This window comes from Phoenix dactylifera, chromosome 4 (assembly GCF_009389715.1).
Source record: "Phoenix dactylifera cultivar Barhee BC4 chromosome 4, palm_55x_up_171113_PBpolish2nd_filt_p, whole genome shotgun sequence".
Taxonomy (NCBI): domain Eukaryota; kingdom Viridiplantae; phylum Streptophyta; class Magnoliopsida; order Arecales; family Arecaceae; genus Phoenix; species Phoenix dactylifera.
In genome coordinates, this window is record NC_052395.1 from 26308987 (window position 1) to 26381075 (window position 72089).

General features: G+C 38.0%; 1 protein-coding gene and 1 pseudogene across 2 annotated transcripts; one reads left to right on the top strand and one right to left on the bottom strand.

Annotated features, from left to right (window-relative positions):
- Positions 1 to 13042: 13042 nt before the first annotated feature.
- LOC103697938 (probable GTP-binding protein OBGC2) lies at positions 13043 to 40585 on the bottom strand. 2 transcript variants are annotated; one of them, XM_039126017.1, is made up of 4 exons: positions 37003 to 40585; positions 36614 to 36816; positions 20906 to 21061; positions 13043 to 14261 (listed from the first exon to the last, which is right to left on the bottom strand). In XM_039126017.1, the coding sequence occupies exons 1-4, from the start codon at positions 37066 to 37068 to the stop codon at positions 14225 to 14227; spliced, it is 462 nt and encodes a 153-aa protein (XP_038981945.1). In that variant the 5' UTR covers positions 37069 to 40585; the 3' UTR covers positions 13043 to 14224. The 2 variants fall into 2 exon arrangements, 1 of the variants encoding a protein (XP_038981945.1); XR_005511746.1 differs by lacking the exon at positions 20906 to 21061.
- Positions 40586 to 56235: 15650 nt separating this feature from the next.
- Positions 56236 to 72089, top strand: part of LOC103696997 — a 33616-nt pseudogene continuing 17762 nt past the window's right edge.

Below are 72089 nucleotides of genomic sequence, written 5' to 3' on the forward strand. Positions count from 1 at the left end.
AATAGGGAGAAGGGGATGGATCGAAACATGCCGACGATTGCAGCAAGAGTCCGAATGTGGATGGCCTCGGCCTCCTCCTCCGGTACCTCGCCGGCGGCCTAGTTGGGGATCTTCGTGGGCTCCTCTGCCATTAAAACTGAGACCAAAAGAAAGAAGATGAAGTCCGGAACCAAGAAGACGACACGAATCAACGGAGTGCCCTTCTCGACGGCACGGGGTCGTCCCCATCGAGGGAGGGAGGGCATGAAGGGGGAGAGGGTGCTGGGATGATAGCGGCTGGGTGAAGGGGTTAGGGTTTGTTCTCCATGTGCGCACTAGAAAGAGAGAGAAGGGGTTGGGTTCAGGAAGGAAAAAAGCCAGGGGGTTGGCTTTATTGTTGTTTTGGTCTATTAGGCCTCTAACGACGCTTTAAAGCATCGTCTTTGGGGGAGATTAGCAGGTGATTAGGCCTCTAACGATGCTTTATAAAGCATCGTTTTGGGAAAAAGATTACGCCGAAGATAATTAGGTCTCCGATGGTGCTTTTAAAAGCGTCGCGTTAGCTACTATGGCTTCCGATGATGCTTTCTAAAGCGTCGTCTTGGGCTAAAAATGCTGGAAGAGCTTTTGATGATGCTTTTAAGCATCGTAGGATTGTGATGGCGCTTATAAATATCGTCTAATCTAAATTTTTTTCGATGCTATCAAAAAATGTCGGTAAATTTTGGTGCGGTGCCCAAATTACTGACGCTTCTTTCAAGCATCGGCGGATAAGCGTCGGAAAAAACTTACTTTTGTTGTAGTGAGGCACGCTAGTAAACAGATTTTTTTTCCCTTTCAGAAAAGAGGCAATGTACATAGAGGGCACAAAGGCCGTGCAAAGCTAAAAATGCCACAACGTAGAGATACCTCAAACACAAAAGAGATACATCATACACCAGGCTGCTGTGGCACGGTGTTCACCACCCCAGTTACTGTTGACCGGAGCCAAGCAGCTTGGATCTGATCGAAGATGGCCCAATCAGCTGCTCGAGCATCCGTCACCAGGCACTCGCCATAGCAGTTTACATCCAAAAATTAATTAGCTATCGACCAATTATAATAAATGGTCAAAATATAAAGCGAATCAAAATTTAGTTAGTCAAATGTGCATGATACTTGAAAATATGTTGAGCCACTTGTTTTTCACATAAGAGTTATATTTGGATGGTTTGCCATTGAAATCAATTTTCTAGAGAAAGTTATCAAGATATAGGATAGTTATTTGTAAAAATAATCATCAAAAAATAAATTATTGATAACCACCAAAAGAAAAGGTTATTAGTATACGAAATTACCTCCTGAAAGAAATTATTGCTGGAAATAATTTTCAATCTGCATGATAAAAAGAGATAAAAAATTAATTAACGCTTCTCCCAATACATTATTTCTCACAAAAATAATATTAGGCACTAGCTAGTTATCTACTATCTTATAATACTAATGTATGGGGGATAACCCCCTCCTTGAATCATAAAGTCCAAAATATTTCTTGGTCTTTCAACCATCAACAAATGGCGATTCCAATTCTATCTGAGGAACAAAGGTTCAATCTGCTCTCATGTGAATATATAGTGCTCCGGAGTGAAGGTTCAATCTCATTCTACCTAGATGCCGAGGAATCCATGAGGATGATAATGTTATTTTGATGATTAACACAACTATTGAGGCTATATCAAATTAGAAATGCAAATTAACTTGATACATCATTGATAAATGGCACACCCTCGATACACTTATGATACATTAGGATTATATGGTCAAAACCACTCTCAAGATTGATAAACGACATAAAATTTGTAATAGAGAATGGTAGAAAGCTCAAGAATTCATTTTGACAAAGTTTCACGTTAAAAATACCTAAAAGGGCAATTCGGTAATTTCTACTGTTAAGGGTATGAAACTTTATTGTGCCATGCATCATAATTTGCTTGGAATATCATATTGTTGTTTCAATATGCATAACTAACCTTCAAAGTACAGAAAAACATGGTTAGAGTCGACCCCAATTAGTTTGGAGTCGACCCCGATACGTTTGGCATGCCTTTGGAACACTTGGCACAAAGTAGGAGTTGACCCTAGAAGAGGTGGAGTCGATCCCGGCACATCAAGAAACATTCTGGCACATTCTAGCACTTATAGCACGGATGAACAGTACTTGGGTCGACCCAAGTGAAAGTTGAGTCGACCCCATCCTCAAGCCTCAAGAAAACAAGTCTCTGGAATCCCTGAGAGGGTCGACCCTAACTGAACTTGAGTAGACCCCACCTTGAGTCGACCCAACCTTGAGTCGACCCAAAAAGAGTTGAGTCGACCCAAGTAAAGGAAGGCTGAAATACAAGGTTCTGTATTTTCTGAGAGGGCCGACCCAAGAAAAGCTTGAGCTGACCCAAGTCTGATGAACAGTGGTTTGGGTCGACCCAAGAAAAGTTTGGGTCGACCCAAGCACGGGCAGAAGCATAACGGCTAGTTGTGCAGAAGTGCTTTTTGGACTCCCAACGGCTATAAACGGCTAGTTTCTTCAATCCAACGGTCAGGAAGGACTATTTGGAGGTTGGAGAAGTATTTAAGAGGGAGTATTCATCAGAGGAAGCAAGCTTTGGAAAAGACATCAAGTGCATTCAAGAGAAAACCCTAGCAAGGCAAGCTTCATTCAATTGCTTCATTCAAAGAGCCAAAAGAAAGTGGTTGAGCAGATTCCAAGAGACATTAAGAGCTCCACCAACCCTTGAAGAGTGAAGCAATCTTGACAAAGAAGAGAAGAGCCTTATTAAAGGGATAACTATATTCTAAACTCTTCTTTGTAGCTCATAATTATTTTATTTGCTCATTTAGGAGCTTTAGTTCCTTGTTATTTATTCTTGTTGTAAGGTTTGTTGGTAAGCCCGTAAAACCAACATTGTAGGTTGTTGGTAAGCCCGTAAAACCAACGTAGGTTGTTGGTAAGCCCGTAAAACCAACGTAGATTGTTGGTAAGCCCGTAAAACCAATTGTAAAGGTTTTGGATTGTAAGCCCGGAAAACAATCCTACTGTAATCCGAGGGGTTATAGTAAAATTCCCAAGGGAACGCTTGGAGAGTGGACGTAGGTGCCTTGGGGTGCACCGAACCACTATATATCGTTGTGTTTGTGTTGTGCTCGTTCTTATGCTTATTCTTGCATTATCTTTCATCTTTGCTCTAGTTTAATTCATTCAAATAATTTAAGAAAGCATCCACCGCACTTAACTAAGAAAACTTTTAAAACACCAAAAATTTAGAATAACCCAATTCACCCCCCCCCCCCCCCTCTTGGGTTGTCACCTTGGGCAACAAGTGGTATCAGAGCAGGTGCTCTATAATTTCTTGCCTTTTTGATTTTGACCTAACCGTCAAAGAGCTAAAGATCATGATAATTCAAATAGACAGTTTCCTAGGAGAGGGACAGTTAATTGATCGACCTCCACTATTTAATGGCATAAACTACACACATTGGAAAGCACGCATGCGCATTTTCATTCAAGCACATGACTATGATTTATGGAGTATCATAGTCAACGGGCTACACACAAACACTAATCATGATAAGAAAATGGCTCAGCAAAATGCAAAAGCCATGAATATTCTATATTGTGCATTAGATGATAGTGAACTTAATAGCATATCTTTTTGCATAACTGCTAAGGAAATCTGGAATATGCTTGAAGGTAAATATGAATGCACTAACATTTTTAGTGAATCTGAAACTAGCTCTGAAGAAGAAGAGCAGCAAACTGAAATTAAAAATCCTTGCTTTATTGCACATGAAGATAAGGTATGTATTGGAACACAAAGTGATTTCTCATTCCAAGATAAAGTACATGCTGAAACTCAATCTGATTTTACATTTGATGAACTTCATGATGCTTTTTCTGATCTATACTTAGAATATAAGAAGCTTAGTTTAAAGAATAAAAAGCTAAATCAGAAAAATCTATCTCTTGCTGAAAGCTATGATATAACTCAGAAAAATAATAAATTACTTTCAGAAGACAATGAAAGGCTAACTAAAGAAGTTAACAAATTTAAGCCTATAGTTGAAAAATTTACTATCAGCTCTGAAAAACTGAACTTAATGATAAATAATCAAAGAGCTGAATTTGAAAAGGCTGGATTAGGATATCAATCTTGGTACACACAAAAATCCCTTAATGACATATGTATTAAATCCTCCACTATCTATCATAAAACGAATTCTAATTTATCTGATGAACCTAATGAACAAAAATAGAAAATTAAAAATCCATCATCTACTTATATTAAATCAATGTTTGTTAAATTTAATAAGAGTATGCAAAAATACATTCCTTATAATCCTAAAATCTGCAAGCCTATGGACAAAATAACTATTAAGAAAATATGAGTTCCAAAAGGAACAATAATATTTAACCTACAAGGACCCAAAAGAGCTTGGGTTCCTAAGTTGAAAATCTGAATATTTTCTGTAGGTGTGTCTAGCACTCAAGGCTCCAACAAAAGATGTTAATTTAGACATTGGGTGCTCTAGACATATATTAAAGAATGAAACTTAAAATATACTTAAGAAAAGTAATTGAAATGAAAAGAATAATGAAATTAGTAATCCTTGCATCTCATCATTCTCTTTGCCTTAGTATCTAATTAAAACATAAATTGCAGGTATTAATCAATTTTGTGATATAGGTAATATTTTTAAAAATATAATCAAATCACTTCATTTTATAGTATGCTTTACTTGCTGCTGGATAAGTTGCTAAATGATTAATCAATTTATTAAGAATAACTCTATGAATTCTCTATATGCTTGATTAAGAGTTTTTATCAATGGTATTATCTTTTATTGATCATAGACATGAGAATGTATACTTGGTATGCCTTTAAATATATGCACTATGAATACCAAAATTAAAGAAACCACTTTTGGCATATAAAATCAACTCATACTAGTATGTACTTAATCTCAAAAGACCTTGTCATTGGCTTACTTAAATTAATTTCTACAAGGTCAAAGTTTGCTATGCATGTCATCTAGAAAAACAAACTAGAATCATTTCGAAATCTGAAAACATTGTTTCCACCTCTTAGTCTTTGAAAATTCTCCATAAGAACTTATTTGGATCTCTAGGATAGTGAGCCTAGGAGATAAGCTTCTTGACTTTGTAATTATGGATGATTTTTCAAAGCTAACGTTGGTTTTATTCTTGGCACTTAAATTAAAATATTTTCTGCTTTGGCACAAACTTACAAAAGGTTTCAATTGAAAAAGGTTTGCAAACTGTGAAAGTATCATGGCACAGTTTTGAAAACCAATTTGTTAATAAGGTTTGCACAGAAAACGGTATTGAATACAATTGTTTTTGCACCAAGAATACTATTACATATAGGGGTTATAAAAATATAAAAATAGAACCTTTGTTGTATAAGGATAATGCTTTGTGATAGTAGTTGATTAATGTTATCATCACAGCTTGTCATATTATAAGGTTTCTATTAAATCTATTTTTGAAGAAAACCCCATGTGAACTCATGAAAAACAGAAAATCAAATGGTGCATACCTTCATGTTTTTTCAATTATACATGTTATGTTCTCAAGAATAAAATATATGCCAAATCTGATAAAACAAGTGTTTCTTTGGATATTACTCTCTAAGCAATGCATATAGAATATTCAATGAAAAAATACCAGTTGTAGAAATGTCAATTCATATTATTCTTATTAAAACTAGATCTTTTATTGAGAATATAGTTTGTCATTTTTGCTTCTATTTAAAAGATATTAAGAAGAATGAACAAGATGATAATTGGTTAAGTTAAACTAAATCATTTTGAAAGGGATAAAATTTGAAATCTTATTGAAGAATCTGAAAACTTTTTATATTTGGAACAAAACTGAGTTTTTCACAAACACACTTAATCAAGAAGAATTTGTGATTACTAAAAGAATTAATCAGAAAAGATGAAATAGATCTTGATGAAATCTTTGCATGATTAGAAGCCAAAGATAACCACTTTCATTTGATTGTTTTATGAGACTTGTATTTTGTCAAATGAATGTGTAGAATGAACTTCTGTGTGGTTATATTATTAAAATTTTTATGTAAAAATAACCATCTATATTTGAAAAATATTCATTACAAACATAATAAAATACTATTTGATTTAGAACAAGCACCAAGAGCATGATATGAATGATTAAGTAACTTTTTGATAGAAAGTAATAGTGATAAAACTATGTATCAAAAAGAAAAATTCTGATATCATAATTGCTCAAATATATATTGATGACATTATTTGTGGTGCTACTAATGAATCTTTATGTAAAGTTTTTTTTTTCTAAGCTCATGCAGGGTGAGTTCGAAATGAGTAAAATGGATGAACTAATCTTTCCTCTCGAACTCCAAACTAAGACAAATAAGAAAGGGGATCTTCATTGGCCAAAGTAAGTTCACAAGAATATTCTTACAGAAGTTTGGCATGAAGAAAGGTATATCTATGACCCCATATTGTAGAGTTTAAAAATAATGAGCAAGGTAATTTTACTGTTTGAAGCTGTATTACTATATCATGCAGCTTGTAGGCCAAATTGTATGCTCATTTTGTGCTTATATGCAAAGATATCAAACTAATTCTAATGAATCACATCTAATTGATATCAAAAGATTCATAAAAATCTGTTAAGATAATAAAACTAAGTAAGTACTCCAATCTTAGGTAAAAGCAAAACAAGCATAATATATTCAGCACATTTGTAAGAATTATATGAGCATTCCTTTGGATGGGATAAAATCCATAATCAACTATAATAGGAAGAGTTTGGAGTGAACATTTTTAAAGAGAAAAGTTTAATCTTTCTACATTGCTCATCATAGGGATGGTGCCAATGGAGAGGCTAGTGGTAGTACCCGGCACGATTTGACCCAACTATTCGGTGTAGGGTATATTAGGGACGGCACAAGAGGGAGGCTAGTGGTAGTACCTCGTGCCCCTTCCAACTCCACCGGATAGGAAGCAAATAGAATATAGAGCATAGAAAAGTAAAACCGAAAAACAAATGAAGATAATCAAAATGTTCATTGAGTGGTTAAAGAAAGAAATTAAAAAAAAAAGATTTTGGAGAATAACTCAATATGATTCCTAGATGAAAACTACGGTTTAAGAAAAATAGAATTAATTTTGATGTCTTGGCTGTTTGCTCCGATACGCATATGAAACATATCTTTTTCTATTTTATAAGTATACTAAAATTGGTCTAAATGATGTGTTTTTCAATAATCTTGATTGCGAACAAATAGTTCTAAGCATATGATTTTGTTTGGATATTAAAAAGATTTATTGTGCTACATGTATACATTGCTAAAAAAACATGACTAAGAAATTGAATTTTATAAATATACACTTGAATGATTTTCTATATGCTTTTCTCCTACATAATTAAGTGCTTCTATCATTAAGAGAAAAAGCTATTTTTAGAGGAGAGTGAATGATCTTAAGGCTAGTAATATTTTAGCTCACTCAAATGATTCATAAAGAAAAGAAAATGTAATTACTTTTGAAAGAAATTTGAGCTTCAAAAGAATTATTTTCAGATCAATATTTTAGTGCATATTCTCAAAAGTTAAGAGGAAGCATAACTTGTTCTTGAAAGACTTAAAAGAGTGATTGCTATAAATTTTGAAAAACTCTAGATCATTCTATATCACAAAATTTCAGTTCATTCATGCTTATCATTAAAATCTGAAATTCAATAAAAAAAAAGAATATTTAAAGAAGAATGTATCTTTTGAGGGAAAGCCTTAAATATTCAATCTTCTTGCATTCTGCATCTTTTTCAAAAGTCACTTACATTTGATGCATACTTTGAATGTTTTATGTTTGATTCATAATCATTCTTGTCAATTTCTAAATTTAACCGCTTTACTTACAAAGCATGAATTAATATCAAGAGCCTTACATAAATGAAAGAGAAATGAATTTTCTTAAAGCTAAATCATTAAAGGTTACTCTATGAAAATTTGGCAAAGAACTTTTAGTATGTTTTTAATGTCTAACTGATCTAAAACTGATATCAAATTTAAGCATATTTTGGTATTAGACTTTGTGATTTATTGAATATCTTTTGAAAGTTGGATTTTCATCTGTACTTAATTGGTAAATCACTTGAAAAGAATTCCATTTGTCTTAGTATTGGAAATTTACTTTGGAATCTACGAATAAGCTCTTATTGGCTTGCACTTTAGTGTTTCAATCCTGAGCCAATCCATTTTAATTGATTTTGATGCTGTGATCTTTAAAGGAGTAAAAGAAAGTCTTTAAGAAAGCTTTAAAAGAACTTTCAAAGCCCTGAATTTTATGTATCCTACATTGCATAAATTCATATTTTAGTATCTATGCCCCAATACTTTTATATCATGAAAGAACTTTGAAGTCATTAAGAATTAAGGATTCAACATAATCTTATGTTTTTCGAGTATATAAGTTTTGATCTTTATCTGCTCTTATACTATACTCTGAAAATTAATTAGATTGCTCTCATGTTGCTATATACTTAATATATTAAAAAAAAAAGAGGATGTTGGATTTTCATTCGTGCTTTCTTTGAATATTATTCTTGATACTCCTTGAAATAACTTGAAAAATATTCCATCTACACTTGATTTGAAAACTATTTTTGGAATCTACATTTAGAGATCACGTCTGGCTCACATCCTAAATGTCTCATTCTTAAAGCCAAACTTTTCATTCTTGATTTTGATGATATCTGTTACCCCTGAAATTGTTTCAGGTTTAATGTTTTTTTTTTTTTTGAAAGAAAGGTAAAAGAACTTTAAAAGAATGTTAAAATCATCAAATTTGATATGATCTCATCATAATTTTGAAACTACCTTAATTGGCTTTGATCTATACTCATTATCTTGCCCTGACATTATTGCCTTGAGTTACGTGATTCATATGCTTGCAATAATTTGACATCCATTGAATGAAATATTGCCTTGTGCTTAATGATTCATTATTTTGCAATCTTTTTGATATTGTCAAAAAGAAAAAGAAATATCTGAGTATATGCTCATAATGCTTTATGTTTTGAATTGAATATAAATCAGCTTAGATTGAAATATGTTGAATATGTTAAAGCTGATTAACTCTAAAGCATTATCATGAAGTATGTTCTTAAAGTATCTCCCAAACTTTGTATTTGTTTTGACTTATATTTGCTCTTTGTGGTAGTTTGTATTTCTTCTCTAAAACATAGTGCTTTTGGCATAGACAATGTTTCTCTTGAGTCATGATCTTTGTGATTGTCATAACAATACTATCCATTGCTATTCATTCTTTTTGATGATGACAAAAAGGGGAAGAAAGTATAAGAGAGAAACTAGAAGCAAATTCTATAGGAAAGATAATTCTATAAACAAAGACCGTATAAGGAAGAAAATATAAAAGGTATATGTTGTATACTTACGGGGGAGACATGTATTATACACTAAAGGGGGAGACATTTAACAAAGAGAAAATCTGAATCTGGCACATAATCATAGAGATTTTTCTTGCCTCGATACATGACTTGAAACTCTTGCTTTGACACAAACTTTTAAAAATTTTGTCTTAATGAAATACAAGAGTAAGGGGGAGCAAAGCTAAAACTCATTTGGCATCCATTTGGATAGGATAGGGGGAGCTCTTGGTTCATTTATACAAACTCTAAATAAGACTATTTTGAAACTCTTGAACCAAAAGTACTTTATGAATATTAAATCTAACTTTTCATATGAATACCAATTTGCTTACACTCAATGTTTTGTAATCATCAAAAAGGGGGAGATTGAGGATGATAATGTTATTTTGATGATTAACACAACTATTGAGGCTATATCAAATTAGAAATGCAAATTAACTTGATACATCATTGAAAAATGGCACACCCTCGATACACTCATGATACATTAGGATTATATGGTCAAAACCACTCTCAAGATTGATAAACGACATAAAATTTGTAATAGAGAATGGTAGAAAGCTCAAGAATTCATTTTGACAAAGTTTCACGTTAAAAATACCTAAAAGGGCAATTCGGTAATTTTCACTGTTAAGGGTATGAAACTTTATTGTGCCATGCATCATAATTTGCTTGGAATATCATATTGTTGTTTCAATGTGCATAACTAACCTTCAAAGTGCAGAAAAACATGGTTAGAGTCGACCCCAATTAGTTTGGAGTCGACCCCGATACGTTTGGCATGCCTTTGGAATACTTGGCACAAAGTAGGAGTCGACCCTAGAAGAGGTGGAGTCGATCCCGGCACATCAAGAAACATTCTGGCACATTCTAGCACTTATGGCATGGATGAACAGTACTTGGGTCGACCCAAGTGAAAGTTGAGTCGACCCCATCCTCAAGCCTCAAGAAAACAAGTCTCTGGAATCCCTGAGAGGGTCGACCCTAACTGAACTTGAGTAGACCCCACCTTGAGTCGACCCAACCTTGAGTCGACCCAACCTTGAGTCGACCCAAAAAGAGTTGAGTCGACCCAAGTGAAGGAAGGCTGAAATACAAGGTTCTGTATTTTCTGAGAGGGCCGACCCAAGAAAAGCTTGAGCTGACCCAAGTCTGATGAACAGTGGTTTGGGTCGACCCAAAGGCACGGGCAGAAGCATAACGGCTAGTTGTGCAGAAGTACTTTTTGGACTCCCAACGGCTATAAACGGCTAGTTTCTTCAATCCAACAGTCAAGAAGGACTATTTGGAGGTTGGAGAAGTATTTAAGAGGGAGTATTCATCAGAGGAAGCAAGCTTTGGAAAAGACATCAAGTGCATTCAAGAGAAAACCCTAGCAAGGCAAGCTTCATTCAAAGAGCCAAAAGAAAGTGGTTGAGCAGATTCCAAGAGACATTAAGAGCTCCACCAACCCTTGAAGAGTGAAGCAATCTTGACAAAGAAGAGAAGAGCCTTATTAAAGGGATAACTATATTCTAAACTCTTCTTTGTAGCTCATAATTGTTTTATTTGCTCATTTAGGAGCTTTAGTTCCTTGTTATTTATTCTTGTTGTAAGGTTTGTTGGTAAGCCCGTAAAACCAACGTAGGTTGTTGGTAAGCCCGTAAAACCAACGTAGGTTGTTGGTAAGCCCGTAAAACCAACGTAGGTTGTTGGTGAGCCCGTAAAACCAATAGTTAGGTTTGTTGGTGATCCCGGAAAACCAATTGTAAAGGTTTTGGATTGTAAGCCCGGAAAACAATCCTACTGTAATCCGAGGGGTTATAGTAAAATTTCCAAGGAAACGCTTGGGGAGTGGACGTAGGTGCCTTGGGGTGCACCGAACCACTATATATCGTTGTGTTTGTGTTGTGCTCGTTCTTATGCTTATTCTTGCATTATCTTTCATCTTTGCTCTAGTTTAATTCATTCAAATAATTTAAGAAAGCATCCACCGCACTTAACTAAGAAAACTTTTAAAACACCAAAAATTTAGAATAACCCAATTCACCCCCCCCCCCCCCCCGGGTTGTCACCTTGGGCAACAATCCATAAATTAAAAGTTCAACTTATCTTATTTGCACACAGAGGTTGAGAGATTTGTATAGTGGAGGGTCAAACTTTTTATGTATAGAGCTCGAGTGACCTGTGAAATTGGCGGCGGACATCTTGCTATCATCAAAAAAATGATTTGGTTCTAGCCTATAAGCAAAAGAGTTGACTTACTTCTTCTACACTGAGTTCAAGGAATAGAGTTGAACATGATTGGAGCAGCAAAAATGACTTATTCCCCCTCCTTAATTATCATGACTAATTCTTTCATTGCGTCGTATCACAACCATTCTTAATTAAATCTATTTGTTATTTCTCCCATCTCTCTCTGTGTTTTTTTTTGTATTTCCTTCATATCAATCAATTGGCAAATTTTAAATCCTCTTACTTGGAGGTACGAAAAAAAACCTAGCTAGGTACCTCGATCTAGGACCGAAAGTGAAAGCCATGAAATTGCCATGAATTTAATGCTCATTGTGATGAAGGGTCTAAGACTGCACTCAAGTGAGCTTCAAATGGCCCTAGTTTATCCAGACAATCGGATTCAGACTCGAAATCAGTTGATAAGAACCTTCAAGTGGAGGCTTCGGAGTGGGCTATGGTCCAAATTTTAGATACGAACTGCCTTATAACTTGGCCTGACCTAATCGACGAGCACATTTGCTCCATAGTCGCTAGCAAAAAAATGTCTGAGAAATATTAATTTGTAAGCGACATTTTCAGTAAATTTTTTTTTTTTTGTTAGCAGGCTTGATGCATGAATCAAGTCTGTAGGCTCGGTTTGGTTGTAGGAGTCTTGTATCGGCGATGGAATTACCATCATGACCGAAACCTCTAATTCGCGGGACACCACTTTGCTAGTTTGGTTGACCTCAAGACGAGCGCGAAAGTCAGAAAAACACAGCAACACAGTTTGACCTCCCCCATGGAATTTCTCTTATCAGGGATAAGAGGCGTTGACAGAGAGAGCGATGGATTTGAGCGCTTGTTAATAATAGTAAGGGTAATTCCTGGATTGCTGACAACTTCAGAAGGCAAGAGGTCAAAATAAACGGAATATATTGCATTTCCTACTGGAATTAAGATCATGTTGGGTTGGTGGCTGAGGGCTGTGCTCCGGGGAAGTCCAAGCTGCAGTGACAGGTGATAACACAATGCATCAGCATACAATTGAAGGAAGTTAATTCGGAGGCATAGAATTAACAGCTAAAACACTTGTAGAAAACCTGTGGTGGCCCTTTTTAGAAGAACATAAAAGTTCATGGTATACCATATCGGTCCGAATCAGACGGTACAGAACATATTTAAGAGAAAATTAATACTCATTTTGGCGTAAATCCATTGATATTTTCAGCAATGGACTGAACCATAATTCAGTTAACAAGCATTTCCTACGGTAAGTCCTGGGATCAAAGGCAGTTTACCCATGTCACTGAAAAGCAAACCATCAGCCAGGTCAATCAGATGGAAGAAGCAATATATCGCATTAGAAACCATATGACATGACAAATGATCAAATTTCCTTCATAAACCTGAAGAAGATAAAATTATTTATGCCATTGCAGCCTCCTATATGTACATTTACATCTTGCACTTAGAAAACAAACCAAAATACAGAGAAAAAATCATCATGGTTTTGTAAATTCAGCAAAGAAATAGTAAAAGAATACCTATACGAAATGCAAGTTTAAAGGGGGCCGTTGTTGATAAATACTGCAACTTAATGTTTCACATTCTCTGCTGTGGTTCTCCCAATTCCCTGATCACCAATCCTCACTAGGCTGCTGCTGCTGCTGCGTTTTCTGCTGCTACTCCCAGAATTGCCGAGGCATGTAAGATTGAGGCTGTTGGGCATAGAGCAAGCCCTGATCCACCTCAGGCTTACACATGATGATTCCCAGCATAATAATATGAAATAGAGTCATTAGCATTCACTTCTTCCTTGAGATCGTCTCCTGGCACAATGTCCACCAAAAAATCAAAGACATATGATCTTGTGATTGCCCCAGCAATGTCATTCTTCTGCAGTGCTCTTCGCTTGTTTGCCTCAGTATGAACCCACGAGCATTACGTCAGCTCCAGGATGAATATCTCACACGCCCGTGCAAACAGTACAGAGGCCTCTGCTGCTATCATCCTTACATCTATTAAAATCACCATTTGTCCCAAAAGCTTAAGTAAGACGATGCAGATTTATTTATATATTTTATATTTTCTTACACTCCCCCCCTCACATGTGGGCCGAACTTTTCTTTAATGGGTGAGCCCAATATATGAATTTTTTTATAATTGGGTTAAAGAGTGCAGAAACAGGGTTCGAACTTAGAACCTCTGCTCTGATACCATGTTAAAATAGGATGAGGTAGATTTATTTATCTATTTTATATTTTCTTACGACATCCTTATCTGCTTTCATGATCTTAATCCTGGCCAATGGAAGGCTATGGTTCTTGAAATCTGTGGTTGCCCTGATCTCCTGATACTGATTCGCCCAGAACATTTGAAGTGTCTGGTCCAGCTGCTGCAGCTGTTGCTTGTGGATGTGCTGATAAGAGAGTTGGTGCTGGTTAAGCTGCGCCCGAGAAGCAGTTGTTAGCTGCCCAGATGAGACTGGTGCAGTACTGTCCATCATTTGGTTGGCTTGGTATGGCATGGCAAGATAGGGTACTTGGACTGCACTCATGACTAGTGATTGCCCCTGCCCAGGATCATCCATCTTAACCTACATAGTTGCAAGCAACACATCCATAAAAAAAGAGTCCACGCTTCCTTTCCAATACAGAATTTTCAGAGATGGGATTTTGGTTGGGGGGGGGGGGGGGCTTGACATCTATGTTTCATTTTTAGGAGTTGCATTACAGAAAGAAGATTTATTGTATTTCTATTCTTTAACCCATATTTAAATTAAAAGATTTGTTGAAAAATATGTTTCAAGGCCAATAAAAAATGAAGTGTTTCCTGAAAGAGGTGTGCGAAGATAGATGTTAGTGTTAAGCAAACTAAAAGCAATGGTTTCCTCTTTTCTCATCAAAATGATGCTTCTGGCTTCAGGGGACAAAGAACTAATCTTGTCAGGTAATGGATATATCCACCAGATTGCTGTGGTTGCAGCGTACAAACAATCAGAAGCAAACACAAGCAACTAAAGAGTTGGGAATCTCAAATGCAGAAAATAAGAAACAACAACAGAACACATCCAAATTGACTAACAATTAGTTACAGAGTCGACATGTTCTATAGACTAAGTCATCAGATTCATTGAATGAGCATATGAAGAAAGATAACTGTCACGCCCCCGCCTCCGCGGGGCACGTGAGGCATTCAGTGCCCACGTGGGGGTCACATGAGGGGGGAACACGGGGCTTCTCTGCCAGATATTATCCGGTTCCGGGGTTTCACGCAAGCGTCCTTCACCCCTCGGTTTTGTTTTCCTCCCAAAACGCGTCTGCAGGATTTGGAAACACCCGCCTCATATGCCCAGGCTCCGGAATGACTCTTTCCGATGTGGGACTATTGGGCCTCACACCGGAGGAGTCCCGCGGTCCCCCCTCATGTGGCCCCCACGTGGGCACTGGGTGCCTCACGTGCCCCGCGCAGGCGGAGACGTGACATTTGGTATCAGAGCCGAGGACAGCTTTTGTCCGATGGTGGGAAAGGTGTGAGGCCCAATAGTCCCATATCGGAAAGACTCGTTCCAGAGCCTGGACATATAAGGCGGGTGTCTCCAAATTCTGCAAACGCATTTTGAGAGGAAAACAAAACCGGAGAGGGGTGAAGGACACTTGTGTGAAGCCCCAGAACCGGACAATATCTGGCAGAGGAGCCCCGTGTTCCCCCCCTTATGTGGCCCCCACGTGGGCACTAGGTGCCTCACGTGCCCCGCGCAGGCGGGGGCGTGACAATAACTGACCTAGAAATAATGTTTGATTATAGATAAGTGAGTAGGAAAACCCATACTCCAAGTCATGTCAGATATGTAGGAGCATGGACTTACATAGTTGATCGACTTGAATTAACCTATTAGTGTGCTGTCTGGCATGTCTAACATAAAAGATGCTCTTTTACATTTCTGGAGGGACAGAACTCTGGAGATCAACTACTAGTTTATTTTGGTCACTGTGGCAGCAAATGATATATCACAAACATACACTATTGCCGAAGCAAAAATAGATAGTATTTCTCCTGATCGTTATTGGATGATGATTCAGGAGGATCTCCAAATTAATGCGAATTACTTTGGCCACTACGAGCAAGACTTGACAAGGTCCAGGAGCAAGATCCACCACATTGGAAAACCAAGTGGAAGACCAAAATTTTCGGAGACCATAACTTGGTCATACGACGTCTGATTGGGATGTTCTTTTTTTTTTTTTTTTAATTGGGCAGTTTTTCGAGATCTACAACGTGACGCCACGCCGGCGCCCATAGCGATCAAGCCCAAAGTTCATTATTTGGGGCTTGAAATGGGCCGGTCAAATCGAAATTTTCTTTTTCGGATAAGATTTTGACCGGGCGTAGCTCTCTATAATATAAAAATCAGGCAGAGCGATAGAAGGCAAAATTGATGTAAAAGTCGGCATCTACCACTTCAAGAATTTTAGCTCTTTCTAGAAGATTTCTACTAATGATGTCTATTTGAGGAAAGAGAGTTTTACTAGGATTAGGCAGAGGAATCCAACCCAAATTGTGTAAGGGCGGACCTCACCATTATAAATAGAGGCTATATACGTCAATTTTTTTATCATCAATGAGAGAAAAAAGGACTTAAGCCCTACTTTCGCAATTCTTCCTTCTTCTTCTAATTTTCTTTTAAGAGATTTAAGTTGAGCAGGTTGAAAAAAATCTTCCTTCTCCCCGATTGGATCAGATGATATCATATATAATAAGTAAAATGACCTTTAATATAGCCTAAAATCTCTATTGGAAAAGCAAAAATCTTTAATCTAGAAACCATCTTTGCCATTATAAAACCCTGCAAGTATCCAACCTTTCAAACTATTCATAAGAGCAACAATAAATTGTATCTTCTCCTCATCCTATACTGGGAATACCACATCAATTCCCAAGACAACCTAAAAAAATCCATAGGAAGATCTATCGAATGCCAAAAACCTTCAATTAATAAACACCCTTTGTAAAACTACCCTATTGTTATCTGACTTTATAAATTTTCTCAACATCACATTGGTTCTCTTAATGATTAACCCTTGGGTATGTCATTGATCGTTTTCTATTAGCTTAAGCTTGTAGGGTTGGTAAGCATACTTAGATAAGAGGGAAAAAGATCATTCCTTTGAAATATTCAAAGTGGGAGAGTAAATTGGTTTCGAGAATAAATTTCAGAAAGACTTGAAAGAGCGATGGGAAATATTATTATAACCTATTTATCCTTATTTTCTGAATGCTCTTATTTCTTATGTGAAATGCGGCTTTGGTCTGTTGCAAAGTAGAAGCTAAGTTTCTAGCAAGCAAAACACCTCTGACTCTGGGATTTAGTTATTATCTGCACACCACCTCCTAATCAGCCATGTTCTTTTCCTTCAACTTTTCCTCCTATTTTTCTACAGTTTGCTGTGCCTTTTCTTTTTATTGGACCTAGTTCAATATCGGCATGCAATCTTCTGGACAAGCAGAAGTCTAACAAGGGGTATGATGCTCTAGTCTATATATCGAGATTTTTGAGATAAAATTTTTAGAAATTATCTGAATTTGTCTATATATTCACAAAGTAAGTAATAATATTTCTTGGATTCTTTATTTAAATAATATTATTTTTAACATCAAAAAAATTGTAAATCACTTTATATGTGATTTATAAATTTTTTTAACTATATTTTGAATGAAAATAAATGTGTAACTCGGCAGTAATATTTTATAGAATACTTTTATGTTTATTGATCTTATGTGGAATATCATATTTTGAATTGTAATATAATATAATGGTTAAATATGTTCTGCTTAGTCTTTTTTACCTCTTCATTTATTCATTATTATTTATTTATATGTATTTATATTTTATTTATATATATATTTTTATTGTTGGTGGGGGGAGGGGGGATCTATGGCCAAGCCATTTCTTCTGTATTTACATTTTATGTTATTAGGGGGAAGGGGGATCCCTGTTAGTGCTCTGCATTTCATCTGAACAATGGTATTAAGTCATAACTGATCAATAAACTAAAGAGTGCAGGTCTATGACCTAGCCATTTCTTCTACTATAGTTATTTAATGCTTTTTTTTTGTATCATTCAGGTAAATACACTCCTCAATACAAATGGCTTGAAGCAGAGCTACCTAAAGTTAACAGAAGTGTGACACAATGTGTGAGACCCTGGAACTGAGCCCGATCCACTTGACCAGCTTAGCCCCAAACTTTCGGCCTCACATGCATCGCACGTGAGGGGGCGTAATGAAGGGGAGAAATTCATCCCGAAGAAGCCGGGAACGTCTGGTTATTTTTAAGGCTTCTTCCTCCTCCTTTGAAGCCATCCCAAGCAGAGCCGCCACACCCAACTGGTTGGGGGTTCTTCGTTGGGCTGTCGGCCGAGAGAGAGGGAGAGAGCCATTAAAAATCTGTTTTTTCTTTGGCACGAGTGGTCTTCCTCTACCTCCATTGCCGCCGGAGAGAGAGCCATCGGATCTTCGTCGGGGCTGAGGTAAGGGCTCCTAACTTTCCTCTCTTCCTTCCGTAATGTTTAGCCATGATTTATTGTGGTTTTTGAGCCGGCCAATCATCGAAAATTTGGTCCAAAAAATAGGAGCTCTGTTCGGCCCGAGAATACTTGCCGTCGGCCATGTTCGTCACCGCCAGCCGCCTGGGGTGGTCGGGTTTACCCCGCCTCCTGCCGTCGTCAAGGCCGGCCACCGCGGCCGCCCTTGGGCTCGACCGAGGAGGGAAGAAGAAGAAGGGGGGGTCACGGGCCCCCTATTTCGACAAAGGAGAAGAGAGGAGTCGGGAGAGGAAGGAAAAAGAAAAAGAAAAGAAGGAAAAAAAAAGAAAAAGAAAAAGAAAATAAAAGGAGGGGGTGGTTTACGAGTATGAACCTGAACTCGGGATGCTAGGCACTTCTGCAGGATCGGCCATGGGGGAACATTAAAATTTAAGTTTTATACATATTGTGATGAATTTTAAAAGAAGAATATGATTTTTGGATATTAGGTTTTGCAAGGGATTTGTGAGATTAATTGGATTTGTTGTGGATCGTGTTCAAGATAAGTAATGAACTACCTTTTCTAGACTCTTCATTTATATAATATTATTTTTGCATCGAATAAATTATTAATAAATTTATATGTGATTTATGAATTTTACGAGATGATGATTTGAATGGAAAATAGATATGTGAATTGGAATAATATTTTTCGGACTATTGCTATATTTACTGTCCTTACATCGTATATGCATATTTAGATCAGATTATGATATATCTATTATGCTATAAAAAGAATTTTGATGTGCATAAGATTTGAAACTCTCAGCCTGACTATGTTCTGGACTCTGTTAATTGGGGGTTATGCATTGGCAATTCTGGCCCTACCACAGGGTATAAGTGTGGTATTCTGGCCCACTCCGCAGGATGTAAGTGCGGTATTCTGGCCCACTCCGCAGGATATAAGTTCGGTATTCTGGCCCACTCCGCAGGGTATAAGTGGTTCTGTTTCTAGCCCCTTCACAGGGTATAAGTGTGGTCGTAGTTAAAGGCTATTGAGTTGAATGTGATTTGTTTCGAATCAGATTTATGATTATGTATATGGATATTTAAAAGATAAGAATTTCAATGGATTTGTGTTTGAAAAGAAATTGATTGTCATTATGCTGATCGGCCATAATTTATATTTATATTTTATGTTATTATATGAATTGTCTAGTTAAGGTATTTATTACTTACTGGGCTGTCTAGCTCATTATACGATTTTCTACTGTTTTTACAAATTCGAAGAATTAGCTCGATCCAGGGTTTTACAAAATGGGAGAGAGACTAGAATGATTGTGGCGCAAGCTATCTTAGATTAGGGTTATTGAAGTTGAACTGTTATCTTGGACATTTATTATCATTGTTAGACATTATAAGATTTTGTTATTTTAAGAACTAAGTTTTGCATGTTGGTAAATTATTGTTCCGCTGCGTATTTAGAACTGTGAGACTTTATGACTTGAATTAGTCCATGGAATAAGATTGCATTTATTTAGTTGAATTATTTTAGATTTATATAATTGAGATATTTGGTTAAGATGCCTTGCATGCTCGTAGGGAGAGTTTCCTACGGGTGTGCGGCGGTTGGCGCGACCTCCGGCTCGCGATCTCGGGCCGGGGGCGTGACAACTTAAGTGGTATCAGAGCATAAGTGGATAAATTCAAAGACAAGAAAATCTGACATGACATGAGTGTAGGTGTGTAGACACTAGGAACATGGGGACGTTAGTTTATGATGATTATGACAAGCCATTCTATAGACTTATAATTAACTAGTAAGCTTATTATTGGCATGCTGCTATCTGATAGATTGCATTTATTTAGTTGAATTATTTTAGATTTATATAATTGAGATATTTGGTTAAGATGCCTTGCATGCTCGTAGGGAGAGTTTCCTACGGGTGTGCGGCGGTTGGCGCGACCTCCGGCTCGCGATCTCGGGCCGGGGGCGTGACAACTTAAGTGGTATCAGAGCATAAGTGGATAAATTCAAAGACAAGAAAATCTGACATGACATGAGTGTAGGTGTGTAGACACTAGGAACATGGGGACGTTAGTTTATGATGATTATGACAAGCCATTCTATAGACTTATAATTAACTAGCAAGCTTATTATTGGTATGCTGCTATCTGATAGATATAGGTCAGGATGCCTCCACATCGGATGAGAAAGACTACTCTTAGAGCTACTGCTAAGGCACCAAACCCGCAAAATGGCAGCACACTCCAACAAGTTGGTAACACCTCTCGGCAGGAGAGTCGTCAATCCTGCTAGTGATACTCAGACAGGACAACAAGAACCGAGCTTAGGCCAGGTTATGCAGACTTTAGTTGGTATGATCCAGATGCAACAATAGGTGCAACAGCAACAGGTTTAACAACAACAAATGTCAATTAACATAAATACCATATAATACAACAGAGTACATGACAACCAACAGAAAACAAGTATAAAATCCAAAAACGCCACCCTTTTTGGAAGCATTAAATCTTATTAATACTCCTCTTAGAGTATTCCAAGACTTTGTACAAAGTCCTGACCCTCTATGGTAAAATGCAGCCATCAGTCAACAAGTTGCTTAATATATACTCCCTTTCTTTAATAAAATGTACACAGGACTTTGCTCAAAGAAATATGTACACACGACAGCATGAGCTGATGGCTACTTACAATGTAGGCAATTTGGGTTTCTTTTGCTCATAGGTATCGGCAATTAAGCGATGATTTTCTTGCGCTTTTTTTGTTTGTAGTGCCTTTTCTAAATATTGGCATTTCCTTAGGGCTGCCCTTAACTCCCTCAGCATTTCATCAATGCCAATGAGTTTTCTGCAACAAGCAACAAAATTACAACATTATGACATAATAGCCACAATGGGTAGAACCAGCCAGAAAAGAAGAATTATGACATTACAACAGAGAAGCTTTAAACCAAGATTTGCCGTACCATACTAAACCGGATGGTACGGGGCGTACTGTACCGTACCAGTTCGATATTGGTACATGGTACAGGAGAGATACTGACATTTGATATTGTCGAACTGTCCCTGTACCGTACCAACACAGTAATAGAGTGGCACCAATATGGGGATACTGACTTGAAATTAGTAAGATACACTGGTTCCAGTTTTCAGTCAGATCAAGATGACAACAAAAGTGTGTCGGGTTACATCTTTACCCTGAAAGGTGGTGCTGTCTGTTGGAAAAGTTCCAAGCAACATACTGTGGCTGTTCAGTGTGCGAGACAGAGTATATTGCTGCATCCGATGCCGCCAAGAAAGCTGTATGGATGCGAAAGTTCATCACCGAGCTTGGAGTGACACCCTTCATTGATGGTCCAGTTCCACTATTCTGTGATAGCACTGGAGCCATTGCTCAAGCGAAGGAACCAAAATCACATCAACAAACCAAGCACATTCTGTAACGATATCATCTTCTTCGAGAGATAGTAGAACGAGGTGATATGGATCTTCAGAAGATCGATGGAAAGAAAAATCTAGCCGACCTATTTACTAAAGACCTCGGCACCAAAGAGTTCACGATTACATGTCAAAGATGGGTATACGATACTGTACTGATTGGCTTTAGTCCAAGTGGGAGTTGTTGGGAATTGTGTCCTGAAAGACAATCGTCAGCCTGTTGATGATTGAATTGTATATGAATTAATAAAATTAATAAAAGTTATTTGGCAATGTTTCATTACATATTTTGCATCTTCGTGAACTCAAGTAATGTAATGAAGTCCTTAGAACTCTATTAAACGATAAAGGAGGATTTATCTACGAGTCCTTAAACTAATTCGCGACCAAACGATATGTTATCACTAGGACAATAGCATTATCAAGAATAGATCGTTGTGTGCCATATACGTTGGTTGTCCTCTTAACCAAGGAGTGTAGAGACACTGATATGTCACACAGGGGAAGTATAGAAGTACACTTCACTGAACGTGACCAGTTCTGGAATGCTCTGCTGTCAAGAGATGTTCTGAGTGGATATGGATATAAGTATCCCTCAAACCTGAGATCACCACGGTGATTTGCAAGCAACTCACTGTACTTTGGTATCGTACTATCTAAATTTCTAATTCAGTGATGGAAGGCTACTGGGTGCAGTCAAGTACTTGCGAAGTCGGTGCATGAGTCAAGATGAAATTGACCCCTCCTGGTGACAGAAGATAATGCCCTTGTGTTCAATTTAGCAAAATCTTGGCTAGGATAATCCTTGTAAGGAGTCACAGGATTTGTAAAGTTGAAACACATTTTAGATGCACTGATTAAAGAGTTGATAGAACTCTTAAGTCATCCTAGGCATTTAGAGTCATAGGGATTAATTATACAGTAACCATAGTCCAAGAATTCCAAAATATTGCTTTGCAATTATTCGGCCTATCCGGACGTCGAGTACCATTGCTAAATGGTCACTTCGATTAGTACAGAAAGTCGTTCTTGTGCTACCGGTTTAGATTCAAACCTATGGGGTCACACACATAGAAGTTTCTAGGTTAATCAAATGGCTGGTCGACGATTAAGAATCATCCAGGGGTACATCGATCAATTCGATTGACAAATTACCTTAATCAAAAGTTGCAGTAAAATAATTATTGAATTATTGAAGGATTAATTAGCAATTAGATTGCTAATGAACTCAATTGATTGAATGATTGAGCTTAGGTTAAGACAAATTGAATAAAATTCAATTTGGGCTACATCAGGGTTTGACCTAATTGGATTGGGTTCGATCCGAGTTGACTAGGGTCAACCCAATTAATCGGACTTGACCAAATTGGATTGGGCTTGACCCGAGCCTATTAAAAGTCCTTATTTGACAAGGATTCTAAGTTTAAAAATTCAGAAATTGATAAGAAGAAGAATTCCTAAATTTTAGGACCCTAGCTTTCTTTCTTGGAGAAAAAAGATACCTCATTCTTATTCCTAAAATTAGTGGCGCCTATCCTCTTTATTTTTGGCCAATTTTTGGCGCGAGGAAAGAGGAGGCGTGGGGTTATTTTTTAGAAAAATATGGCGTCTCAAATCTTCCTAAAGAGAATGGAATAAAATCCCTAATTTGTAGGGACTGCATGGCGCATCAAGTAGGGTGGCGTGCGGCTGAACTTTGGGGCGCATGAACCCCCTGACTTTTAGGGATTCATGGTGCAAAATTAAAAAAGGATTTGTTCACCTCTTAGTTGCTGGTTCACCAGAATTTTTTGAAAATTTTATCAGCCAAATTTGTTGGCTAAAATAGGTGTGAGGCGTGGGGGGAATTTTGATTATAAAAAGACCCCCACACCTAGGTTTTAAAAAAAATGGTCTTTAGAAAGGGTTCTAAATTCTGGAAAAATTTTGAGAGCCAGCCGCCCTCTCTCCTCCTTCATCTCCATCCTTCATCCTCTCGAAGAAGAATCAAAAGTTGAGTGCTCAGAGGGAGAAAAGTTCAGCCACTGCAGTACCTCTGCGCAAGCTAGCACTCTCGCGGAGGAAGATCTTCCTAGTAGACTTGGGCATCGGGCCGTGCCGGGCCGGCCCGGCCCAGGCCCACCGGGCCACGGGTCTAAACGGGCCGTGCCTGGCCCGGCCCGCTTCGTTAGCGGGCCGTGCCGGGCACGGCCCGCTCAGCAGAAAACCGAAGCCCGGCCCGGCCCCAGGCCCGTCGATTGGCGGGCCGGGCCCGGCACGGCACGAGACGGGCCGTGCCAGGCACGGCACGAGGCACGGCCCGTCTGGAGAGGGAGGGAGAAAATAGCCGTTTCCAACGGCTATTTTGGGAATTTTCCAAAAATGCCCCTCCCAACAGTCCAAAAACGGCTAAATTGAGGGGTATTTTGGGAAAAAAAATTTGGACTCCTATAAATACCCCTTTTCTCCCTCATTCTCACCACACCAAACCAACTATTCTCTCCTTCTCTACTACTATTATTTCTCTTTTCTAAAGTGCTCTTCTAGCAATTTAATTTTTAGTTTGCATTTAGCAAGTGTTCAAGTGCTACACAAGAGGAGGTTTCTGTTGAGAAGAGAAGGTCACTCCTGTTGAGAGCACAAGAGGAAGCTCAGAATCTCGGCTTTGCCTCTGCCCTCCGACCCTCTACTCAATTCCTCCTTGTGGTTAGTTTTTATTTTTTGAATTCATCAATTTAGATATGTCATCTTTTGAGGAAAGTCATTTTGGCATTCCTCCTGTTTCTGAAGGAGAAGAAACTAATCCCCAACCCCATGTTCCTAGTTCCTCTAGAACTAGTGAACCGAGTGAAGATCAAACCTCTTCTCGTAAGAGGACTAGTGCTGTATGGAATGAATTTGATAGAGTTATGGTTGATGGAGTCTGAAAAGCAAAATGTAAAAAATGTGCCAAACTTTATAGTTGTAGTAGTGGGGGAACAGGCCATTTAAAAAGACATCAAGAGAGTCATAGGATGCATGATTCTCATGCTCAAACTCAAAGTACCCTTAATATACAAGGGGGATTACTTGTAGGTAATTTTGCATATAATCAAGAAAATCAAAGAAAAGCACTTGTAAAATGGATAGTTAAGGATGAATTACCTTTTAGTTTATGTGAATCTTTTAATTTTGAAGAATATGTTCAATTAAACCTACAACCTGCTTACAAAAGAACTAGTAGGCGTACATTTAGAAGAGTAGCTATGACTAACTTTTTAGCAATGAGACAAAGTTTAATTGAAACACTCTCTACTTTAAATGTAAAAATTTCATTAACTTCTGATATTTGGTCAGCATCTGTAGGTAGTAATTGTTTTATTGCCATTACTGCTCATTATATTGATAATGATTGGCAATTAAATAAACGTATTCTTGCTTTTCGTGCTTTTGATTTTCCACATTCTGGGCAACAAATTTCAAATGTCATTTATCAAACTGCATGTTCATATAATATTAATGATAAAATTATGTCTATTACTTTTGATAATGCATCTAATAATAATTCTGCTGTTACATTATTAAAGGACTCATTGCATCCCATGTTAAATAAAAATTTATTGCATATTAGATGTGCATGTCATATCTTAAATCTTTCTGTTCAAGCTGGCATGGGCATGATTCAAGATGTGATTTCAAAAATTAGATATGCAGTTTCTTTTATTCATGCTTCAAGATCAAGACTTCAAGAATTTAAGGAACTATGTATAAATCATGGTAAACGTTTTAAAAAATTTAAACTTGATGTAATTACTCGTTGGAACTCAACATATAGCATGATACATGATGCATACCCATATAAAAACTTATTAAGTGCATATATTAATGATCGTGGATTAGGCTTTACATTGACTGAAACTGATTGGAATAAAGAAAAAATTTTGGAAGATTTTTTGCTTAGTTTTTATAATGCTACCAATGTTCTTTCTGGTATTTATTATCCAACTTCATGTTCATTTTTACAACAAGCATATATAATTAGTCAAAAATTTGCAGAACATAGATATGATGATGTTTTAATGCCTATTATTGAACAAATGGAATCTAAATGGAATAAGTATTGGGACAAGATATGTCCTATGCATAACTTAGCTGCTGTATTTGATCCAAGAGTTAAATTGAATGGCGTGCTAATTTTACTTGATGCATACTGTGAAAATATGATTCAAGATCCTGAACCTGCTAAAATTGAGGTAAAACAACTTCTTTATGATATTTATGCTATATATGATGAAAAAATTCGTGGATCTAGATTCTCCGTACAAAGCTCTATTTCTTCTTCTAGTAGTTCTCGTTCGTCATCTATTTTTTCATTCATTGCACAGAGAAAACACACACATGCTTCAAGTTTATCTTCATCTTCTTCATCTTTAAGTAGTGAACTAGAATTTTATTTACGAAATGATCTTCAGTCTGCATATGATGAAAATCAAATAGAGAGTCTAGATGTATTATCTTGGTGGAAGAGTGTTAAAAATCAATATCCTGTTATGTCTGCAATTGCACGCGATATTTTAGCTGTGCCGATGTCCACGGTAGCATCGGAATCCGCTTTTAGTGCAGGTCGGCGTGTTCTTGACGAAAAGTGAAGTAGGATGACAGGCGAAACGGTTGAGATGCTTCTCTGCTTCAAAGATTGGTTGGATGCTGAGGCAAGACTTCAAGATAAAGGTGGACATAATACAACATCCTCTGATGGTGATGATACAAACACTACTGAAGAGTGAATACTGATTCACTGAATCACTGATGATTAGTAAGATTTCTTAATTTTTTATAATTGTACATTTTTATTTTTTTAATTGTTAAAGTGAGTCATCTCTATTTTTTCTCCTTTCTTATTGTATTCTGGAGGTCAGACCAAGGTCCAAACCTCCCTTCATGTATCATTTTGATTTAAATTAATAAACTGGTAGGGGTCTATGCCAAACCCCCCACCATTAAGGTGGCTTTATATTAATAAATCCTTAGTTTTCAATATTTATTAATTTATTAAAAAAAATTTATGAAGCATTTATTTTAATGGAGACGGGCCGTGCCTGGCTCGCGGGCCGTGCCCGGCCCAGGCCCTTATGGGCCGTGCCGGGCTGGCCCGCGAGCCAAGAAGCGGGCCGTGCCAGCCCAGGCCCTAATGGGCCGTGCCGGGCTCGGCCCGCGGGCCAGAAAACCGTGACCCAGCACGGCCCCCTTGAATGGGCCGTGCCAGGCACGGCCCGGTACTGTAGCAAGCGGGCCGTGCCAGGCACGGCCCGCTTCGTGCCGGGCCGTGCCGGGCCATGGGCGGCCCGGCCCAGTGCCCAAGTCTACTTCCTAGAGCTTCGCGTGGACTATTCGTAGAGGCCGGACGCGTGTGCGGCTACATAAGGTGATCAAGCATGATCAAAGTCCTCAAAGCAAAAAGGTATTAGATCTGATCTCATTAGAAATTAGGATTAGAAATCAACTAGGTTGCTGAAATTCTGCATGACTATATGTTAGACATAGAATCATGCATACTTGTTTAAGATAAATGTTTAAAGTCCTGGATCTATTTTTGTTGTAAAGATATAATCTCTAGCATGTAAAGATAAATAGTTTAATTCATGCTTCCGCTGTAAAATTTTTAAAAAATATATGCATGCGACCACTAGGGCTTCCAACAGTGGTATCAGAGCTATAGGTTCAAAGTAGTTTAAACATTTATGCCTAAAACAAGTTTTCTAATCCTAGTAGTCAAGTAATCCGATTGGAATGATTACCTGACCGCCCGGTCATAGGAGAAAGAAGGGTTCATAACCCTCTTTTCCCATTCAATGAGATCTCTTATGGCATGTAGGGGTGCCACTGTGATCCAATCCTTGAAGATGAACCACGAAAAGAAGATTAAAAGTGGTTTTAATCTTTGTAATTAAATCTGAAATCATAGATATGTTTAGATTAGATCTAAAAGAGATTTATGATTGATTTAATTACTGTTTTTACATAATAAATCAAATCTGAAAATCAGATACATATGATGCATGTTGTTTAGATTAAATTCATGTTAGTTTGTATATATGATGTATGAACATAAATCAAATAAGATTTAAACATGAATTAAATCTGAAATAAGCATGTTTAATTGACAAACTCAGATATGAAAAAAAGTTTTAAGAACTAAAAGTTTGTAATTAACATGTGATTCAAGACCTATGCAATGATCTGAAATTTTTCATAAACCTACACTTAATTGAGAATTAAGTGATTTAGAATTGTGAATTGAAATCTAATTGACATTGCATAAATCTTGGGGGTATTTGGGTTAGCTCAAATCAAGTTTTAGTGAATTGGGTTAGACCTAGGGTTAAAATCAAAGATGGACTAATTGAAGTAATTGATCAAATCTAACTAAGTAGTAATTAGATTAGGTCAAGGATACTCAATCAAATACAATAGTTGTACTTGATCAAGTCCAAGTCTTTGATTAGACCAAATGGAACTTGAATGAGGCTCAATGGTTGAGCCCGAATTATTAGGATGGTCAAAATCAAAATTGATTAAACAGTCGATGTTTAAGGTAAGTTTGGCAGTTTTGATCGGTGGTTTTTAATTGGAAGCTACTCGCACTGATTCGTCTTTGTCGAGTTAATAGCATATCCCTCCCACCGATCTCACTTACTTGGCCGACTTGGTCAATCATTTTTAATTAGATCACTTAATGATTTGAGTTGACCCATGCCTGTAAGAAAAATCAGTGTGACTGATTTAGGTGCCTAAGAACTGGATTGAATCTAGTTTCTTTTTAATCTGACTTGGTGAAGTCAGTGGGAGGATCAAGATTAACCGGTTCTTCTCTTCTCTTCTCTCTATTAAATCAAATCCTCTAAAATTATTAGGTCCTTAAAATGAAATAGTTATAGAGATAACTAGTTCAAAGCCTCCCATTAAGTTGAATGATAATGGATCCAAACGTTCGATAATCATTGGAGGCGCCACACGCCTGGTGCTTATCAGCCATTGGAATTATCATCCATAATATGATGATTCAATTGTGCTCTCTTATAGGTAATCAGGTTAGCCGAGCCACACTCGGACCTGGCTATTTGTTAGTGAGTTACATTGAATTCTGTCATGTTAATGGTTGGACCTAACCAGGACTTTCAGTGGAGGCGCCACACGCCTGCTGAAGAGGTGCCTGGGGCAAAATTAACACTATAAATTGTTTAGATGAAACAATTGGTTAAGAACCTACCCATTGATGCACATGGGTTAGCCGAGCCACACTCAGACCCATATACGATCATGTGGATTCTAGTGCCCACTAAAGGATTAGGGTAATTCTTCAAATTGAATGTAGAGGTTAACAATTTGTATAAAATAGTGGAGGAACCTCTAGACTAAAGTCCAAGTCTTTAGGCTTAATTCATTCATATACTAATAAGGCTCATGATTTTTCTTTATGCAGAAATGGCCACAAATTTATCGCTCCGATCCCTATTAGATAGCGACAAGCTGACAGGACCCAACTTTAATAACTGGCATAGAAAGCTAAAAATTGTTTTAGAGCACGAACGGATTCTGTACATTCTGACAGATCCGGCACCAGAGCAGCCTGCTCCGAATGCACGCGGAGCGGTCCGAGACACTTACTTGAAGTGGCTCAATGACCAAACCACGGTTCGTTGCATTATGCTGGCTGCTATGAACGACGAGTTCAGTCACAGGTTCGAGAACGCTCAGCCAGAAAACATGCTTCAAATGTTGAACGAGTCTTTTGGCGTTCCCGATGATGTTGAAAGGCACAAGACTAGTTGTGCCATTTTCAGCGCCCGAATGAAGGATAGGGCCTCAGTTACTAATCATATACTATATATGATCGAGTTGATTGAGCGCTTGAACATGCTCGGGTTTTCCCTGCACGATCAGTTGGGAAAGGATGCGATTTTGAATTCCCTACCTACATCTTATCGCCCTTTTAATTACCACGGATTGCTGGGCTTACTGCAGACCTTTGAGAGGGACCATCAGCTCCAAAAGGAGTCGATGCATGTGGTGGGAGGATCATCGGGAGGGCGTCGTCCCTTTAAGAATGGGAGGAAGAAAAATAAAAACAAAAATAAGGTGCAGCGTGCTAAGCAATCTCAGCAGAGTCAGCCCAAGAAGAAAACTGACCAAAGTCAGGCAGAATGCTTCTACTGCAAAAAGCAGGGGCACTGGAAGAGGAACTGTCCTCAGTACATTGCCTCTCTTGATCCGAACAGACCGAGCAAGAGAAAAGTGCAATCAGTTGCAGATCAAGGTACTTATATGATAACACCTTGTAATTTCTCTGTTGGTGATAATTCGACCTAGGTATTGGATACTAGAAGTCCGTTTAACATTTGCAATTCATTCAGGGACTTCAGGTCAGTGAGAGATTTGGAGACAGCAAAAGATTCCTGAACATTGGAGATGGAAGATCAGTTCCAGTTCTAGCTTTAGGAACTCTCAAATTAGTTTTCAATTCTCATGTAATTGTCTTGAGTGATTGTCACTTTTGTCCGACGTTTTTAATGAATGTTATTTCTGTAGGCCTTTTGGCCAAGAATAGTTTTGAAATTTCAATAAAGAAGAGTTCTTGTGATATCATTATGAATGGTGTTACTATAATGAATGGACAATTGAGTAATGGCATTTACATACTATCGCAATCTGTTAATGTAATGTACACGTCAAGTAAGCGCCCTAGAATAGATAGTATCTCTGATGTCTACCTTTGGCATTGTAGGCTAGGTCACATTAATAAGAAAAGGATAAACAGGTTAGCTCAAAAGGGTATCCTCAATGTTAATGATTGTAAATCATTGACCACCTGCGCATCTTATCTTTTTGGAAAGATGACCAAGTCACCTTTTACTAAAAAAGATGAACGAGCCAATGATATATTAAGCCTTGTACATTCTGATGTATGTGGGCCAATGAGCACAAAAGCCAGAGAAGAATATTCTTATTTCATTACGTTTACAGACGACCTATCTAGGTATGGGTATGTCTATCTTATGAGACATAAGTCTAAATCGTTTGAAATATTCAAACTATTTCATAATGAAGTAGAGAAACAAACTGGAAAGAGTATTAAAACTCTTCGGTCAGACCGAGGAGGTGAATACCTCACCAGTGAGTTTATGACATATCTAGGAGAGAATGGAATCCTCTCTCAGTGGACTCCTCCTGGTACACCTCAATATAATGGAGTGTCAGAAAGGAGAAATCGAACCTTGTTAGACATGGTTCGATCCATAATGGGGTACGCTAGTTTGCCAATATCCTTCTGAGGATATGCGCTCGAAACAGCTTCCTATATTCTTAATAAAGTTCCGAGTAAGTCTGTAACTAAAACACCACATGAGATGTGGACAGGGCGTAAACCGGTGTTCACTCACCTTAGGGTTTGGGAGGTGTCCGGCCTATGTCAAACGTTTGAAAGCAGACAAACTTGAAGCTAGGTCTGATAGATGTTCCTTTATCGGCTATCCAAAAGAAACTAAGGGTTAGTATTTCTACCTTGCTGAAGAACAAAAGTTGTTCGTCAGCAATAGAGCTATCTTCTTGGAGAAGAAATTTCTTGGAGAAGAAACCAATGGCTCTAATGTTGAACTTGAAGAAATTCAACATGTAGAAGAACCGACACCACCCACTGAACCATTAGAACCAGATTTGATTAGATCAAGCCCATAACCCATTATAGAAGCATCCTTAAGGCGATCTAGTAGAGTACCACGTCAGCCGGACAGATACTACAGTTTCTTGGTCCGGGATGGGGATCCTGTTGAGCTTGATGAAAATGATGAGGATCCGATCATCTATATGGATGCAATGCAGAGGTACGACTCTGAAAAATGGCTGGAAACCATAAATTCCGAAATGGAATCCATGGAGGTCAATAATGTATGGACATTGGTTGACCCACCCGAAGGAATAAAACCCATAGGGTGCAAATGGATTTTCAAAAGAAAAAGGAGCGCAGACGGAAAGGTGGAGACCTACAAAGCCCGTCTGGTTGCCAAGAAATATCGTCAATGTTATGGTATTCACTATGACGAAACATTTTCTCTCATGACAATGCTCAAATCTATTCAGATTATGGTTGCGATAGCAGCACATTTTGGTTACGAAATCTGGCAGATAGATGTGAAAACCGCCTTCTTAAATGGAGATTTGGAAGAACTGTATATGATACAACCTGAAAGTTTTACATCCGCAGATGAATCAAAAGTGTGCAAGCTTCAGAGATCCATATAAGAATGGGGATCAACACCACTGAAAGCGACTCCAGTAGGTATCCGGGGCGGCTGCCCAGTCGAATTTCCTGCAATAAAAGTCAGGGTTAAAGCAAGCTTCTCGGAGTTGGAACATACGTTTTGATAAAGTGATCAGAACGTATGGCTTAATTAAGAATGAAGAAGAACCTTGCATATATAAATGGGCTAACGGTTCAGTGATTGTATTTCTTGTTTTGTATGTGGATGCCATTCTCTTAATCAGGAATGACATCCCTGCATTACAAGGAATAATGGTTTGGCTATCATCACAATTCTTCATGAAGGATTTGGGAGAAGCATCCTACATCCTAGAGATGAAGATCTATAGAGATAAATCTAAAAAGTTGCTTGGATTGTCCCAATCCACGTACATAGATACCGTGCTGAAAAGGTTCAGCATGATGAATTCCAAGAAAGGCTATCTTCCAATGGGTCATGGAATTCAGCTCTCTAAAAAGGATTGCCCGACAACTTCTTAAGAAAGAGAGACTATGAATAGAATTCCATATGCTTCAGCAGTGGTATCTATTATGTACGCAATGACATGTACCAGACCAGATGTGGGATACTCACTAAGAATAATGAGTAGATACCAGGCTGATCCAGGTAGCAACCACTGGAAGGTTATAAAAACCATTCTTAAGTATTTAAGAAATACTAAGGACCAGTGGCTTGTCTATGGGGATACTGACTTGAAATTAGTAGGATACACTGATTCCAGTTTTCAGTCAGATCAGGATGACAGCAAAAGTGTGTCGAGTTACATCTTTACCCTGAAAGGTGGTGCTGTCTGTTAGAAAAGTTCCAAGCAGCATACTATGGTTGATTCAGTGTGCGAGGCAGAGTACATTGCTGCATCCGATGCCGCCAAGAAAGCTGTATGGATGCGAAAGTTTATCACCGAGCTTGGAGTGGCACCCTCCATGGATGGTCTAGTTCCACTATTCTGTGATAGCACTGGAGCCATTGCTCAAACGAAGGAACCAAAATCACATCAGCGGACCAAGCACATTCTGCGACGATATCATCTTGTTCGAGAGATAGTAGAACGAGGTGATATAGATTTTCAGAAGAGCGACGGAAAGAAAAATCTGGCCGACCCATTTAATAAAGACCTCGGCACCAAAAAGTTCAACGATTACAAGTCAAAGATGGATATACGATACTGTACCGATTGGCTTTAGTTCAAGTGGGAGTTGTTGGAAATTGTGTTCTGAAAGACAATCGTCAGCCTGTTGATGATTGAATTGTATATGAATTAATAAAATTAATAAAAGTTATTTGGCAATATTTCATTACATATTTTGCATCTTCGTGAACTCAAGTAATGTAATGAAGTCCTTAGGACTCTATTAAACGATAAAGGAGGATTTATCTACAAGTCCTTAAACTAATTCGCAATTAAACGATATACTATCACTAGGACAATAGCATTATTAAGAATAGATCATTGTGTACCATATACGTTGGTTGTCCTCTTAACCAAGGAGTGTAGAGACACGATATGTCACACAGGTGAAGTATAGGAGTATACTTTACTGAACGTGACCAATTCCGAAATGCTCTGCTGTTAAGAGATGTTCTGGATGGATATGGGTATAAGTATTCCTCAAACCTGAGATTACCACGGTGACTTGCAAGCAACTCACTGTACTTTAGTACCGAACTATCTGAATTTCTAATTCAGTGATGGAAGGCTACTGGGTGCAGTCAAGTACTTGCGAAGTCGGTACATGAGTCAAGATGAAATTGATCCCTCCTGGTGACAGAAGATAATGCCCTCGTGTTCAATTTAGCAAAACCTTGGCCAGGGTAATCCTTGTGAGGAGTCACAGGATTTGTAAAGTTGAAACACATTTTGGATGCACTGATTAAAGAGTTGACAGAACTCTGAAGTCATCCTAGGCATTTAGAGTCATAGGGATTAATTATACGGTAACCATAGTCCAAGAATTCCAAAATATTACTTTGCAATTATTCGGCCTATTCGGACGTCGAGTACCATTGCTAAATGATCACTTCGATTAGTACAGAAAGTCGTTCTTGTGCTACCGGCTTAGGTTCGAACCTATGGGGTCACACACATAGAAGTTTCTAGGTTGATCAAATGGCTGATTGACGATTAAGAATCGTCCAGGGGTACATTGGTCAATTCGATTGACAAATTACCCTAAGCAAAAGTTGCAGTAAAATAATTATTGAATTATTGAAGGATTAATTAGCAATTAGATTTCTAATGAACTCAATTGATTGAATGATTGAGCTTAGGTTAAGCCAAATTGAATAAAATTTAATTTGGGCTACATCAGGGTTTGACCTAATTGGATTGGGTTCGATCCGAGTTGATTAGGTTCGACCCAATTAATCGGACTTGACCAAATTGGATTGGGCTTGACCCGAGCCTATTAAAAGTCCTTATTTGATAAGGATTCTAAGTTCAAAAATTCAGAAATTGATAAGAAGAATCCCTAAATTTTAGGACCCTATCTTTCTTTCTTGGAGAAGAAAGACACCTCATCCTTATCCCTAAAATTAGTGGCGCCTATCCTCTTTATTTTTGGCCAATTTTTGGCGTGAGGAAAGAGGAGGCATGGGGCTATTTTCCAGAAAAATATGGCGCCTCAAATCTTCCTAAAGAGATTGGAATAAAATTCCTAATTTGTAAGGACTGCATGGCGCATCAAGCAGGGTGGCGTGCGGCTGAACTTTGGAGCACATGAACCCTCGATTTTTAGGGATTCATGGCGCAAAATTAAAAGAGAATTTGTTCACCTCTTAGCTGCCAGTTCACCAGAATTTTTTGGAAATTTTATCAGCCAAATTCGTTGGCTAAAATGGGTGTGAGGCGTGGGGGGTCTTTTGGTTATAAAAAGACCCCCACGCCTAGGATATAAAAAATATGGTCTTCAGAAAGGGTTCTAAATTCTGAAAAAAATTTGAGAGCCAGCCGCCCTCTCTCCTCCTCTTTCATCTCCATCCTTCATCCTCTCGAAGAAGAATCAAAAGTTGAGTGCTTCGAGGGAGAAGTTCAGCCACTGCAGCACCTTTGCGCGAGCTGGCACTCCCGCGGAGGAAGATCTTCCTAGAGCTTCGCATGGACTATCCATAGAGGTCGGACACGTGTGCCGCTACATAAGGTGATCAAGGCATCATCAAAGTCCTCAAAGCAAAAAAGTATTAGATCTGATCTCATTAGAAATTAGAATTAGAAATCAACTAGGTTGCTGAAATTCTGCATGACTACATGTTAGACATAGAATCATGCATACTTGTTTAGGATAAATGTTTAAAGTCCTGGATCTATTTTTGTTGTAGAGATATGATCTCTAGCATGCATAGGAATTAAATAGTTTAATTATGCTTCCGCTGTAAAATTTTTAAAAAATATATGCATGCGACCACTAGGGTTCCCAACAAAAAAATGCATACTCTCGTAAGATAATGAACATAATCTTGAGAACACAGACATGCATATACTCTTGTTAAATGCATAGAAACACACACAACTTGCAATTGTGCAGTGCCCGATGCCTCGTGTAATAACTAGGCATCACTCTTGAGCCCCTATTATTTTCAAGTCTATGTGCCGCAAAAAGAGCATTTCTCAGAGATCTGTTATAGGTTCCGCACTCTTGGTCTTGTTTATTTTGAATTTGTTTTGTGCCCTGTGAACAGCTGTCCTCAGGTGTGCTACATCCTTAGTCCAGGTTGCTTTTAGTTCTCAACCGCTGCAAGTTGATGATGCAAGGCAAGAACACATTAAAATCAAATTCTTAGTGAAACACCTCATATAGAAACTTCCCAACACCTCATTCTAGGTTCAGATCCAAGATGAGATTTCGGTCAAGCCATGATAACAGGTTCGCAGGTAGGATTAGTTCATATCAGATCAGCATCATCAATCTGGTGTTAGCCGCTGAGAAAAATTGTTGATCTTGGACCTTTTGACCCAATGTTGTTACAATCGGTCGCTTGGGCATCTGCATAATAGTCTTTAAAGTTGTGGCCTGTGGGAGCCTGCCTTCAAGGAATTCTACTATACATGCGTTGCTGGCAACAAGGATTGAGATTTGGTGCAAGCCAACTATTCTATCTAAAGTTCAAAACAATATGTGAAGGCACTATAAATATAGGATAATTAAGCCAATGGAATAATGATGATTATCTTCCTGTGGATGTAATATCATTAAAACTCTCTATATTTCTTCAATTTCTACTATAAATTGAAAATTTACACAACCGAGCTTCCAAAAGTCGAACAATCCTCATTAAGCTACTCTTCTAGGGTAACAGAGGTGTCTGGTGGTGTATCTCCCTATTAAACATCGATAACAATAAGAAACATCCAAAAAGGTTGAATATTCTATTATAAACTATAGTTCCACTTCTTATGCCGAGCTGAAGTTTTCTCTTATTATATAAAAAAAAAGAATCCGGAGAAGTGACTAAAAGTTCGTTAGGAAAGTATGACAAAAGAAATTGTGTTTAATGGTGATATTTATGGATCCAATTGATCATTAATGACAGAATCATACTTCTGAAATGTAACAAGCATTTTAGTCTTATTATTTTGGATGTCAATGTAACTATGCCTAGCATAAAAGAAAGGGAAATAAAGGAAGAAAAGAGAGTAATTATATTTAAAGAAAATGCAGAATAAAGATTATACTGGGACAGCATCTTACAAAACACTAGCACCCACAACTGCAAGAGGTCTTGGATAATCCTCTATCCCCTTGTCCTTTGACTCTTCCTTACTAGCTCCTGAGGAAAGTATGTGCACATCTTTACTTTCAGTAGATAATTCCTGCCTCATTTCTAAGTTAGGTGCCTCTCTACATCCAATCTTGGGGACTTCTTGTACCAATGATGGCAGCTTATCTCGAGCCTATTATAAAAGTGATGGATGTATTATTTTAGACTGAAAATATTTTTATAAGCCCCATGGTCAAGTCTTACTTATCTTGTTGAGCAAAATACAACAAAGGATCATTAACCAAGGAGAAGGTGAAAAACATAGATACAGCTTTGTATAAGAGCATGAATTTTATTGGAGCATGGAACTAGAATGCACCTCTGGAAGGTCAATCTTGTTTAACACTACTATATATGGTTGTCGAATATAATTTGGGTTGTACATTCATAATTCCTGCAAGAAGGTCCACCTGTTGTCAAAGCTACTCCAAGCAAAAGCAGTGTTTTTTGATTATCATAAGCATGCAGTAGAGAAACATTAGCCACTGTAAAAGGATGAAGATACAGAGTCCAAATGCTCATGGCTTAGTTCATCCTTGATGCAAGCATCATCATAGGACAGGTGGATTTTAAAATGGTAGTATTATCATCTGAAAGAGTAGAGCTTATAAACATCTAGATAAACCTTATATGTGTAGCATAAAGCATTTGGAAGTCCAAGATAATACAAAATCAGTTATTAATCTTGAGAAAACCGACAAGGTTCAGACAAATGCAAAACATATTAAAATATATATACTATGAGAACCATAGCCTTAGGCCATAAGCACTACCTCACAGAAGGACTTGAATTGGCCCTTGGCAAGTGTGCTTGAGTCACCCATCCACAAATACAAATTATAATAATGATAAAATCACTAATAGTTGCTTCAAAGACTCCATCTTCACCACTCTCGGCTCAAGCCTTGCTAGATCTTTAAGAAAGATGAGAGAGAGAAGAGGGGAGGGGGTGGGGAGTAGGGGAGAGAAAGAGAGAGAAGTAACAGTCAAAGTGAAAAAATTATTCATCAACTTATTTAAAATAGTAAAAATTTTTGATAAGATAGGGGGTCACAACAATCCGTACTTCCTCTAACACAAGGTCTGTTGTGCCGAAACCGGAGCCCAGACCGGTTGCTTAGCAGCACGGGTCGGCACACCCCCATACTTTCTGTGTCGGGCCCATCCCGATACAATAGAGGAGGTGGGGAAGAGGGAGAATAGGAGAGAGAAAGAGAGAGAGAAGGGGGAGAGAGGGAGGGAGAGAGGAGGGTGGCGGAGGCCGGCGGTAGCCGGCGAGCCGCACGAAGGAGGCAAAGGAGGGGACCCGGAGGCGGAGCCCCTCCTCTGCGGCTCGCCGGCCTCCACAACCCTCTCTTCCTTCCTCTCCGTCTCGCTCCCTTCCTCCTCCCTCTCTCTCTCTCTCTTCCTCTCTTTCCTTCTCCCCCTCCGTCGGATAATTTTCGTTCGGTTGCTAGAACCGTCCCGGTCCGCCACCGGTACAGCTCGGTACTCTCCAAACCGCTCGATTCGGAATGGTTCTGCCAACCTTGCTCTAACATGTAATTTGCATTCCCAATGCTATATTTTAGATTGCTTAAAAAGATCTTTAAGCAATTCTTTACCTAAAAACAACTGCATCTTACATTTAAGTGGAAGCTTCGTCAGATCCTGTCTAAAAAATTCTGGCCATATTTTCTAAGGTCCTCATTCTAGATTGCTTATATGCATGTCCTAAGCCTCTCTTATTACTGGAGTATCTTACATCACACTTGATCATATTACACAATCTGCTGCCTATCTACTCATATGCTATATCATAATATCTGAGCCATCATTACTAAATTTATTTCTAGATTTATCCTTGTTTCTCCAAGCCATCAAATTGACACCTCAACACAACAACATATAGTTTATAAAACTTCAGGGCATGATAGCCCTGATCATAATATAGCATAAAAGTAAGGTACGATTTTATAACAAGCAAAATGTGTTAATACGTTTTAGACACAACTGAAAATTGATACAGTTTTTGTATTAAACTAGACATCATATAATTATATGTTTACTAGAAGATACCATATCCAAGTTAAGGTTGGCAAACATGATACTCCTACTCCACCATTGAAGGATGCCAGATAAGTTTCAAGGTACTTAGGATCCATAATTCCATAGCACTTACATGAACAGTACAAAGCAGGGACTATACAACTATGATCTTAAAAAATATAATCAACTGAAGTAGTTTTGTGTAATTGTTTATTGCTTACCATCTCCACTTGTAGGATACTGCTAAATAAACATAGCTTTATCTTTTTTTTGTTGGTACCTTTTGCATTTCTTTTTCTTTGAGGATTTAAACATCAGCTATTCATTAACAAAAGGTACAAGAGAAGTCTCCTTCAAGATGATAGGGGAATAAAAGGGCATCCTAATGTATAGGGCTCCTACCACTGTGGGCTTTGGGGAGGGTCATATGTATGTAGTCTTATCTCCGCATGCGGAGACACTTTGTATTTCGAACCCGTGACACCTAGGTCATAGTGGAGCAACCTTACCATTGCGCCTGGGGTGTATGCAGCCTTACCTCCACATACAAAGAGGTTGTTTCTATGTTTCAAAAAAAGATGTGGCTTAGAGCACGAGGCTCCCACCACTGCGGGGTCTAGGGTCCAAGATGATGGGGATATCATGAGCCCAAATTAAAAAAATGGATGGGTTTATAAACATAGTGTTTGACAAGCCAATAGATGCACCCTGTTTTTGAGTTGCACTTCTTCTAAATCTCTTTTAAAGACTATCTATCCTCTGTAGAAAGATATGCACAAAGATTATCTAAAATATTACTATCAAAAATGAAAATTTATCATTCATGTTAATTCAAAGCATCTAACACATGCATGTGCTTAACTTCATACACTGGAGTTGGCAAAAGACAATATTGGCAATGTCAATATGGAGAATCTCAAATATGCTTCTACCAAAATCAGATATTCAGATTTATCTGGAGGACAAATATTTCCATGTGGATCATCATTGTAGTATTCCAAAACTTTTTTCTAAGTTGTCCGATATAACTAATTATAAAATTTCAAGTTAAGCACATAGTCATAGTCCACAGCTCTTTTAGAATAAATAATCTATCACATGCAGTCTAGTTGAAAAATTGATGAGAGAAGTTTGAAGCCTATTAGGCTCCCAAAAAATTTTCGTAGCAATGGAAGTTTTGAAATCGTTTGCAGACTATAGCTACTAGTTTCATGCTTATGCTGTGGTCTTTTGCGTGTTCTGGATACTCATTTGTTGGTTGATTTCGTTTTTGGATCCTTTGCTAAGTTCAGTTTTCTTGTTTGCATTGCATGGCTACTCGGCATAAGTTATTTGTTGCTTTAGTAGCAACAGAAAGTACTTTTGGTGACTTATATTATTATTTTATTGAATATCACAAAGATTGTCAATTATGTTTTGCAGCCATGTGTTGATGCAAGAGTTGGAAACATGTCTTTGAAATAGATTAGCATTATAAATATACTAATGTATGTGAAAAATCAAGCTACTCCCAAGAACCCTGAGATTTCGATTTTGAGAGTAGATATGTGGTAGCAGTTAATATGATCGACTTTTCTCCATGAATTGGTGATGACTGAGACAAATTTATCATGGGTTGGTGCACAGACCCAAAATATAATATCATAATTGCAGCAAAATTTGTTCAGAAATTGATTGGACTCTGGCAATACAAGGTACAGTCAGCTAAGGAAGACGAGACTGCTTCAGTGTCATGCACTTTCAATCAAATGTTATATAATAGGACTTACCAATTCATCATCATAAAAGCATCCATACATAAAATAAAAACTGGTGAAGTATTAATAGAGCAAATTAAAGTGGCTTCAGCAATGGTGATGGATGAGTAAAGGTAGACTTACCTGATTCAAGAATCCAGGAGGGTTTAGATAATCTCAGTAGCTCTAGAACTCTAGATACATTACAAATGGAAAACATAACCAAAGTGATAGAATTAGTAATTACTTAGGAAAATATGAGCATTGTTACTGCAGCAAAGGGACAGATATATGATTATACCCATGTTCTCAATTTAATTGGTGTTTCCATCGCTAGTGCCAAATCACTAAAATATCCATGATAGTCAATGTTGGCCCCTTAGATGTTTTTACATGAATATCTGGGTTCACGTTAAATCATTAACACATAATTGATCATATTAATCTCCAAAAGAGCACTATACAAAATTAAATCGTGCTAAAAATATCTCTAGCAAGAATAGTATGCTCAAACCAATCAAAAGGCTTTGGGATCTCATGATCAGCCTAGGAAGGGATGCAAAGAACCAGCATCAGGATCACTCTAGTAAAAGAGCTTGTATAATAGAAACAGTTCCAGTAGAAACCCTGATCATAGTTGCAGTATTTCATCTGTGTTGACAAGCTTCCACCTACAAAGCTTGGAGTGACACCGAAACATACATGAGCATGATAAAAGTAATAGAAGAAACTGAATACACTAAGGAAGCAAGAATGATGCTCAATCTCAATACTGCAAGAATTGGGAGCTAAGAACACAGTAAGGCACGTATACACCTTACAGCAAAATGACTGACAGGGTCTAGAAAATGCAACCAAGCATTGAGCACTTAGCAGGCCAATAATTTCCAAGTGAAATAGCAAAACATACAAAAAGTGAATATAGTATCAAATCTCTTAATATAAATAGGCCCTGCTGATGTTCAAACACTCTCGGGGAAGACACTGTAGTTCTGGTCAGCCAAGTGTGAAAGTGCAATATAAACCAAGAGAACAAGGCTTTGAATGTTAAACACCGAAACGAATTTACAGATACCAAGATGCCGTCAGCAATCTCGAACAGTCACCAAATGCCAGAACAGAGTGTAAGAGCCAGTTAACCCATAAACAGAAAATAAATGGAAGAAACAGTTCAGAAAAAGGTCCTCAAAGAGTGGCCAAAAAAAATCCTTGAAAAAAGGTCCTACAAGAAATAAACGAAAACCTCAGACAGATCTTGAATCAAATCCTAATCAAATTACATGAGTTCTCTAATTCTGATTTAAGTTTCTAATTAGGTAACAATCTAGCTAGCTTAAGAGTCCATTTCACTCAGACTAACCAAAAAAGGAAAAAAAAAAAGGAAAAACCTGCATAAAGTTAGAAAGGCTCAAGAATAGAAACAAATTGGTAAAAAAAAAGAGTAATTCATTTGGAAAAATTTAGTACTGAAAAAGTATATGAAGATATTTCAAAACCTTCTTTTGCATAGAAAAAGTGAATTAAATTATCTGACATTTTGAGGTTCTATTGTAAGGAAAACACAGAAAAAGCTTGTTTGCAACCACTGACTAGGTTAGCAGAAAGAGCTTTAAAAAGCTCTCAAAGTCTACCTACTACAATGATGCCAATGTAATTTGAGACTAGCAATGCTCATGCAAAATAGTCCTCCAACAACAAACAAAGGAAAATGATGAAATTATCCAGCTGAAAAGTCCTTTGGATTTGTCAATCCAGGGCAAGTGTGGTGTTCCCCAAACTTCTCATTGGAGGCTTTTGAAGAGGTCTACTACCATGCATTCTTGCATACAAGAGGGGGGAAAAAGCATAAACAGCATCTACTTGCGATGGTGACAATACAGTAAATGATATGAGAGTTTGGTTTCCAATGTGATAAATACAAAATTATATGTGCAGCCAATGTAGAAATGGAGTCCACTGCTAACAAAAATAATGCGGCAGAAGATCATTGGCTTGTATTTCTCTTTCCTTTTCAGATATTGCAAGCATTAGAAAAAACACTCAAGAGCAAGAACTTCCTTTGTTGTCAATCTTGTAAATGATTCTTGTATTTCTTTCACAGTAGCCAGACATTTTTCTGAAAAAATATAAAAGTACCTTGCAAGGAAGAAACAATGCAATTTGTCACCACCTTCACACATTGAGAAGGTACTTAGATACCACCTTATAAAAGCTAGGCATTACATGGCTTACTGGCTTATTTCAATCATGCGTCCTTTTATGACCTTCCCAAATAAAAGCGATATATCTTGAAACTCTTGACAAAATTTAAAGTAATAATCAAGGTTCGCCGTACCGGTCCGGGTCGGTGTACCGGTGGCCGGCCGGACCGGTACAGTACCGGTGGCCGGCCGGACCGGTACAGTACCGGTGGCCGGCCGGACCGGTACAGTACCGGTGGCCGGCCGGACCGGTACAGTACCGGTGGCCGGCCGGACCGGTACAGTACCGGTGGCCGGCCGGACCGGTACAGTCCGGTCCGTACCGGTACCGTACCGGTCAGTACCGATACCGTACCGGCCGGTTCGCAGAGCCAGACATTTTTTTTTTTAAATGTTGTCTCTGTTGGATCTTAAATTAAGTAAAAATTGATGTTTTTTTATTGCTTTTTTCATGATTTTTGATGTTTTTATATTTAAAATTAAGGTTGAAATTTGAAACATATATGATGCATGATTGCATGTTATGTTTTCCTCCCGTTCCAAATGATAAAATCATACACATAAAATATTTTCAAATTAAGATACAATCATTTACATACATTTAAAGTACTCTAGGATATCTAAAATCGGGACAAGTGCCGATGGCTCTAGTAGATATCTGGATCATAAGTATAATCAGGAGGAGGCAAATCAACCCAATCAGAAGGACGCGCGCCAGATTATAAGAATTTCGGATCTCTCGCTCACGCTCTGGCTCTGAGAGGTGTCCTCTGATTGTGTAGGGGCCCATCCAAATATGGCGGAAGCAAAATCCAATGCACCATATCCATATTCGTCAGGCTGAGGCTGTGGATAATAGAATCCGTATCCGTATGTTGTCGGATCTGCAGTCGTATCCTGTCTTCCTGAACGACCTCGAGGAGCCCGTCTTCTATATCCAATGATATCCTCACGAAATCTATCAGGTGGTCGACCGTGGTCCGTATCCTGTGTAGCACCCACAAAATTGGGACTCACCGGTGAAATAAAGACCACCCTCCGGCTGTGTCTCATGAGTACCATATTGTCCTCCGCTCCCTCCATGGCTAGAAGATCCATCACCATCAGAACCTTCATCGCTGCTAGTCCAAGTCTCTTCCTCGACACTCTCCATTGGGATTCTTTGTTTTCCTTTCCTGGCCCTCTCTGTCTGGCTCCCCTGTGCCTGCGGCTGATCAGCTCTGAAAATGCGTGAAATATTACGCTCAGTCCATTGCTCTGGATCGACCCCAGCTTCGGTGGCTATGAAGGTAGCTGGTCGTGGAGACGATCCTGGCTCGTCAAGCTCGGGCTCCTGCTGCTGGCCTACAAGCCAACCGAGTAGTGGATCATCGTCATCAGCGGTGAAGGATCCGTAAATCGGATCTGTATACTTGAGCTCCACTTCTTCCTGGATGCACTTTAGCCTCAACCGCAAATTATAATGCACATAAACAAGGTCATTGAGGCGCTTTTGCGTCAAACGGTTTCTTTGTTTGCTGTGGATAAGGGCGAAGGTGGACCAATTGCGCTCACATCCACTAGAAGAGACTGTTTGGAAGAGGATCCGGATAGCTATCCGCTTTAGATTTCTCGCGGATCCGCCAAAATGCACCCACCATTCAGCTGCAAAAATATTTATGAAAATTACATATATGATAGTTCCATAATAGTAACTAAGTAACACCAGGTGAATGTTTTCCTGATGTGTCACGTACCTGGATTCATATTGTGTTTGCTGACGACAGCTGCTCGGCCAAAACTGTAGCTGCCCTCTCTAAATAATTTGCTATGTGAAAAATAAGCATAAGAAAACCATGTTAATAATTGAAGATGCCGATATACTTACACATGCTGGTAATTACTAAATCATAATTACCTCTTCAAGACATAGGGCCGCTTTTTCTGGATCTGCCTCCATCTTGTAAATCACATTATGCAAAGCATCCAGAAGTGTTTCATCCATACCAATTCCATCTATGCTGTACTGAAACCGGGGGTTTAGGTAGTATGCTGCACATATACGAGACTATCTTAGCATAATTATATAATTATATCCATCACTATAATTGTCACTATAATTATATCTTAACTTACCTGCTAGATGTAATTCCGTACCCATTTGCGCTCCCCACCGTTGCTCAATGATGTTGATGTATGACCGGCCATGTGCTAGATCTGCCTCCATAATCTGATCCTTTGCCTTGACCATCATGTGATACAAAAACCCCATCTGGGGTAGATCTCGCTATCTACGGCCCGCAGCACTTCATATAATGGTTTGATAGCTTTGACTATTGTAGTAGCCCGCTGCCAGAATGGTTGTCTCGTCACCAAGTCTTCTATCTTGCTCCCTTCAGTGTCGGCATAAGAATATCTACTATCATACCACTCGGAACTGGCAAACATCTGACGTAGAGCTCCTCTCTTCTCGAGTATGCTATCAAGTGCGATGAAGTTGGTAGCAAACCGTGTGACTCCTGATCTCAGAATCTCTCCCCCTGCATACTTTCTCATCAATGAAAGGACTCAGTTATGGTTATAAATATACCTGGTAATGCGTTGGGCTGTCTCCACCGTTTGTTGCACCCTACGGATCTTTCCAATGTCCATCAACATAAGATCGATACAATGTGCAGCACATGGGGTCCAGAAAATATGTGGCCGCCGCTCCATCAAGACCTGCCCGGCAGCCTTATATTGCGGCCCATTATCAATGACGACCTGCACGACATTCTCCTCTCCTACCAGATCAATCACATCCTCCATAAGTTTCAGCATGTACGAAGTGTTGTGCACATAAGCCGAAGCATCAATCGACTTGTGGAAGAAGGTCTTAGCATCACAGTATGTCAGAAAGTTGATGATGCTCCGCCTGGTCGGACCGGTCCAACCATCGCACATGATGGTTAGTCCATATATGGGCCACTTGCTCTTGTAGGAGTCAATCCAATTCTCCAGCTCCTTATTGTTAAGCTCACCGTATATGTCCTTCGGGCCTGGAGGAGCTACACCGGGACCGGCAGCTTGTATGGCGGCAATGGCAGATCTGTAGTATGTATTGTCTGCCACATTCGCTGGGATGTGGCTGAAGTGAAATCAGGATCCAATTGCTCGCCACATAGTTTTCTTCTTATCCTTCATCCACATTGTGTCTAACCTCTGCTGCCTTGAATCTCTACTGGGGAGAGCATGCGGATCTACATCATGAATTGTCGCTCCTTGTGGAATTTCTCTAGATGACTTCTTTCGGCTACCAAAACTACCCAGCATAGATGAAATCCGGCCACGTTCTTTGCCGACGCCCTCTCTAACTGAAGTTGTCCTCAAGAACTCTGGATCTTGTCTAGTGCTCCCAGAACCGCCGCCCGACTCGTATGCAGAGGGCCCAAATCGAGCCCTATGCCTGGCCACCTCCTCCTGCTGCCACTAATCATCCAGGCTTGCATGCATGGCCGCCTGAATATCTGCCTCCTCCTCATCTAGATCCTCGACCTCCTCTAGCTCCCTAGAGTAATAAGAAGGTGGCTCTGCCGCTTGGCGATTGACCTCCGCCCTCTTCTTGGAAGCCATCTCCTTCGCTTCTTTGGCCTCAGCGAGATTCTGCCTCATCAGCACACGAATCTCGCTAGGACAATTTGGGCACGTAGCAACCTCACCGGAATTTCCGGCTAAGTATTGCTTCAACCTGGTTACCCCTCCTCCCTTGAAAACTTTGTCGCAAAACTTGCATTGAAACTGGTGTCGTTGCCCCTCACTTCCAAGTCTTCGCCCATAAGACCAGCCAATATCACGCTTTGCAGGGTTCGTTTTTCTTGATGGCTCCATTTCTATCATAAAAGGACAACTTATCAAAAAATTAAGCTAATAAAGTAAATTTTTGCATTATCTTATTATTTAAGTAATTTATAAACTATTTTTTTAAATAAATTATTAACAAAATTAATGAAATAACATAGGACAAAAAAACCGCACCTTAAATAGTCTCCGCTGGATTTTTTGGGCAGGACCTCCTCCTCAATTTGTGGGCTATCTCTCAAATCTTTCCGTCTCTGATTACTCTTTGGAGGCTCATTCCTGGATTTTAGTTATTCTGGAGTTATTAACAGAGCCTCTCGTTCGGTTTTTATAACCGAACGAGCGAGGAAAGGCCACTTCTTTCGTGCTGTCAACTCAAAAAAATAAGTGGTCGAGAGCCACTTCTTTTTTTAAAACAAAAGTATCAGAAAAGAAGTGGCCGAGAGGCCACTTCTTTCTATTTTTGATAGGAAGGAGTGGCCGGAGGCCACTTCCTTTCCCATCAAAAAAAAAAGCTGTGGCCAACAGGCCACAGCTTTTTTTTTTATTTGAAAGAAGTGGCCCGTGGGCCACTTCTTCCTTAAAACCACGCGCGGGCGCGTGGTTTTAAAAACCACAGCGCGTGGCGCTGTGGTTCCCAAAAAAAAAAGACCCGGCTTTTTTTTTTTGAAAGAAGTGGCCCGTCCTTAAAACCACGCGCGGCGGGTGGTTTTAAAAACCATAGCGCGAGGCGTTGTGGTTCCCCCCCCCAAAAAAAAAAAACCGTACCAGTGCGAACCGGCCGGTTCGCACCGGTACGAGGCAGGTACCAAGCGGTACCGGCCGGTACGGGCTCCGTACCGGCCGGTTCGCAGATGAAAACCGAAAAATACCGGTTTTCATCTGTTTTCAGTACCGGTCAAGGACCGGACCGGTACGGGCCGGTACGGCTTTCCTTGGTAATAATAGTCAGGCCCTCTCACCCTCATTTAACTAAAAAAGAATAAGCATTTATATGGCCTTCCAATTATTTTGCACTCGAAAGGCATCATGTATCATATTGTACAAATAAAACTGAGTATGCAAGTGTTTGACCCTCCTTTGATTTGAATTACATAGCATTTCAGAACACATGGCAATCAAAGTTAATACTACATCCCATCTAAAGTTCCTCATGGTAAGTAAGAATTGTCATCTTCCTCAACCTAGTTAAACTTATCTCTAGATACTGCAGTTGATGGTTTAAAAGAATGACGAGCACAGCACTACTGACCACTAATTTCATATAATAAATGTCAAACATAGAAAGAACTTCAAGATTTGTTCACATACCACAAGACCAACATCAGCAACCACTCTTAAGATGAGTTCCAAGCTAACATCCTCCCCAGGCTGACCAAGAACTAGAACCTTCAAAAAAGCAGCAACAAGATGCTTATACAGAGAAAAAAAAATAGAAACACCTTGTGAATGAGACCCCAACTATAACTTTAATAGCTATACTGATATAACTAATCAATTATGGGATACATACGCCAAAGTTTCAGGTATAATGATATAGGAAATCCAACTGATTCAAAATCTTCATATAGGACCAGTTATGTCCTTTCAGTTTGTGTACCATTAAGTGAAAATCAAAAGGCTTAAAATATAATGTTATGTGAAACATTTGTGAATAAATTATGTGATATATACTGCTAATAGCAAATAAATTATGCGATATGCCAAGGTTTAAGGTATAATGTTATAGGAAATCCAACCGTTTCAAAATCTTCATATAGGTTTAGGTATTCTCCTTGTGTTAAGGCTTTGATCCTTTCAGTTTGTGTACCATTAGCAAAAGTCAAAAGGGATAGAAATATTTTATAGCTCCTCTGTCATTTTCTTGCTTACTCTAGCATGTGGTTTTCCTTCTGTGATCTTGACAGTGTTTGTCTAATGGATCAAGATACATATCAAAAATTAGATTACCGCATCTACAAACTCAACCATAGATTGCAAATTAACATATGCTCAAAGTAGATCAGATCAGAAGGCAAGTTTCAACAGTCATGATAGTGTGTAGTGGTAGATCTTTAAATTTTGAGGTTGTAGTTAAAGGTCTAGTATGCTTACAAGTTATGTTTCATTCTTTGGTCTTTTGAAATTTATCCGTTATATTTTGCAGAATTAATTTGGTTAAACATTAAAAGAGGAGTAAATTTTAAAATTTTTAAAAAAATATCTGCCATAGTTTTTTGTGTATGACCAGAACCCATGGCGAAGCAAGGTTTATTGCTTACTTTTGAGTTCTCAGAAATCTTTGGGAATTAAAAGCAGAAACTGTCATGAAATGATAAGGTCAGCTCAGCCTGTTCACAACTCATCTCAACTTTTAGAGCTAATTTAATCTTTTCATTAATAGTCTATCTCCTTTTTGTCTTCATCTTCGGTAAAAAAGGTTCAAATTATATCATTCCTGATCCTTCTTGCATCACATCTTAAATATTAACGACCAATTTCCCCTAGAGAGAGAAATGTGAGATGAACTTACTCAAAAGCCTAGCTAACATCTTCAGATAAAGTTCAAAGGATATTGTAGCCATATCATTCACATATTAATCAGAGTCAGAGGTAGCAGTATATGTGTTATATACACAAATTTAATGTTATGGAATTTGGACAAATTGATGCATGTCAACCAATAAATTAGGTACATGCAAATAGCAGAGATTGCATATGTACATTGCAAAACCTTCAAACTAAGAGTATCAACTAATACACATGACTAATATTTATATTTTTATTTGAGTATTTTTAGCTGCAAAAAGTTGGTTTCCTTAGCAGTCATTCATGAGATCATAAAGCAATGAAAGACACCATTTACAAGGTTCTAGAAGTCTTGATTGTGTACTTTTTATTTTACAACATCAACTATTATTGTGATGAATGCAGTCAAGTGTTGGTCCCTGCTGCAATAACACAGTGACAGAAGCTTACCTCGTCACTTTCATCTCTCATCACATTACTAGATAGTGCCGTCATCCTTTTCCTTCTATGTTCAGGCAACTCTAACTAGCTAATCTGTGAAAAAGAAAAGGGCATGACATGTATAACAGTGAATAAGTGAATAAAAGTTAATTAAGCACTACAGTAAAATGAAAATATTGTGTATTGACTATCAGGCTTAATCTTCGTGCCGCTTTAGCACATACTAGAATTATAAAGAGACATCAAAATTACATAAGCATATTTTATTATACTGCATACCACAGCATGCAAAAAAAATTGAAACTTTCTGAAACCTTTCCTTCCCTACTTTCTTGACACCCTCTTATGTCGAATCTAATAATTCAAAGCTACTCCTTACACTGACCAAGCTAGTGATGTCAATGATTGATGCTCTGTTTCACATTAGCTGCAACACTCTGTGAATAGCAAGAATTATATCATACAACAAAAACCATGATGGAGACAATAACATAAACCTCACCAACACAGAGAACTAAACTGACCTGAAAAATTGTAGCATTAGCAAGACGTTCAACGGATCTCACATTGAGAGTTTCATTTACCATCTTCACGTAAAACTCCACAATCTCCTGTTCCATCAAATCAAAAACGTTCATATCAAACTAAACAAGCCATTTGCAAAGCATCAGATAGAATCTTAAAACAAAGACACAAATGACCACCTGCAACAATACAGACATTGTATAGCACAGGAATTGAACACCAAAAAACCAGCCCGGTGGTAATTATCTGGATCTTCCTCCCTTTTCTGCAGCCAAGAATGTATAAATTGATGATACTCTGATAATCATTAATCAGCACTAATCAATTTCTTGGATCTTGGCTTGTACAACCAAATTTCATATGACCTGGAATCCTTTAAAAGTGATTTTTCAAAATAAAACAAGAAGGGCAAGTAAATCACGAATTGAGAGAAAAGTCTAATTCAAAACAGATGTACCCAAAATCAACTAATAAACCCAAGAAAAATCACAAAAGAAATGGAGACCTCGATGAGGTAGTTGCTTAGGTATGTGACAGCATTCTCCCTAAGATCTTAGTCGACGAAATCGACTATAGCCTGGGGCATCATCATTGGCCTCTTCATCCACTTCACCTTGTGCTTCTTCTTGCCCAAATTTTTCCCCTCCTTCACCCTGGAGAGCTCTGGAAACCCGCCAAAAGGAAAGAGAGAGCGCCATCAAGAATCAAGATGGAAGAAAGAAAGAAAGGGGGCGGAAACATGGGGAAAGGTGGGACCTTGATCGATCTTGGAGCAATGGAGGAGGCTTAGAGTTCTTTCCTCCCATCACTGCTCCTCTTCTTGCTGCTCCAGGTCGCGCAGGCCATCCTCCATGGGTTTAAAAAGGGAAACAAACGACCACCTGCAACAATCCAGACATTGCAGCATAGGAATTGAACACCAAAAAACCAGCCCGGTGGTAATTATCTGGATTTTCCTCCCTTTTTCTGCAGCCAAGAATGTATAAATTGATGATACTCTGATAATCATTAATCACCGCTAATCAATTTCTTGGATCTTGGTTTGTACAACCAAATTTCATATGACCTGGAATCCTTTAAAAGCGATTTTTCAAAATAGAACAAGAAGGGCATGTAAATCACGAATTGAGAGAAAAGTCTAACTATGTACCCAAAATCAACAAAGAAACCCAAGAAAAATCAAAAAAGAAATGGAGACCTCGACGAGGTAGTTGCTTAGGTATCTGATGGCGTTCTCCCTAAGATCTTAGTCGACGAACTCGACGACGGCGTGGGCCATCGTCATTGGCCTCATCATCCACTTCACCTTGTGCTTCTTGCCCAACTTTTTCCCCTCCTTCGCCCCGGAGAGATCTGCAAACCCACCAAAAGGAAAGAGAGAGCGTCATCAAAGAATCAAGATGGAAGAAAGAAAGAAAGGGGGCGGAAACATGGGGAAAGGTGGGACCTTGATCGATCTTGGAGGCATGGAGGAGGCTTAGAGTTCTTTCCTCCCATCGCTGCTCCTCTTCTTGCTGCTCCGGGTCGCGCAGGCCATCCTCCATGGGTTTAAATAGGGAAACAAACGACCACCTGCAACAATCCAGACATTGCAGCATAGGAATTGAACACCAAAAAACCAGCCCGGTGGTAATTATCTGGATTTTCCTCCCTTTTTCTGCAGCCAAGAATGTATAAATTGATGATACTCTGATAATCATTAATCACCGCTAATCAATTTCTTGGATCTTGGTTTGTACATCCAAATTTCATATGACCTGGAATCCTTTAAAAGCGATTTTTCAAAATAGAACAAGAAGGGCATGTAAATCACGAATTGAGAGAAAAGTCTAACTATGTACCCAAAATCAACAAAGAAACCCAAGAAAATTCAAAAAAGAAATGGAGACCTCGACGAGGTAGTTGCTTAGGTATCTGATGGCGTTCTCCCTAAGATCTTAGTCGACGAACTCGACGACGGCGTGGGCCATCGTCATTGGCCTCATCATCCACTTCACCTTGTGCTTCTTGCCCAACTTTTTCCCCTCCTTCGCCCCGGAGAGATCTGCAAACCCACCAAAAGGAAAGAGAGAGCGTCATCAAAGAATCAAGATGGAAGAAAGAAAGAAAGGGGGCGGAAACATGGGGAAAGGTGGGACCTTGATCGATCTTGGAGTCTTGGAGGAGGCTTAGAGTTCTTTCCTCCCATCGCTGCTCCTCTTCTTTCTTCTCCGGCTCGCCGGGTCGCGGAGGCTTCCCTTCCCCCATCTCCGCCATTTTTCCCGGCCTTCAAGTTTCTTGGGCTGAGAAAGAGACGTTGGGGGGGGGGGGCGGGCGGGCAGTCGGAAGGGAGGAGAGAGAGAGAGGAGTCGGTGGCAATTTGGGCAGTGGCGAAGGGTTTAAATAGGGAAGACGAGGTAATATATATATAAGGGTTTTTTTTGCATGATTACCCTTTTCAAAATTTAAATTTTGCTCAATACCCTTTTTCAAAATTTAAAATTTACGTGCACGTATACGTAAACGTATACGTATACGTATCCGTATACGTATACGTATCCGTATCCGTATACGTATACGTATCCGTAAACGTATACGTATACGTAAACGTAAAACGTAAACGTAAACGTATACGTAAACGTAAAACGTAAAACGTATACGGATACGTAATACGTATACCTAAACGTAAAACGTAAACGTATATGTAAACGTAAAACGTAAAACGTATACGTAAACGTAAACTACGTAAACGTAAAGGTAAAAGGTATACGTAAACGTATACGTATACGTAAAACGTAAAACGTATACGTAAACGTAAACGTAAACGTAAAACGTATACGTAAACGTAAAACGTATACGTAAAATGTAAAACGTAAAACCTATACGTAAATGTAAAACGTATACGTGAACGTAAACGTAAACGTCTACGTAGACGTAAAACGTAAAACATAAATGTAAAACGTATACGTGAACGTAAACGTGAACGTAAACGTAAACGTAAACGTATACGTATATGTAAAACGTAAAACATATATATAAAACGTATACGTAAAACGTAAAACGTATACGTACACGTAAAAGGTATACGTAAACGTATACGTTTTACGTAAACGTAAACGTAAAACGTATACGTATACATAAACGTAAACGTAAAAGGTATACGTAAACGTATACGTATACGTAAAACGTAAAACGTATACGTACACGTAAAAGGTATACGTAAACGTATACGTTTTACGTAAAATGCAAACGTAAGCGTATACGTAAACGTAATACGTATACGTAAACGTAAACGTAAACGTATACGTATACGTAAACGTAAAACGTAAACGTATACGTAAACGTAAAACGTAAACGTAAACGTAAACGTAAACGTAAACGTAAAACGTAATACGTATACGTAAACGTAAACGTAAACGTATACGTATACGTAAACGTAAACATAAAAGGTATACGTATACGTAAAACGTAAACGTAAACGTAAACGTAAACGTAAAACGTATACGTAAACGTATACGTAAACGTAAAACGTATACGTAAACGTAAACGTAAACGTAAAACGTATACAAAAACGTAAACGTAAACGTAAAACGTAAACGTATACGTAAACGTAAAACGTAAAACATATACGTAAACGTAAACGTATACGTATACGTAAACGTAAACATAAAAGGTATACGTAAACATATACGTATACGTAAAACGTAAAACGTAAACGTAAAACGTATACGTAAACGTAAACGTAAACGTAAAACGTATACGTAAACGTAAAACGTATACGTAAAATGTAAAACGTAAAACCTATACATAAATGTAAAACGTATACGTGAACGTAAACGTGAACGTAAACGTAAACGTAAACGTAAACGTAAACGTATACGTATAGGTAAAACATAAAACATATATATAAAACGTATACGTAAAACGTAAAACGTAAAACGTATACGTACACGTAAAAGGTATACGTAAACGTATACGTTTTACGTAAAATGTAAACGTAAACGTAAAACGTATACGTAAACGTAAACGTAAACGTAAAACGTATATATAAACGTAAACGTATACGTATACATAAACGTAAACGTAAAAGGTATACGTAAACGTATACGTATACGTAAAACGTAAAACGTATAACGTAAACGTATACGTAAACGTAAAACGTATATGTAAACGTAAACGTAAAACGTATAGGTAAACGTAAACGTAAAACGTAAAACGTAAAACGTAAAACGTAAAACGTAAAACGTAAAACGTAAAACGTAAAACGTATACGGATACGTAATACGTATATGGAAACGTATACGTATTATATATACGTTTACGTTTACGTATACGTATTACGTATACGTAAACGTAAATCGTAAATGTAAAACGTAAATGTAAACGTAAAAGGTATACGTATACGTAATACGTATACGTATACGTATATGTAAACGTAAACGTATATATAATACGTATACGTAAATGTATACGTATACGTAAACGTAAAATGTAAACGTAAAACGTAAACGTATACGTATACGTAAACGTAAAATGTAAAACGTATACGTAAACGTAAAACGTATACATAAAATGTAAAACGTAAAACCTATACGTAAACGTAAAACGTATACGTGAACGTAAACGTAAACGTAAACGTAAAACGTAAACGTAATACGTAAACGTAAAACGTAAACGTATACGTATACGTAAACGTAAAAGGTATACGGAAACGTATACGTATACGTAATATACGTATACGTAATATACGTATACGTAAACGTAAAACGTAAACGTATACATATACGTAAACGTAAAACGTAAACGTAAAAGGTAAACGTAAACGTAAAACGTAAACGTAAAAGATATACGTAAACGTATACGTATACGTAAACGTAAACGTATACGTAATACGTATACGTAAACGTATACATATACATAAACGTATACGTATACGTAAAACGTAAAACGTAAAACGTAAACGTAAAACGTAAACGTAAAACTTAAACGTATACGTATACGTAAACGTCTACGTAGACGTAAAACGTAAAACATAAATGTAAAACGTATACGTAAAACGTAAAACGTAAAACGTATACGTACACGTAAAAGGTATACGTAAACGTATACGTTTTACATAAAATGTAAACGTAAACGTAATACGTATACGTAAACGTAAACGTAAACGTATACGAAAAGGTATACGTAAACGTATACGTATACATAAACGTAAACGTATACGTAATACGTATACGTAAACGTAAAACGTAAACGTAATACGTAAACGTAAAACGTAAACGTATACGTATACGTAGACGTAAACGTAAAAGGTATACATAAACGTATACGTATACGTAAACGTAAACGTATACGTAACATACGTAAACGTAAAACGTAAACGTATGCGTATACGTAAACATAAAACGTAAACGTAAACGTAAACGTAAAAGGTAAACGTAAACGTATACGTATACGTAAACGTATACGTATACGTAAACGTAAAACGTAAAACGTAAACGTATACGTAAACGTAAAACGTAAACGTAATTTACGTTTACGTTTACGTATCTGTATACGTTTTACGTTTTACGTTTTACGTATACGTTTTACGTTTTACATTTTACGTTTTACGTATACGTTTTACGTTTTACGTATACGTTTTACGTTTACGTTTACGTATACGTTTTACGTTTACGTATATATTTACGTTTTACGTTTTACGTTTACGTATACATTTACGTTTTACGTTTTACGTATACGTATACGTTTACGTATACCTTATACGTTTACGTTTACGTATACGTTTTACGTTTACGTTTACGTTTACGTATACGTATTACGTTTACGTATACGTTTTACGTTTACGTTTACGTTTACGTTTACGTTTACGTTTTACGTATACGTATACGTTTACGTATACCTTTTACCTTTACGTTTACGTATGCGTATACGTTTTACGTTTGCGTATGCGTTTACGTTTTACGTTTGCGTATGCGTTTACGTTTTACGTTTACGTATGCGTTTACGTTTTACGTTTACGTATACGTATTACGTATCCGTATACGTTTTACGTTTACGTTTACGTATACGTATACGTTTTACGTTTTATGTTTACGTATACGTTTACGTTTACGTATACGTATACGTATACGTTTACGGATACGTATTACGTATACGTGCACGTAAATTTTAAATTTTGAAAAAGGGTATTGAGCAAAATTTAAATTTTGAAAAGGGTAATCATGCTAAAAAAACCCTTATATATATTACCTCGTCTTCCCTATTTAAACCCTTCGCCACAGCCCAAATTGCCACCGACTCCTCTCTCTCTCTCTCCTCCCTTCCGACTGCCCGCCCGCCCCCCCCCAACGTCTCTTTCTCAGCCCAAGAAACTTGAAGGCCGGGACGAGCCGGAGAAGAAAGAAGAGGAGCAGCGATGGGAGGAAAGAACTCTAAGCCTCCTCCAAGACTCCAAGATCGATCAAGGTCCCACCTTTCCCCATGTTTCCGCCCCCTTTCTTTCTTTCTTCCATCTTGATTCTTTGATGACGCTCTCTCTTTCCTTTTGGTGGGTTTGCAGATCTCTCCGGGGCGAAGGAGGGGAAAAAGTTGGGCAAGAAGCACAAGGTGAAGTGGATGATGAGGCCAATGACGATGGCCCACGCCATCGTCGAGTTCGTCGTCTAAGATCTTAGGGAGAACGCCATCAGATACCTAAGCAACTACCTCGTCGAGGTCTCCATTTCTTTTTTGAATTTTCTTGGGTTTCTTTGTTGATTTTGGGTACATAGTTAGACTTTTCTCTCAATTCGTGATTTACATGCCCTTCTTGTTCTATTTTGAAAAATCGCTTTTAAAGGATTCCAGGTCATATGAAATTTGGTTGTACAAACCAAGATCCAAGAAATTGATTAGCGGTGATTAATGATTATCAGAGTATCATCAATTTATACATTCTTGGCTGCAGAAAAAGGGAGGAAAATCCAGATAATTACCACCGGGCTGGTTTTTTGGTGTTCAATTCCTATGCTGCAATGTCTGGATTGTTGCAGGTGTTCGTTTGTTTCCCTATTTAAACCCATGGAGGATGGCCTGCGGGACCCGGAGCAGCAAGAAGAGGAGCAGCGATGGGAGGAAAGAACTCTAAGCCTCCTCCATGCCTCCAAGATCGATCAAGGTCCCACCTTTCCCCATGTTTCCGCCTCCTTTCTTTCTTTCTTCCATCTTGATTCTTTGATGACGCTCTCTCTTTCCTTTTGGTGGGTTTGCAGATCTCTCCGGGGCGAAGGAGGGGAAAAAGTTGGGCAAGAAGCACAAGGTGAAGTGGATGATGAGGCCAATGACGATGGCCCACGCCGTCGTCGAGTTCGTCGACTAAGATCTTAGGGAGAACGCCATCAGATACCTAAGCAACTACCTCGTCGAGGTCTCCATTTCTTTTTTGAATTTTCTTGGGTTTCTTTGTTGATTTTGGGTACATAGTTAGACTTTTCTCTCAATTCGTGATTTACATTCCCTTCTTGTTCTATTTTGAAAAATCGCTTTTAAAGGATTCCAGGTCATATGAAATTTGGTTGTACAAACCAAGATCCAAGAAATTGATTAGCGGTGATTAATGATTATCAGAGTATCATCAATTTATACATTCTTGGCTGCAGAAAAAGGGAGGAAAATCCAGATAATTACCACCGGGCTGGTTTTTTGGTGTTCAATTCCTATGCTGCAATGTCTGGATTGTTGCAGGTGGTCGTTTGTTTCCCTATTTAAACCCATGGAGGATGGCCTGCGCGACCCGGAGCAGCAAGAAGAGGAGCAGCGATGGGAGGAAAGAACTCTAAGCCTCCTCCATGCCTCCAAGATCGATCAAGGTCCCACCTGTCCCCATGTTTCCGCCCCCTTTCTTTCTTTCTTCCATCTTGATCCTTTGATGACGCTCTCTCTTTCCTTTTGGTGGGTTTGCAGATCTCTCCGGGGCGAAGGAGGGGAAAAAGTTGGGCAAGAAGCACAAGGTGAAGTGGATGATGAGGCCAATGACGATGGCCCACGCCGTCGTCGAGTTCGTCGACTAAGATCTTAGGGAGAACGCCATCAGATACCTAAGCAACTACCTCGTCGAGGTCTCCATTTCTTTTTTGAATTTTCTTGGGTTTCTTTGTTGATTTTGGGTACATAGTTAGACTTTTCTCTCAATTCGTGATTTACATGCCCTTCTTGTTCTATTTTGAAAAATCGCTTTTAAAGGATTCCAGGTCATATGAAATTTGGTTGTACAAACCAAGATCCAAGAAATTGATTAGCGGTGATTAATGATTATCAGAGTATCATCAATTTATACATTCTTGGCTGCAGAAAAAGGGAGGAAAATCCAGATAATTACCACCGGGCTGGTTTTTTGGTGTTCAATTCCTTTGCTGCAATGTCTGGATTGTTGCAGGTGGTCGTTTGTTTCCCTTTTTAAACCCATGGAGGATGGCCTGCGCTACCCGGAGCAGCAAGAAGAGGAGCAGCGATGGGAGGAAAGAACTCTAAGCCTCCTCCATGCCTCCAGGATCGATCAAGGTCCCACCTTTCCCCATGTTTCCGCCCCCTTTCTTTCTTTCTTCCATCTTGATTCTTGATGGCGCTCTCTCTTTCCTTTTGGCGGGTTTCCAGAGCTCTCCAGGGTGAAGGAGGGGAAAAATTTGGGCAAGAAGAAGCACAAGGTGAAGTGGATGAAGAGGCCAATGATGATGCCCCAGGCTATAGTCGATTTCGTCGACTAAGATCTTAGGGAGAATGCTGTCACATACCTAAGCAACTACCTCGTCGAGGTCTCCATTTCTTTTTTGAATTTTCTTGGGTTTCTTTGTTGATTTGGGGTGCATAGTTAGACTTTTCTCTCAATTCGTGATTTACATGCCCTTCTTGTTCTATTTTGAAAAATCGCTTTTAAAGGATTCCAGGTCATATGAAATTTGGTTGTACAAACCAAGATCCAAGAAATTGATTAGCGGTGATTAATGATTATCAGAGTATCATCAATTTATACATTCTTGGCTGCAGAAAAAGGGAGGAAAATCCAGATAATTACCACCGGGCTGGTTTTTTGGTGTTCAATTCCTATGCTGCAATGTCTGGATTGTTGCAGGTGGTCGTTTGTTTCTTGGTTTTAAGATTCTATCTGATGCTTTGCAAATGGCTTGTTTAGTTTGATATGTATGTTTTTGATTTGATGGAACAGGAGATTGTGGGGTTTTACGTGAAGATGGTAAATGGAACTCTCAATGTGAGATCCATTAAACGTCTTGCTAATGTTCTCCCATTTTTTCAGGTAAGTTTTATTCTCTGTGTTTGTGAGGTTTATGTTATTGTATCCATCATGGTTTTTGTTGTATGAAATAATTCTTGTTTCCCCCTCTTTTGAACCATTCGCTGACTAGTCAATAATCTATTGTTTCCCCCTCTTTTTCTTTCGTCTCTGCTATCTTTTCCAATCTTTCTTCGCTCATGAGGGGAAGAACTTGTTGCTTATTCTTCTTGATTGGTGTCTGAAGCTGAGGAATTTAAAGAAATTAATTATAGAATAAGTAGATTTTATCTGTCTTGAACTCGTGATTTTTAATCATACTGTTCTTGAAAATATTGTAAGTTCTTGAATTCTTTTGCAATTTCTTTTTATTGGATGAATAGCTAACCAATTATCTTGGATTGCTTGAACCGTTCGCTGATTGGTCAATGGTTTATGATTTTTGTGAACCTTGAAGAATTAACAATGATTCTTATTGTAGTTCGCCTAATCCTTCTGTTTCGCAACCTAAGTGATATCATGTCCTCCTAGTGGATCAACTTGAGCATCACAGGTTGGGGTATGACAAGAGGTGAAGAGGTGTCTTGCGGATTATTAAATTTAACTAAAAGCACCATATGATGAGCTGCATGGAGTGCATCGTTGAGTGAGGCAGATTATTTATATTGGATTTGATAAGCAAATGATGAATTTATGGTTTTAGCAAAGAAAGAATTGCCACTGCATGGGTCAGGGGTCTGGGAATCAGATGGTATGTAAGGGAGTTGATGTAGATTTATATTGATTTCTATGTGATATTCTTTTAACTTTGAGATGACAACCCATAGTTTATGATGTCTAATCTCTTTTGCATATGCTTGTTTAATATTCAATTTATCAAACATTTAATTCTTTTTGGAAATTTGGTGAACCCCTGTTTCTCTTTCTGTCTCTCTCCAGAATTTTCATCTTGTCTAGTTGTTTTTAAACTCTGAATTTGTGATTAAATATTTGACTGAAGCACTCTGAGTTTATTGGTTCATAGCGTTTTGTTCTGTTGATTTGTGCAAGCAAGGAGTACTTAAGATGATAGTTTTGCAATGGGCGTTGTAATAAGCTTGAGAAGACCAGATTATACTTTAGAGATAGTTTCACTAAAATGATAGTTTTGCATATTCAGGAGAAAAAGGTACAAGCATGTTACAGCTTTGTAAATTCTCATTTTGTCTTCATGAAGGATTTTAGTAGGAAAAAAACTATTTCTTATTACAACTTCTTTGAAGAGAAATTGTAGGAGGCCTGATAGCATAAGAGATCTGATGTATACACAAGGACGGCCTGGATTATTTTGCAGTGTCAACATCTTCTCAATAAGTTTAGATGATGATGATAGGGTGAAACCATGAGATTTTCTGTAAGGGTGGGTTGAATGTCCATGTTTTACCTTGCCTTGCTGACATTTGCATAGGACAAAAGGTTTCCGATCATGGTTTTTTTAGGATTAAAATAACATAGTTACTTTTTATATTTTCTGAAAATTGTAGATACATAGGCACTTAATATAATAAACTATTTTCCGCAGACTGGGGCCAAAATAAAACTTGGTTGGACCTAAGAATCTAGGGTAACCCTCACCTAGTAGGTTGAAATTGAATGCTTACACGTGTCTCTGACTGGCCTGGCCCTTCGATATATGCAGATGGACTATCGTTACCTGAGTCAAGCTGTGGGTTCCCCCCTGGGATAACATGCCTATATGTTCAGTAAATGAGCTTAAAAATGATATTGGAATTGCATGACTCTTTGACATAAAAGAGCTAGTGTCTTCAGGGGCTTCATGCTGCTTAGACAAGTAATCGATAACAGCCCAAAATATTTGGCTTTAGCTTCCAGTCTGTTTTTGATTAGTTTTTGGTCAGCCTCAAGTATTGTTAGGATTAAATTTTACTCTTCTCAATCTTTATATCCTTTACTGTAGCCACTCACTGTACTAGTGGTTTCTGATTTCTTGTTTTTTACATTTCTTTGTTTCTCTATGTTCTTATTTCGATGAAAACTTTGAACTATTTTCATTTATTGTACTATTGGATTCTGATATCCTGCTTTTTACATTTCTTTGGTGCTCGAGGCTTTTGTTTTGATGGAAATTTTGGAATAATTTTTGAATTTCTAGATTACTCATAATTTTACCATGAGTTGTCTCTTTTGCAGGGGTAGACAGTGGAGTTATAGTTCAAAAGGCATTCAGTACTTTGTCATTAACTGCAGATCTGCAACGGTCAAAGAATCTCCGTCCGCTAATGCTGCCGCATTGATAAGAGAACCGCACCAGCATTTTGATCAGGTTGTTATCACTGTACGTTCTGGAGATGGGGGCCATGGTGCTGTTCTCAGCTTGCCAAACCTTAGAAATACTTCAAAATCACAAGGAAAACATGACAGCGAAAAGTCAACGAAAAAGAGCACATACAAAAGGGTTTCGGATGGCTCACTTATCCTACCCATGGGTGGACATGGGGGTGATGTAGTCATATCTGCAGATGAGAGCAAAGAATCTCTCCTGGAATTTCACAAAAAGAGCCGGTATAGTGCAAAGCGAGGGGGGAATGTTGATGCCATGGGTACTCTGACTTTACAATTGCATGATGGATATGCTGCACCAATGCTACAAATACCTGTGCCTAGGTTTGTAAATTATGTGATTAAATCTATTTATAGATTTAATTTTACTTTAATTTTTAAAGCATATATGAACTGTCATGTTTTGGGTGTTTTAATTTTTGATTGCTTGATGCTTCTTCTACACTCAGAAAAAAAATTTACTCCAATGTGTAGATCCTTGGAACATTATGTTTCAGGTGTTGTAATCACCAAGCCTTTAGTTAATGTGTATTATGGTTGTAGTATGTACCTGCATGATGCATTTCCACTATCTTGCACCGATACTTGGCATATGTCAAACACTCAAAGATATACAACCACGTAAATAAATACTCTAAAGATATGTTAGGAAAATTTTATGGAACATGGGTATTTTCATTTCATAATACATGAAGGGTCTATTGGAACATTGAAGTGTTTACAGTTATGAAATTTCCAGTACCCAAATTAGCTTCTTCGTTTGGAAAATGTTCATGAGTTTCTCTGTCTTTGTGCCAGCAATTTGAGTATGCTTCATATGAAGATGCCCTATCTTCATATTTGAGTTATGCACTGGTGTCTCATAAATCTAGAACCTAGTAGAACTTAATTTTCTTGAACCTTTCATATGAAGTGAACCTACCCCACTTAATGCTTCTGTGCATCATCATATAATTTTCTTCTTGAATCCTCTATGCATCCCTTCATGTAAAAACATCTCTTTATTGTGCATAACTATTACTTTAGGGTGAGTACGGAACTCTTTACCTTATATCAATAATTGTTTTTCTTGTCAAGGAATCAATTTTACGGTATTTAAGAGTACCTTAAATCTTGGTGATATTGAATAAAATATGATAATGGCATTCTACCATCAAATTGGTTAAGGTATCATTAGAGAGATGACATTTTCCACAATCTAGGGGTGGAAGCAATGTTCGTAATATCGCTACTGGACTCTGTATCGATGCCATGCTGATACAGAGTTTCTTTGAGTTTGGGCCATTAATTTGTCATGGCCCATGACAATGCCCCAGGCCATCGTCGAGTTCGTCAACTAAGATCTTAGGGAGAATGCCATCAGATACCTAAGCAACTACCTTGTCGAGGTCTCCATTTCTTTTTGGAATTTTCTAATGTTTCTTTGTTGATTTTGGGTACATCTGTTTCAAATTAGACTTTTCTCTCAATTCGTGATTTACATGCCCTTCTTGTTCTATTTTGAAAAATTGCTCTTAAAGATCCAAGAAATTGATTAGTGGTGATTAATGATTATCAGAGTATCATCAATTTATACATTCTTGGCTGCAGAAAAGGGAGGAAGATCCAGATAATTACCACCGGGCTGGTTTTTTGGTGTTCAATTCCTGTGCTACAATGTCTGTATTATTTCGCTCCTGTTAGAAGATGAAATGAACAGAAGAAAAGAAACAGGGGAAACCCTTCTCTGCTCTCTTTCCCTCTTACCGAACCCTTGCTTGTCCTGATTGAGCGAGCCGAATAGCGCAGAAGCTGCAGCAGCAGCTGAAGGACGTCAGGTCGAAGCTCCAGAACCCACCCGCTTCCAAAGATGCTCTCATTAAGCCCCTTAAGGTGAGTTCTTGGGTGTAATTTTTAGTTTCAGCGCTATGATTTTTCCTGATTTGTGTTTTAATTCATGGGGTTATTCGTTTTTTCCCGTCATTCTGGGGTTTTCTGGGTGAATTCTTGGGTTTTGATGGGAAGAGGTAGAGTTCTTTTTAGTTAGGGTTTGGGTTGAGTGGAAATACGTGCTTGTGGGGAAAAGATGGGATTTGGGGGTTCTTTTTCAGGTGGACGTGGTTATTGCGATTCTTGTCGTGAAAACTTGCACTCTTCGTTGCCAGGATGTAATTGTTTGGGAAAAGAAAAAAAGCAGGAAAAGAGAGTCTTTGGAATAAGTGGGTTTTTTTTCCCTTAAAAAAACTTTTCTCATCTTCTTTGTGAACTTTAGGTTTGTTCTTTCAGTAAAAATTGGATTTCTTTTCCTTTTCTTTCTATTCCTCTCTTCTTTCTTTCTATCTGTTTTTAATGCATGCAAGGAAGTTTTGAGGACAGGTTAGTTTTAGACGAACAGTGGTGAGGAAGATAGAGTGGAACAGACTGGGATTTTACTTTCTGAGAGCCAAGAATTGTCCTAATGCAGTATTCTTTTCCCTGATCAGATTAATTAAATGATTACACTCTTCTGGGTCTTGAACAATCATCAAGAATCTATGGATTTAGGGATTGATGAAGTTTGGAGAAATATATATCTGCGCTTCACTTGCCTTTTGAATTTATAGTTTAGTTCTTGACATCATCTTTTTTTTTAGCTGAAATTTTATCTTGATCTTATATCGGCAGCTCTGTCAGTCACCTGGTGTCTTAGGTATCGTTCTCTTGGTAATGGGATCACTTATGTTTATTTTATTGCTGCCTCTTGTTGCTGACTTTGTTATGATGTTAGAAATTTAAAGCTTCATAGTATTATATACAATAGAGATAAGATTTGAGTTACGTGAAGTGCCGAACTAAGCGACGGCCTATCTCGTAAAAGGCGGGAGCATGAAGGGTGTGGGAGCCGAAAAGAAATTCAATGGAGGGTTCATAAGTTCCATATTGCTCGTAGTACAATATGGCATAAGGCATGAGATTGAGAGAGGGAAGTCTGTCAGGAACAGGTTCATTATGCAGAGATAGGAATTTAAGCACCGAACAATGAATCGACATTTCACCTCCAAAACTTAACTATAGTATCTTCCATATAACTGCTCATTTTGTGCATTAGATTGTGAATGGAGTCAACAAAATAGATGCAATCAATAACAGAGCATCAATCCTTGACATCGGTAGATTGGTCAGTGTAAGGAGTAGCATTGAATTATTAGAGTCGACATAAGAAGGTGTCAAGAAAGTAAGGAAGGAAAGGTTACAGATTTAATGAATTTTTGCAACAGTGAGTAAACCAAGAAAGCAGACAACATGTGCAATATCACTGTCAGGCCTTGAAACAACAATATAAAGAGGATAGTACTCAGGTTATAAAGGATTCAACTGCAGGGCATAGTTTGAAAAAGGTAAGAATTTTCTTTGAGCTGAAGATTGGATAGAACACAACGTTACCAACCAGAGACATGCAATGGAAAATAATCTGATTACTTGCTATACCAATTTCTTAAATAGTAAATTTGATTTCCAAATCTGTGAGGGTTATATGTTAATGAAAAATACTGTTTTACAAAGTAATTTAGTCAAGAAAGGAGTGGGCATGGGAAAAGGGGAATGCATAACATGTAATTTAAAGACATGATGGTGTTTTTTTTTGGCAGCACTTTTTTCCCCTTTTGGTTGGCATGAGTACATGAAAATTGAGGACATGTGCCTTAAGATTCAAGGGAACTTCATAAAGCTTCAGGCAAACTTTTTCCATTGCATTATGCAGTTGTGATGAAGATTTATAAGCATGCACTAAGTGGACGATCGATAGATCTTATAAAGCTAATGAGCTAAATTGAATATTCACCTAAAACAATAATCCAGCATCTGTAACTTTAAGACACATAGAGGACCTCAGTTATCAAATATGTAATGATAGAAAGAGCTTTAGTAATGTATTATTCATGCAAATAGTAAAATCAAGACTTTATCTAAAAGGAAATATGCTACCTATAAACTACACCCCAGAATTTTCAATGGTATTCAAGCTCCTGATCAGCTTTATCATATGGAGAGTGCACTGTGTTTGCTGAGCTGCAGTCAAATTGAATAGGAAGGTGCCTAAACCTTGTTGCTGATCAGATTGTGGATGTAGTTGTTGATCAGGTGGTAGATCAAGTCGATGCAAACTAGATAATAATTGAATCCAATCTCAATGGCAAAGTAAGTGATAACACTGATTAGCCTTACAGTTGGCGAGGTTTGGTTTTTAATGGGTCAGGCATGTCCATTAGAACAAGAAGGTCAAACATTGTGGTGGAATCAAGACTATGATGCTTGAAGTGTATTAGTTAAGTTGTACCAAACTTTGTGGTTTAGATACCCTGTGAAACTAAGGAGAAGAATATTATCAGTCACAATTAGGGTTTCAACATGATACATATACATCCCTGATTGGACCCCTGTACTTTCTGTACACAACAAGACAAATTTAAAGAAAGACTTGTTGCATCCTATATACAATCAAGTCATATGCATATATAATAACTCCAAATCATGGTGGGAGTTACTGTTATTTGTTTGAGATCCTTAGATATTACATGATTTACATTCACCAGAAAATTTAGAAAGAGTGCAAAGCCAGTTCAAATTTGACATTCAATCTGGATATCAATGCTACAAACTATCAGGTACTTGTGACGATTGGAAATGCTTCTCTAAGGGTTGTGTGTCAAGTATATTTTGCACCTTCCCAAAATAGGACCTGAACTTTAAAATGCTAGTTAGATTTGAGTTCCAAACCTAGATTTGATTTCACAGGTTGGATTTATGTGATTGCTAACTTATGCATTACTTTTTTTGAGACCGGTTGTCTGCAAAAATTTTTTCTAAATGAACATCTCTCAATCTTTTTTTCGAGGAACAAAAAAATCCTAATATCTTATTGGATGTTTAGCAAGCTGCAAACTGCCTCTCTGAGATAGATCAGTCACCATTGCCTTCAATGTTGGACTCAATTCAGCCTTGTCTTAATGCAATAGCTAAACAAGAATTGCTGAAACATCAAGACAGGGAAGTCAAGGTTCTGGTAGCCACCTGCAATTGTGAAATCACCCGAATAACTGCTCCAGAAGCTCCTTACAGTGATGATGTTCTAAGGGTACTTTCTTTCCTTGACAGAGATAAAATGCATTCAGCCTTTAAGAAGATCTTTGGCATAAATTGACTTATGGATCTTATCTTCTGACTATAATGTATTCATTTTGCAGGACATATTTCATTTGATGGTTACTACATTTAGTGGATTAGGTGACATTAACAGTGCATCATTTGGAAGGAGGGTTGTTATCTTAGAGATGCTTGCAAGATACAGGTCATGTGTTGTGATGTTGGATCATGAATGTAATGATCTCATAAATGGAATGTTCGGTACATTTTTCTCTATTGTCAGGTACATTTACTTTTGCCTAAAAAATTTCCTTGAATATTCCATGCCTTTATATAGAGATGTACCGGAAAGTAGATGATTCTCTTTATGAAAGATATCACCTTTACTATTAAGAATGCATCCTTCTCTACATGGAAAACAGATTCTTTTTTGTTCACATCTCCATTGGTTACCTTTTTTTTTTGGTGTCCTCATGACTTCTTTGATTATTAATTTTTCCCCCTAAATCGAGCTACTGAAATTAACCACTTAGTGTTATGGGTAGCTTTTATGATAAGAACTTTAATTATCATCCATGTTGCTCATGGCTTATTAGCAATATGTACATTACAGATATTTCTGGATTATCTTATAGTAAACATTGACACATCATAGTTATAGTCAGTATTCTCTTGAATTTCATGTGTTATTATCACCATATGATAATTTAATGCTTATTTTTCCTTTTAGATATTGCTATACCCATGATCCTCCTTATTATCTTTTCCATTTATGTTTTTCTATTGTTCTATCCTTCACTGACCCATTGCCCTTCAACTAATCAACTCGTGTGTGCTGATTTCTATGCCTATGATGTCCTCTGAAATTTGAGAGGATTTGTTAATTATTCCAAACTTGTACTTTTGTTACATATTGGGAAAAAATGTAAAATAAGAAAATGATGGTGTCTATTAGGCTATTCAAACCATGAAGTTGTTGTTTAAAATACTCAAGTTTCTGAGTAGGCTTCTCTCCAGTTCCTTAGTTCATATTTTCGACAAATGTATGTTTAGTAATACGGAAGTTGGGTTAATATGTAAAGGCAAGTAAAAGAATATTAGATGAGTAAAAGAATGTTGGCGTGAGATTCATGTAAGTAGGTCATCACCTTGCCCCTCAACGTGCCATTTGGAAGAGTGTCTCTCAATCATAAACAAATGCACATTTTATCATTTCAGCTGTATAATTTTTAAAACTTTCCTCTTCTTTTCTCAATCTCTTTGTTTTGTCAGTTCCATACCACTGTAAGTTCTTCGCCATTTTCTGCAAACTCTTGAAATGACAAAAAAGATGCACTATTCTGATACTAGAAGCTCAATCTCTGAAAGCAATATGGAGCTAGAATGAACTAAGAAGACTAAGATGGCTAGAAGCGATCTTGTTGATATAATGAGGGTATGCTTTGATTCGAACACAGTGGACTCATGACAAACACTGACCTTTGCACTCCATCTCTAGACCAAATAATCTTTTATACAGCAAGCCAATTGTTATGACACCTTAGTGCCGTGTCAAGTGATTTTGACGTCAGTTTTGGCTTTTACCACCTAGGTCCATGATGATATTGCTATGGCATTTGTTTGGCTTTTGCATTTTTAATTATTGTTTGTGCAAATGTATCGAAATTCTTTCAGAAAATTTAATCTTGTGTGTCTATGGATGTATATGTAAGTGTGGAGGTGAACGGTTATTTTTTGTGTGTAGTTTTTTTAAGGAGTAGTTATCTTTAACAGATTAGGTGAAAAATGTCGTGATTTACTTGATTGTGCCTTTTGATTTATCACATGCAGCGATGATCATCCACAAAATGTTCTTATTGGCCCTTATTCTAGATGAGAGTGAGGATATACAGGAAAATTTGTTAAGTACCATACTCTCTACTTTGGGTTGGAAAAGAAATGTGAGTGGCCTTTTTGTTCTTCTCCACATTTTCCTCCTCCCCCTCCTCCTCCTCATATTTTTTTCTTTAGCTATCTATTCTTTTATGTCTTCTTCCTTGGAATATTATGTATGCTTTGAGTGGTGTTTCTCTCCCACTTAGGACCTATTTCTTGTGTACTTTCTTTTAAAGAACTGACTTTGTGGAATTTGTGGCAGTAGGATAATTCTATGGCAGAACGGAAGCTCGTGATGAATGTTATATAACATTGTGGAGGAAAACTTGAGCCTTGCATAATGCAGTTTCTTGTATCAGCAATGTCAGGAGACAATAGTTATTTGAATAAATCACTTGACTATCATGAAGTCGTCTATGATGTATATCAATGTGCACCCAAGATTCTCACTGGAATCATTCCTTATATTACAGGAGAGTTGTTGGTAAGCACTCCATATTGCTAATTGTCTTCCTTACTACCTCTTCTTTGATACTTGTTACTATTCTTTGTAAATTAAGGTGTGCCAGATCTTATCTATATTTATAACTCTTGATTCCTTTGGATTTCTTTATGAATTTTCATTCCTTTTGTTTATTTGACCCATGTAATGCTGTAGTTCTTAAACTATCTTCTCTCACCTAAATTAAGTTCATGAATCCATGGCTAAGTAGTGTATCTATTCCTTTCGTGCATTTTAAGTCAATTTATATTAATCTTTGGTTCATTAGATATTTGCCAGGTATCTGGTTATTTCCAGCCTTGTCTTGACCATTGCGTCGCTTGTAAAATAGAAACTGATTTATGTATTCCATCTAGAATTTGAACATATCTAAAAATTATGTAAAAAGTGGACGACATGAAATAAGATGACAAAAATATAAATTTGGTTGGTATATATGCTTTAATATGTAGCCACCTTTATTTCAAAATGATTAATCTCTCATTATCAGTATTGTTATAGATTTCATGTCTAGGTCCTTTTTTCCTCCTCTCTATAGCTGCTTGTTGGTTATTGTTATATCCAGCTATATTTGGACCCATAACTTTGACTCAAAGTTTGGCATACTGGTCGGTGCTGCACCGTACCGAGCATACCATACTCAAATGGTGCCAAACTGGTACGTAGTCTCATACCATATCGACACTCAGTGCACTTCGCCATCTCGTACCGTATTGTGTACTGAGATCAAGGTCCGCCGTACCGGTACCGGTGGCCGGCCGGACCGGTACAGTACCATACCGGCCCGGTCTGGCCTGTACCGGCCGGTACCGGTACTGTACCGACCCGGTACGGCACGGCGCTGTGGTTGTTTTGAAAAAAAAATTGACGGGCGGGTTCGCACCGGTACGATGCCGGTACCAAGCGGTACCGGCCAATACCGACCGGTACGGACCACATACTGGTCGGCTCTCCTAAAAAACCATCCGGTACCGGTCTAGGACCGGACCGGTACGTACCGGCCCGTACGGGCCGGTACGGCAGACCATGACTGAGACTGTAATATGATGGTACTGGTACAGGGTTCGGTATCGGGACGATAAACCTTATTTTGACTCGTTTATTTGTAAGGTGGATGCTTAAGCGATGGGCTACTTTAAAAACATTTGGTTCATTCAAGTGGTTGGAGAAGAGAAAAAAGGCTCCTATTACCCCTCTGTACCTTGCCTCTCTCTTTCAATGTTTTCTAGTTTTTTACTCTTCTACATCTCTTGTTCTTTTATTTCTGGGCTTGAACACTTCGAGGAATATTATGCTTGTTGTATTGAAGACCTGATAATAGTTGCTTTTATGGACAAAAGCATTGGACCGAAATTTCTTTCAGTGTTTGAGACTTAGATGCTAACGCTTGGCTTATTTGTCTCAAAACCATATTGTTTAATTAATTAATGCGCTTCTAACAATAGCTTAGTTTATTGAAACGAGTTCTCTGACCAGCAACAGAAGGAATATAAAAGTAAGAATCCAATGGCTTAGCAAAACTATAGAGAAGTGCATGTTTTGAGATATTTCTGTGCAATCTGGCATAGAGAGAGAGGTTTTAGACCAGTATTTTAATACATTGCAATTAGTTTGTAATTGTAAGATTGGAAATATTAATATCATCAGAATATCAGAATCTTCATTGACCTCCATGAATGATGTAACAGGATGTTATTCTTATAAACTTTTGCCTAGAAATAGTTATCTTTGATTTAATTAAAAAAAATAATGATTAAGATAATGAAATGTTTGGAGCCTTGCATCATTCATTATTCTGATGAGGATAATTTACTGCAGTTATGAGTTCAGGAAATTTTAAATCTGAAATTATTGATACATGCTTAAATTAGATGGCCTAGATTATTTTTTAAGCCCCTCTTAAATTAAAAGAAAATTTGGTAGTTCTGACTCCTTAATTTTGAACTTCCATAGACGGATAAGTTAGATGTTCGGCAGAAAGTGATGCAATTACTTGGTGACCTGCTTGCTTTACCTGGTGCATCAATCTCTGAATCCTTTCAGCCACTCTTTCAGAGTTTTTAAAGAGGTCGACCGATAGAGTTGTAGAAGTCCGTATTTCTCTAATTGAACACTTGAAGAATTGCATGATATCAAATCGTTCCCGACCTGAAGCTCCTCAGATCATCAGTAAGGAGTTATATTCCAATATGTGTTTTGATTAGCTATTATTACATGTTGGTTAACTGTTGTTCTGATGTGATAGTTGACCTTGTTTTCAGATGTGCTAGGAGATCGAATGTTGGATTATGATGAAAATGTTCGGAAACAAGTTGTTTCTGCAGTTTATGATGTGGCTTTCCATTCATTGAAAGTAATTCCAGCTGAGATAGCTAGGCTGGTTGCAGAATGCCTTCGAGACAAATCTGTTTGTCCTTCTGCTAGTTTCTGTAGCTAATCGATTAACTTTGTTTTCTCTGATCAATTTCATAACATGGTTTTTCTTCTTTCTATAGCTATATGATCTATTCAAACTTTATTGCATGAAGAGCTTTGATAGCTCGATAGATATTGAAGACTTTGTGTGGGGATACTAGGGAAGATATTGAAAGGCATATATGACAGATTTTAGGTAAGAACTATTAAAATATTATGCAGGACAATGGTGGTTTAGTTACTCATGTGGTGTTTTCTCGATAATTGTTACTTGAAAAGTATGAAATGGACCCAAATTCGATATATATATATATATTGTCAGGGGAGCTCTAAAAGTTGCACAAATTAAGGACAAAGTGATGGGGAATCAATTTAAATGTTTTAGGTACGTAGAATTAAGATACTGATGGGGACATCAGAGCCCTTCATCTAGTCTGACTCAATCCTAAGCCCCCGGATTGAGTCAGAATCGGATTAGGTCCATTTGAGTCCGAGTCATTTTCTTTTACTGTATTATTTGCTTTTGTCTTAGTCAAGTCAATTTGGTCAGTTGTTTTGTTATTAGACTAGTCAATTGGGTTTATGTAATTGGGTTAATTTAGTGGACCAATTTTGATAAGGTATTAGTTGATGTAAGGGTTCAAATTTAATCTGTGTCAATTGATTACTTGA

Excerpts from the sequence above, each read along its gene's own strand:
- LOC103697938 (XM_039126017.1), bottom strand. The coding sequence starts at position 37,068 with ATGTACAACCCAAATTATATTCGACAACCATATATAGTAGTGTTAAAC. Across the intron at positions 36,817-37,002 it reads ACAAGATTGACCTTCCAGAG|GCTCGAGATAAGCTGCCATC; the intron begins GTGCATTCTAGT and ends CTTTTATAATAG. Across the intron at positions 14,262-20,905 it reads AAACCCAAATTGCCTACATT|GTTAAGATGGATGATCCTGG; the intron begins GTAAGTAGCCAT and ends GCAACTATGTAG.